Genomic DNA, 63,987 nt, shown 5'->3' on the forward strand with positions numbered 1-63,987 from the left:
GGTACCTTCTGTGCCTTCCTGGGGCCACTGGAACTCAAGGGACCTCACCCTGCATCCATCCCCGCCTCTAAGACCAGAGGACCTCACCCCACTTCAGTTGCTAAGTTTATGCAAAGAAGCCCTCTGAAATTTAGAGGAAATTTTTTGGTTTCTTTGTTAGATCCGTCCCCATCCCCTCACCTACTACCGGCTCCAATTCCAGCTCTACCACGTCTCCATTCTCATTCCCTGATCCAACACCCAGACACCCTAAGTCCAGCTCCATCCCCACCCCCATCCCAAATTGGCTTTGAAATTTTGTCCTGAAAATTGGGAGGAGGGCTTCTTGTCCTGTCCCTGAAACTGTCCCTGTGTAAATAGTCCCATGCTGGGGGCTATTATACACAAAATCCAGGCAAAGCTAACAGAAGTTTCAGTGTCTCCACTTAGCCCAGACTTTGGAGTGGTAACGTAAGCAGAACACATGCACAGTAGAAATTTTCCATCCAGCACAGGTTGTTTTGTCCACTTGCACACCCCTCCCCTTTTTTTTTTTTTGGGCGAGGCTTGTGGGATTTTAGTTCCCCGACCAGGGATCAAACCCGGGCCCTTGGCAGTGAGAGCACGGAGTCCTAACTACTTCCCTGTTTCCCCTTTCAAACACCAATTTATTTATTTATTTATTTTAAAATACAGTATTTCAGTTTCATTTTATTTATTTTATTTTTAAATATTGAAATATTTCTTTCTTTATTTATGGCTGCGTTGGGTCTTCATTGCTGTGTGTGGGCTTTTTTCAGTTGCTGTGAGCAGGGGGTACTCTTCGTTGCGCAGCCTTCCCATTCCAGTGGCTTCTCTTGTTGCAGAGCACGGGCTCTAGGCGCGCGGGCTTTAGTAGTTGTGGCTCGTGGGCTCAGTAGTTGTGGCACGTAGGCTTTAGAGTGCAGGCTCAGTAGTTGTGGCGCACGGGCGTAGTTGCTCTGTGGCATGTGGGATCTTCCCAGACCAAGGCTCAGACCCATGTCCCCTGCACTGGCAGGTGGATTCTTAACCATTGGGCCACCAGGGAAGCCCACACCAATTTATTGAGCACCTGTTGTATGGCAGGCTCCGTGCTGGGCGCTGGGAACACAGTGGTGACCACAAGGTCCCTGCCCCACAGAGCCCACAGGAGATCGGGGCACAGGGTTTGAGCAGAGACTACACAGCTCTCTTCCGCTGACTGTCCCCCCACTCCTATTAGCACACCCAGGAAACATCAGTCAGGCTTATCAGCTGAGTTCATTACCCAGGAATCAGAAGCGAAGTAGGTAGGAACTCAAAAACTCGATTCATTTTTAAAGGTAATTCACCCATTCCTTTAGTCACATCATAAATGTTTACTGAGCCATGTCCTATGCCAGGTCTTAGAGATGAATCAGAGTGAGCCCTACCTTCAGGAAGCTGCTAGTCAGGTCAGGAAGCCTTACATTCTTGTCATTTGGGTCTCCATTTAAAGGTCACTTCTTCAAGGAGGCCTTCCAGGATTGCCCTGGCTAAAGGGGTCTCCCCCTGTACTCCTCCTCCCTGGCCACTAATCCATTGCTCTGTTTATTTCTCTTGCAGCACTTGTTATAGCAAAAATGATCTCATTTATCTGTTTACTCCATAATGGTCTGTCCCCTACTTCCCCTCACCCAGTCAATGTGGGCAGGGACTCTGATTTAGTCACTGTGGTTTTCTAAGCACCTGGTCTGATGCTTGACACACAGAAGGCATTTAACACATTGTTGAATTAACAAATAACACAAATTGATCAGTGCTGTAACAGAAGGAGGCATAGGGTGCCCCAAGAGGGCCTAAGGACTCCTCCTGAAGGAATCGGGGAAGGCTTCTCAGGTGAGGGGATATATGCATGGGGTTTTAAAGGATCAGTAGGAGTTCACCAGGAAGCAAATATATTTCTGTAACTCACTGTGTGACTTGAGCAAAAAACTTGAATGCTCTCTCTACCACAGTTATCCCCACTATGAAATAGAGATTGGTTAGGCTCTTGTGAGAATTAAATGAGAAAGCATACATGAAATGTTTAGCCAACTGCCTGGCACAGAGTAAACAGTCAATAAAGTTAGCAATCAAAATGTTCTATAGGGCTTCCCTGGTGGCGCAGTGGTTGAGAGTCCGCCTGCCGATGCAGGGGACGCGGGTTCGTGCCCTGTTCCGGGAGGGTCCCACATGCTGTGGAGCGGCTGGGCCCGTGAGCCATAGCCGCTGAGCCTGCGCGTCCGGAGCCTGTTGCTCCGCAACGGGAGAGGCCACAACAGTGAGAGGCCTGCGTACCACAAAAAAAAAAAAAAAAAAAAAAGTTCTATAAAGCGGTTAGTATGACACTTAGCACAGAGTGGGTATTCAGTCCCTGGTCTCGAGGACTTCTCAGTCTGCAGAGGGTATAAGGCAACTGCAGCCATGGATAAAATGTATTATGATGGTGGCAGTGCAGGGCTCTATAGGTGAGGGACAAACATATTTATTGAATGCCTACCACAGTTGTAAGTGCTTCATATGTGTTAACTCACATAATCCTCCCACAACCCCAGTTATTATTGCTACTTAATAGATGGAGCAACTGAGAGAGGTCCAGTGACTTGCCCAAGGTCACACACTTAGTAATTACCAGCATTGAGGTTTGGACCCACATGGTCCAGTTCCACAGTCCATGCTCCAAACCACTAAATCATGGTGAGTTGTACACATTCAAGGGGAGCCCAGACCCAGCCTGATAACAAGGCTTACAGCAACAGAAAGTGGAAGAAGCCTGGAAGTGCCCAGGCTGGAAAAGATGGACTCTGCCTGGAGAAATCAGAGAAGGCTTCCTGGAGGAAGGGGCATTTAGGTTGGATCTTGAAGAATGAGTTGGAGTTCACTGGAAAAAGAAAGATGTGGAGAAAGACATTCACTCATTCAATTAACATCTCCTGAGACCCCCCCCCCCACCATGATCCCAGCCCTGAACAGGGTGATGTGAGGGACACAGAGATGAGTCAGATCTGGGCTTGGCCCTCCAAGGGCTGCCCATCTGGTGAGAAGGAGGGATGGGGGGAGAGGCAGGAAAGATGAGGTGATGGGAAGGACAGTGGAGGGGAGGAGATGGGTGGAAAAAAACAAGACCATGTTCTCAGGACTTAGCCAAGATATGGTGGCATTAAGAGAATGGGAAAAGTGCTTAGTTCCACCTAGGCTGGGCACCTGGATCCTTGGAGTGGTGAGGATGTGAAAAAGGAAGTAGGTTATGACAAGAATGAGTTAACCCAGCTGGAACCATGCTAGGAGAGGCCTCTGTCCTCACGGAAAGGGGCCCAAACCCCCAGTGCAGGGAGGGTTCTGTGGGTGTGTACACGTGTGCAGCTCTCTTTGTAGCCTCTGCCACTCCAGACAGTGTTTCTGTCTCTCTTTCCTTACCTCCTCCTGCATCCTTCAATGTCTTTATCCCTCTGTTTTGTTTTGTTTTTCCTTCTCCCTCTTTCCCTGCCTCCCCGCATCCTGCCTTCTTGCTTGTCTTTTTGCTCTGAGTCCTGACTCTTTCTCCCACTCCTTGCCTGATTTCTGGGAGGTCCTTCTATGTAAACCTGCAGCCTGCCCCGTGCCCTGGTCCCAGCCCACTGCAGCTACGTTCAAGATAAGCTTGCTTCCACCCCAGGACTCCACTTGAGGGATCTTCCTCCTTTCCCTCTTCCTCCTCCAGGCCACAGAATATCCTGTATGTAGATGCTGTAACCAGAAGTCAGGGTTACTTCGGGCTCCTCCCTCTGGTGAACCCCAGAAGGACTATACAACCCAGAGCCCCTCCCCCATTTAGCAGGATCCCTGAGCCCCTCCCCCACTTAGCGGGATTCCCTGATGCTGCAGGCCACCAGCTCATCCTGACCAGTGGTCTCTCTGTGCTGTCTTCCTTCCCAAGGCCCCCGGGGAGGAGGCTTCCCCCTCCCCCTGGAGTATTTCCCAGCCCAGATTAATCACCGGGGCGGCCCCAGGGAGGAGGAATATAGTATGATTTACCGTAGAGAAGCACGGACTTGGAGAGCAGCCTCGAGGACCAAAGCACCCTGGAGGTCATGAGGCTGGGATTCATCTGTGCTCTGCTTTCTCTCCTGGAAGGTGAGGTTCCTGCCGTCCTGCCGTCCTGCTGCCCCTCCGTGGCCCCCCGGCGCCCCTCTACCATGCTCTTTGTCGCCCAGGCGCCCACTCCTGCCCTCTAGGCATCCCAGCATCTGTCCCCAGCCCGCCCAACCTGGCTCTTCACCAACCTTCTGCCTCTCACCCCCACCCCAGGGCAAAGCTGGGCAGACACCCGAGCCATCGGGGGCAAGGAATGCCGCCCCAACTCGCAGCCCTGGCAGGTCGGGCTCTTCTTCCTCACCCGACTCTTCTGCGGGGCGACCCTCATCAGTGACCGCTGGCTGCTGACAGCTGCCCACTGCCGCAAGCCGTGAGTGACCTGGGCGGGCCACTCTGGTGGGGGGCTGGAGGTCAGGAAAGGGAGAGAGGGCAAGGAGCCTCGTAGAGGAGGGAGGGAGCTGTGGGCAGGAAGAGCCGAGCCTCCATTTCTGTTCCCCAAAGTTCAACTCTTCAGAATGACAAAATGCCCACTCTCCAAATTCTAGCGTCCAGAAGAATCTGTTACTAAGAGTGTAAGATTTGCAACGTAGACTCTTAGAAGCCTAGACTCTGACCCAGAAAAACCCAGAGTTGTAGAATCCTAAAATCTTGGATGCAGGAGATGTTACATTAGCTTCACTAAATTGTAGAATCCTAGATTCAGAGACTGGTAGACTCTGAGAAGCCTGGAGCAGCGCTGTCCAATGGAAATATAGCCCCAATCACAGAGGAAAGTTTTAGGTTTTCTAGTAGACACATTAAAAAAGGTAAAAAAGAAATGAGTGAAATTAATTTTAATAATAGATTTAACTTGCCATCTCAAAATATTATTTCAACATGTAATTATCAATTTTAAAATATTTATGAATGACATAGTTTAGTCTTTTTTTTTTTATACTAAGCCTTCGAAATCAGACATGTATTTTACAAGTACGGCATAGCTCAATTTGGACTAGCCACACTTCAAATGCTCAATAGTCGTGCTGGATAGCGCAACCCTAGAATCTTAGATTCAAACTGTTCTAGCTAGGTTCACTGAGCGCAGAAGCTCATAGTCTTAGCATCTCTGAATTACAGTACCCTAGAATACTGTGATCCGTAGAATTCTAGAATCTTGAACCAAGAGAATTCTAGAAGCTTATATTCATACATGTCTAGAATCTGGTGGATTTAGTATCCCAGCATGCTCTCATTCAAGATTTCTAAAATCCCCAAAGTTTTAACCAAGAGAATTCAAGAGTTTCAAACTATTTGAATCCTAATCCTTACATTTCTAAAATCAAAGATTTCTAGAATGATGAAATTCTTGCCTTTTTATCCCAGAATATTAGAATTCTAGGTTCTTTGTTTCCTAGATTTCATTCAGATAATTTAAAAATCCTAGACATTTACTTATTTCATTGTGGCTGAGCCAGGTCTCGGTTGAGGTATGCGGGAATCTTCGTTGCACCATGAGGAATCTTTTCTTTTTTTTTTTTTTAGTTGCAGCATGCAAACTCTTAGCTGTGGCATGCACGTGGGATCTAGTTCCCTGACCAGGGATCAAACCTGGGACCCCTGCACTGTGAGCGTGAAGTCTTAGCCACTGGACCATCAGGGAAGTCCCCCGCATCCTAGACTTTTTGATCCAGAGAAATCGAAAACATTAGAATCTCGAATTCATAAGATTCTAGAACTTGAGCCTCCTAGAATTCTAAAATCGTGGATTTCTAAGGTGTTAGAATCTTAGAATTCTAGAATCTTAGATTCTGGGCATCCTAACAGAATTCTAGGATCTACCTGATGCAGAAATCCTTTTTATATTTTCTGGGGAAAGGAGCCATCCCTCCTGTTTGAAGTTCTTCCCTCTAGGAACGAAGCACAGAGGCTATACAGGATGCTGTGTGAGAATGTCCCATCATGCATCTATGCTGGAATTTCCCATCATCCATCTATGCTGGAGCCTCTTTTAGCTCAGGCCTGGACATCAGGCTAGGAAAACAATGTTCAGATTTCAGCCCCAAAGACAAAGAAAGGGAGAAGCAGAAATATGGAGGTACAAGAGATTCAGGAACAGGGACAAGTTGGGGCTGGGAGGTGGGGTTGGGACGGGTTTCCCAGACACAGAACCAAGGCAACAAGGTGACAGAGAGGGAAAAGGTAGAAATAACACCTCATACTCCTCAAACCCTGAGTTCTCAGTCATTAGTCTCGTCCCTAATGTCAGAGTCAGAGTCTGGGGGATGGACATGTAGACCCCTTGAGGGTCCCCAGCTATCCAGGGCATGAACCCAGAGCAGAACAAGTGGAGTTGGACTGGGACTGCAGTGAGAGGGCTTGAGGCCAGACCTCAGGAAGCATTGAGAGATGAGGGATTTGGCAGACAGGAAAAGCCTGAGCCTACAGATGACCCCAACTTGGGGATTTTCCATATCCCACCCCTTCCATACACACACACCGAAACACAGAGAGCCACTCCCTACGGAAACCACCAGATCTGTGAGGGCGGGGGGGGGGGTCTGTGTTTGGGTGGTAGGTGGAGCCTTCACCTGTCTCCATGGTTCCAGGGGACTCAGGTCACCACTAAGGCTCCAGGTGGGGCAGAGAGGAAGGTGGTTTACTTGACATGGGGCTAGGAAGAGGTGTGAGCTTTTGGGGAGAGGTACAAAGTTAGAGGCAGACAAAGAGATGGAGTAGGAAGCAGGGGCCCAGAGAGGGTGTGTGGCTTGTGGAGAGTCACATAGCATCCTGGTGGACAGAAGAAAGAGGACAGGGGCTGAGAAGACACCTCACCTTATCCCACCTTGACCTCTGGGACCTGTCCAACAGGTTTCTGTGGGTCCGACTCGGGGAGCACCACCTCTGGAAATGGGAGGGTACAGAGCAGCTGTTCTGGGCCACAGACTTCTTCCCTCATCCTGGGTTCAACAAGGACCTCAGTGCCCACGACCACAATGATGACATCATGCTGATTCGTCTGCCCAGGAAGGCATTACTGGGACCTGCCGTGCAGCCCCTCAAACTCAGCCGGACCTGCGTCTCCCCAGGCACCCAGTGCCTAATCTCAGGCTGGGGGGCCACATCCAGTCCTAAGGGTACAGCCTTGTCCACCACACACACCCTATGTTTCATGCCAGGGCTCTGAATCCCCTCTTTTTTTCTGTCTCTGCTTTTTCATCTCTATGTTCTATCTATCTATCCATATACTTCATCAGATCTAAATGCTATAAATTATAAGATGCATCGTTTTTACCCGCTAAAAACGAGAAAAGGAAAAAAGGAAAAAAGGAAAAAAGGTCCCATCTATCCTTGTATGACATCGTTTACTGGAAGGCACATCCTGATTTCAGAGATGTTTAAATGTGAAAATATATGCATCTTAGAATTGAAATAAGGTCTACGCCACTCAGGATCACAAATCAGCAAATCCATCAGTCAAATTTGGCCTCCCACAGCAGTACCGGTTTTCAAAATGTCTTCAAAAAAAAAAAAAAACCCTCAGTTTGCTGCTGCCAACATTTAAAACCTGAGACATTTTACATCAAAGCCAAGTTTCTGGATTCCCTTGAAAAATTCAAGACTGGCAATGCTGGGTTCATATTTCTAAAATAATGACCATGGTTGGGCAGAATCAGTGGAGGCTGCCCCCTTCAAACAAGATACAGGTTCTGTGGTCCACTGCAGCTCCCCCCAAGGGCTGCTGTTTCCCTACAAGGCCCCCTCCCCCCACTTTCCCTCTATTTCTATCTAGTCTCTCTACATCTGTATCTCTGTCTCTGTCAGTGACCATCTCCCTATAAATGTCTCCTCCCCTTTCTCTCGCTGCTTTCTCCCTGGATGTCTCTGGGTCTGTTTCTCCCTATTTCTTCACTTCCTCCTCTGAGAATCTCTTTCCCCTTAAGAGGTCTCTATCTCCTGCCAAGGTCCCTCTTTTTCTCTGGGCGAGTTATATCCGTATCTCTCCTTGTCTCTTGACTCTCTGCGTCTCTCTCTCTCTGGCCCTCTCCCCATCGTGTCCATCTGTCTCTCTTCCATGCTATGATTCTGTTGTTTTGTCACTTTCTCTTGTTTTTGTCTTGGGAGTCTTACGCTGTGGCCCCGTGGGTCCCTCTTAGGGAAGTGGGGGGGGGTGCTGAGTGTGATGGAAACAGCTGTTGATCTTTTATGGACCTCCTTCCCCAACAGTGCAGTACCCACTCACGCTGCAGTGTGCCACCATTAGCATCCTGGAGCCCAAACTCTGCCAACGGGCATATCCAGGCCACATCCTCTACCGCATGCTCTGTGCCGGCCTTTGGGAGGGCGGCCGGGGCCCCTGCCAGGTGAGACCTCCTCTGGGAAGGAGAGGGATGGGTATCCTGCGGGGATTCCAGGGTCCTGGGGGAGAAGGGAGTTGGGGCCCCAGACTTCCTGGATCAGAGCAAGGAAGGAGCTGGGAAACCTGGGTCGTGGGAGGGGGTGGGACCAGGGCCAGGATTCCTGGATCTAAAGGAGGAGGGGACGGGGGGTTGGACTCTATGTCCTGGGGAAAGAGCTGTCCACATTGCTAGGTCCTAGGGGGAGGTGGGGGCTATGAGCCTTTACTCCTGGGTCTGAGGGAGGAGGGACTGGAGACCTGGACTCCTGGGTATTGTAGGAGGAGGGAAGTGGGAGCTTCCTGAGAGGGAGAAAGCCGCCTTGTGTCATGTCCTGAGTAGACTGGCCTAACAGTTTCTCTGCTCTTCTTCTGCGCACAGGGTGACTCTGGGGGCCCCCTGGTTTGCAATGGGGCCCTGGCGGGTGTGGTGTCTGGGGGCTCGGAGCCCTGCTCCAGACCCCAGCGCCCTGCTGTCTATACTAGTGTGTGCCGCTACCTGGACTGGATTCGAAAAACCATGGAGGACAACTGAGACCGCGCATCTTAGAGGAAAGGAGGGTGGACGCAGGGTAGGAGGGTTTGCAAGACTCCAGCCTCAACGGTCTCCGCCTTTGGCTTCGGCTGGTCTGGAGACGCCTTCTGGGTATTCAAGTTGCCAGCTTCCGGATATTCAGACCCCGGCCCCCGCGAACTATAGAGCCGCGCCCCCTTGAGAGGAGAGACACCTTCGCCCCTCTTGGCCCCATATCTATGACGTCACCAGAACTGCCACAGCCCCCATGGAATGGCATCACCTTCGGCTCTACCGCAGTAAAGACATCCACTGAATAGCTCCTCCCTTCCGAGCTTTGGCCAATGAGATTTCCCCTCTGGACGCTACCCCCTGTGGCCACGCCTCCTTCGTCATAGATCCAGCCTCGTGACTTCACGGGAGGGTAGCTTCCCCCACGTGGAACTCAGGCAGTGTGTCTCTGCCCAGCTCTGGCCCGTTCTAGGCGTGTCCAGGGTTTGAATCCTGGCGGGGGCCTGACCGGGCGAAGTTGGGAGAGATTCTCTGTCCCCTCCGATCCAAGGGACAGAGAATTTTACGTTAAACGTGAGAAGCCGTGCCTTCCTACTGCCTGTTTCGTGAGCTAAAGGATGGGGAACGGTGGGCGGCGGAGGGCAGAGAGGGAACCACCACCGCGTTGCAATTCCCCATAAGCCCCGAGTAGGTCCTGCCTAAGTCTGTCTCCATCAGCCCTATTGCAGCAAGGCTCCTGGGTTCTGCTTGGGCTGGTCCCATCGCCCCCAGGGGAAACCAGGTCACAGCGCCTCCCAAACCTGCCTTTCCGGAATCTGCCAATCCGCCCTCAGAAGTCAGGACCAAGAAGACTGGCTTGTCTTCCATTCCAGGTTACTGACAGCCCCCTCCTCCCACAAAAACCCAGGCTCCAAATTACTCCTTCCAAAAAGACTTAAGAATACAGCTGCCAGCCCCTCCTCCCTCAGACCTCAAATCCGGGCCTCCATCCCCCTCCTCCCTCAGACCCAGCAGTCCCGGGCCCCAGCCCCCTCCCCGCTCAGAGCCAGGAGTCCAGGACCCCAGTCCCATCCTCCCTCAGCTCCAGGAGTCAGGGGCCCTCACCCCCTCTTTGCTCTGACCAGGATATCTGGGCCCCCCAGCCATTTCTGTTTCGCTCCCAGCCCTCAAGAGTTAGCGATTCCATAGTGGCTGTATGAATTTACAAGCATGGGCGCCAAGGGGGGAAGAGGGGAGGGTGGTGGGATGAACTGGAAGATTGGGATTGACATATATATGCTAATCTGTATAAAACAGATAACCAATGAGAACCTGCTGTAGAAATGAACACAATATTGTAAAACAACTATACCCCAATTAAAAAAGAAAAAGTTAGAGATTCCAGCCCCTCCTCCCTGAAGATTCTCCGCTCAGCCCCTGAGCCTCTCCTCACTCATGACCAGGGTTCCAGTTCCCTGCTGCTCCGCCGGCCCCCGAGTGGGAGGAGCTGGGTTAGGGGGCTGGTGGTCCCAGTTAAGAGGCTCCAGAGTCTGTACAGGCAGGCAGAGCTGAAGAACGGGGTGCCCTTCCTCCCGATCCAAATCAGCAGGTAACCCCGCCCCCCCGAGCTCTGTAAGGTGAGAGGCCAGAGTTCTCAGACACAGGCATCAGGCCCCTGAGCTCCCTCCTCCAGGGCCCAGGACCTCAGCCTCAGATCCCTTCCTCCCTTGAGGCCCAGGAATCCGCACCCCAGCCCCTGCTCTCCAAGACTGAGGAGTCCCGGCTCCCAGTTCCCTTTCCCTTCAGACCCGGGCGTCTGGGATCCTAACTCCCTCCTTCCTTGGAATGTAGGAATCCAGCCCCTGAGCTCCCAGCCCCTCAGATTCAGGAATCTGGGGCCCCATCCCGTTCTTCAGAGCCAGGGATCTGGGTCCCCAGCCCCTTCCTCCAGCGGGACCCAGAAGCACTACTCCAGAAGCTCTGCTTCCTCTGCAATCCCAAGACCCCTAGGATCTCAGCCCTGTCCTGTCTGTCTCCCGGACCCCACCATGGGACATCCCACAGCTGCTGCAGAGTCGATCTAGATGTTCCCGCTCTTGCTGTTGGAATCCCGGGCAGGTGGGGGGCGGAGGGGGGGCCCGGAAGTCATCCGTGGAGCACCTGAGCCTGTGGGAATTCCATGGTGGTGGCTAAGAGGGTGCATGTGGTGGCATGCGGGGAGATGGGAAGCGCGCAATTACGTGTGGGAGCTTCTGCGGCATGGCTGGAGGCACGGGGCACGCGGCAGCAGGTAGGAATGTGTTGAGTTCTGCTGGTATCGCATGAGTGCGCTAAGCCAGCAGGACTGCCTGCTTAGGGGCACAGATGCACACAGGAGTATACGGGGCATGTGGACACATGCTCAGGTGTGTGACTCTGTGTGTGATGACTCATGGGCTTCCATGAGTGTACCTGTGTATCTGTGGAGCAGCGAGTGCAAGCTGGGAGGCAAACACCGGAGCGGGTGTGTGTGTGTATCTGTTTGAAACCACAGTGGTTTTCCTGGCCCCTGCACTGACCCAGTGGGTGGTGATCCAACCCTCTCTCTCCTGCTGCAGGACACTTGAGAGCACAGGAGACCGAGGTGCTGGAGGGCCAGGAGTGCAGGCCCCGTTACCAGCCCTGGCAGACGGCCTTTCTCCAGGGTGTCCAGCTAATATGTGGGGATGTTCTCATAGATGACAACTGTGTCCTCACAGCAGCCCACTGTAAAAAGCTGTGAGTGGATTCCGGGGGCAGAGGTGGGCTGGAGCCTGGGGCAAGAGGGGGCTGGGGCTTTGCCTCAGGAGGCGAGAGCTGGGGACTCGGTCTCCAAGAGAGAAGAGGGGACCTGGACTCCTGGGTCTTAGAGAGGAGGGGGCTGGGAGCCCTTATCCCTGCCTGGCTCCCGAACTACCCCCATCATTACACGAAATACACAGTCCGCCTGGGAGATCACGGTCTGCAGAATAAGGATGGGTCAGAACAAGAAACGGCTGTGGCTCAGTCCATCCCACACCCCTGCTACAACAGCAGCAACAAGGACCACAACCATGATCTGATGCTCATTTGACCATGTGAACGGGCATCCCTGGGGCCCAAAGTGAAGCCCATCAACCTGGCAGATCACTGCCCTCAAGTTGGCCAGAAGTGCACCATCTCAAGCTGGAGCTCTGTCACCAGCCCCCAAGGTAGTGGGAGGGAGAGGAGAAGCTGGTTGGCCCAGTGGACCCCAAGCCATCGGCAAAGCTTTGCCTGTAGAGTAGATAAAGAAAGGGAAGTGATTGTGATGTTGAAGTTCACGAGTGGTCCATGTTAGAAACCTCAAAGACCAGAATATTAACAGGAGTGGTGGGAGAAAGGAAACAAATGAACAGGTTGCTAACAGGGCTCAAAAAAGTGGATGGATGAATGAATGAGTGGATGGATGAATGCATCCCTCCTCTAAGGTGGAGAGTTATGAGACCTTTTATGGGTACAGGATTTTACGTAGTCTTCACAACAGACATAGGATACGTGGGCTCCTCGGTGGCCCAGGAAAACAGGCTCCCTCTTCTCCCTCCTGAACCCAAGATTCCTCGCCCCAGATCCCCTCACACCCAGGAGTCCAGGCCTTTCCTCCTCCAGGACTCACAGTCTAGGTCCCCAGCTCCCTCCTCGCTCTGGACCCACAAGTCTGGACCTCCATGGAGGTCCTCCCTCTGGGGCTTCAGGGCTCAGGTAGCCCCTTGCTCTGCTTCACAGTGAAAAAACCGGGGCTCAGCTCCGAGAGGTGATGTGGTTCGTCAGGAAAGCAAAGTCAAGATTCAGGTCCCTGCCTGTCTGACTCCTAAGAAGACAATGGGATGCTGTGGAAACCTAGCTGCTCACAAATCAGGCAGGTCATTTCAAACCATGGCTCTGCCCCTTTTCTCTGGGCAAGTCCCTTCCCACCTCTTGTCCTCACTTTCCTCCTCTACAAAACTGGGATAATTATCCAATAGACTTTTAAGCTCCATGAGGGCTCAGGTTATATCTATTTGCTTCACTGTGTGTTCCTAGTGCCCAGGGTGGTGACTGGTATACGGTATGTGTTCAATAAACATTTGTTGAAAGCATGCATGGATGAAAGAATGAAAGCATTCCTCCTTCAAAGAGCTGTTGTGAGGGTTAAATGAGATTGTGGGCCTATACCTTCTGGCACATAGAGGCACCAGATAGAATTTTTTCCCTCTCAAGTCTATTCTTCAAAGGTTAATAAGAAAGATTAACAATTCAACACTTATTTTGTGAGCATCTGATATGCCCCCAGGTACTGTAGTGTACAAAGCCATATGGAGTTGCATGCTAGGTGGGGAAATAGACAATAAACAAATACATGTAAAATGAAATATTAGGTCCAGTCAAGTGCTATAATGGAATATCATGGGGGGAAGAGAATAGGGAGTGATGGAGATGTGGTGTTTTGGGGGTTTTTTAAGATTTTTTTTTGATATGGACCATTTTTTGGAAAGTCCTTATTGAAGTTGTTACTTTATGTTTTGGGTTTTTTTGGCCCTGAGGCATGTGGGATCTTAGCTCCCCGACCAGGAATCAAACCCACACCCTCTGCATTGGAAGAAGTCTTAACTACCGGACTGCCAGGGAAGTCCCGAGATGTGTTGTGTTCATTAGAATAGTCAGGGAAGGCTTCTAGGAAGAGGTGATATTTGGAGGAAGTAGGATTTAGCTGAGATTGAAGACCTGGTGGTCTGGGAATGCAAAGATTAGAAAGGGTCAGAGGTGTCCCAAGGGGACACCTTAATTTGAAAATAACTCAGGGCAAGAAACGAAAGGTAGGGTCCAAAGGTCCTGCTTTAGGTGGAGAAAAAGAAACCGCAGGGGCCATGGCTTTGTTTCATGTGGTGAGAAGTGATGTGCCCTGTGAAATGTGTCAGAAAACCCTGTGCAGCTGTGGATACACAGAAGGGAGGTTAGCTACAGACAGGGATGGAGGGGAAAGGGTTGCTGTCTCTGGGAACTTGCAACCTCTGCCCCCTCAGAGAATTTTCCTGACACCCTCAACTGCACAGAAGTAGAAATTATTCCTGAGAAGCAGTGTGAAGATGCCTACCCTGGGCAAGTCACAGATAGTATGGTCTGTGCAAATGAAAGCAGTGGGGCTGATACATGCCAGGTGAGTGACTTCTGAAACCCTCTTCTTCCCTCATTCGCCCTGTAGAGACTGGAGGCTTGGCAGTGGGGTGATCCCCAAGAGTCAGCACCCCTACCTCTACAGAGGGGGAAGCAGGTTCAGAGAAGGCACACTCTCCCTGCAGGTGACACAGCACAGGAATCAGAATAATTGAATTGTCCTTGTTTTCTTGGGAACGCTTGTCTGCAGGGTGGGGTGCAGGGACAAGGTGGGGATTAAAGGGAGTGAGAGGATAAGTCCGTGAAGGAAAGAGTCTGCGTCTAGAGGGTGCGCAAGCTCCCTGCCCTATTTCTCAGTGTCAGTGTCTGGAATTTGTGCTGACTTTACCGATGATCAGGTAGTCAGCTGTTTTTCTTCGAGTCCTGACTGGGTTCCCTAGCATGATTGCTTTCTCCTATGATTGGTTCCTTGGGGAGCAGTGCTGTCTTCCCAGCTGGCCACGGAACGGCGCCACTGACTTCAATGCTCCCTCAGTGAGCTCCCCAACCCCAAGGTGACACATCTTGAGATTTGCCGTAGATATAACACTCTCTTTCCTATTGGCTGCAACTTCAGTCCTCACGGCTCCCCTTGGATTTGTCCCCTTCATGGAAGCCCCGCCCCCTTTGCTTATGATTGGTCCCTTAGAGTCAGGGACAGCTGCTGCAGCACAGCAAGATACCAGTTCTCAGGTGTGATCATGAGCTGGAAGATGAGTCATCTGGCAAAGGATCAGGACATAAGTCTGTGTGCAAAGGAAGTATGAAGCTGGGTGTCTGGGTGGGACTTAGGAACGGGACCAAACCCAAAGGGCACGAGAGGACTGGGGATTTGGGGCTGTCGTCAACGTGGGGCATGCATCATTAGTAACAAGGCTATGGGGTTCCGAGTTCATTTTTAACCAAAAGAGATTCTGAGCATATGTGACAGTGTCCCAGGGAAACGTCCTTCTCAGATTGTGGGTTTGTACAATGGTTAGACTATGGGCAATCCTCAGCATTCGAATTCTGACCCTTCTGCCTCCTGAGCCGTTGATTTTGCACGAGGGTTCTACCTTCTTTTAAACTTCCCTTTTTTCATCTGTAAAATGGGGAAGACAGTCCTCGCTTGGTCCCATGAGACGCATAGACACGTGGTTTGCAGAGCATCCGACACATCACATGGTAGATGCGTAAGGAATGGAAGCTGCCTCGTTCCTGGTAGGATGAGGTAAGGCAGCCCATAGTATTTCATTCGTTCACTTGCCTTGAGAAGTAGATTTTGCTTTCCTCCACTTTAGAGAGGGGCAAAGTGAGGCTGGGAAAAGTTAAATCACTTACCTGAGATCACGAGGAGGGCACCTAGGGTTGGTGAAACCTGGGTTTGTCTGACTTGTGAAGTCAAATTCTTCCTATCACGCCCTGTGGCTGAATGGCTCAGGGAACAAGGAATGACGGGGCTGTTGACTGATCTGTGGATGACAGCGCTTTGCCAACCAGTATTCATTTAAGTACCTCCTACACTCCCTGGTTTGGGCTGGGTGCTTATAAAAACACCTTTGAACACCAGACACATTCCCTCTGCTTGTGAAGACCAGTGTTTAGCAATAAAGTCAGATTAAATAGTGAAGAACACGGAAGGACAGGGACTTCCCTGGTGGTGCAATGGTTAAGACTCCACACTCCCAATGCAGGGGGCCCAGGCTTGATCCCTGGCCCGGGAACTAGATCCCACATGCATGGCACAACTAAGGAGACTGCCTGCTGCAACTAAGACCCAAGACGACCAAAAAACCCCCACAACAACAGAAAGACAGATATGCCAGACTTCCCTGGTGGCACAGTGGATAAGAATCCGCCTGCCAACGCAGGGGACATGGGTTCTATCCCTGGTCTGGGAAGATCCCACATGCTGCGGAGTAACTAAGCCTGTACGCCAAAACTACTGAGCCCACATGCCACAACTACTGAAGCCCACGCTCCTAGAGTCCGTGCTCCACAACAAAGAGAAGCCACTGCAACGAGAAGCCTGAGCACCGCAATAAAGAGTAGCCCCTTCTCGCCACAACTAGAGAAAGTCTGTGCGCAGCAACAAAAACCCAACGCAGCCAAAATAAATAAAAAATTAAATCTTAGGGCTTCCCTGGTGGCGCAGTGGTTGAGAATCTGCCTGCTAATGCAGTGGACACGGGTTCAAGCCCTGGTCTGGGAGGATCCCACATGCCGCGGAGCAACTAGGCCCGTGAGCCACACCTACTGAGCCTGCACGTCTGGAGCTTGTGCTCCGCGACAAGAGAGGCCGTGACAGTGAGAGGCCTGTGCACCGCGATGAAGAGTGGCCCCCCACTTGCCTCAACTAGAGAAGGCCCTCGCACAGAAAGGAAGACCCAACACAGCCATAAGTAAATTAATTAATTAATTTAAAAAAATTAAATCTTAAAAAATAAAAGACACATATGCCAAGCACACCAGAAGAGACATTCTGGTGATTGAGGAGTGGACAGCAGGGCTCCAGAGCAGTGTCTGCTTTCCTCTTCTTAACCGTATGCCGAGGAGGCAGAGGGCTGAAGAGAGAATCCAGGAACGAAGATTTGGACAACAGATAACAGATTGGAAGTCTCGCCAGAATTCCTCTCTTTGGGAAGCCAGGAGGGAAAGATACAGCTTGCTGGCTCACGGCGCTGTGAGGTCGAGTGGCCTAGCATCTGCCCCTCCTTGATTTGGGAGCCCAAGTCGAGAGGGTTGACACACCTCATGCCCGGGGTCCCAGAGTGGAATTAGTGGGGTCGGGGGTCCGAATTCTGGGGTCTGATTTGGGATTTGATGAGAGTAAGTGTCTCAGAAGTTTGGGGGACTTCACTTGAGTTTAGTCAGTGTGGGATCAACTGTATGGTGTTCAGTGGTGAACTTTATTTTAGTGTGTGAAAGGAAGTATGGAGTCGGGTGGGGTATGGAGTTGGAAAAGTGAAGGTGGGGTGAGGGAAAGAGTTTGGCATGGAAATGGGATGGGATTTCATGCAGAAATTGGGCTGTAGATGAGAGTAGGGCCGGGACTGGAGTCAGAGTGTTGGGATTGGTGTGACTGGTGCATGTGGTCAGGTTTGGGACAGAGGCTATGGTGACATTCAGTGTTTGGGTCAAGGTTGAGTTTGGGTTATGGTTAGGGATCCAGGGTTTGAGTCACGAGTCAGGGTTAAGGTTGATTGAGGGGTGGAATCTAGCCTGAGTTGATATTTGGAGGCAGGAACTTGGTAGGAACTAGATTCCAAGTTGACATAAAAGTTTAGAATTGGTCAAGGATATAGCAGAATTGAGGGTTAGGATTGGGTACGACTTAAGGTTTCGGGTTAAAACTCATGCTTGCATCAATATCGGTGTTGAGCCTTAGTATATGCGTCTTCTACCGTCAGATACCAAGCTTGGTCAGAATTCAGAGTGAAACCTATGTGTTACCTTTTTAAATTTCTATAATTTGACTGTATCCTTTACCAGCATTAGTGGTGGATGAGAAGATAGACTACCATCTTTCAATATGCTTATTTATTCTGTTTCCCATACAACATTGTTTCGTTTTGGAATATGTGTCATGTGATATTCAGGCTTATAATAAAAATAATTGTATTATTAAAAAAAAAGATTGGTGTTGAGAATTGTGTCCAAGTAAGGATTGGAGTTAGAATTATGCATGAAGTGCCTGGATTCTCTCTTCAGCCCCTGCCTCCTCAGCATTCTGTTAAAAAAGAGTGAGGTCTTGTTCACTCTCTCATAGGCGCTTGGTCATATCCAGCCTTGTCTTCTCAATGAATGGTACCACCGTCCACCAAGCAAGAGACCTTGAAGCCTTACATCTGTCTCCCTCACCACACCTTCCATTCAACCCATCACCAAACCCTGTTGATTATCCTAAATGCAGCTTGAATCCATCCACTATTACCATCTCCACCTCCCCAATGGCTTTATCCAAGTCATCATCTCTCATCTGAACAATAACAATAGTTTCCTCATGTCTCCACATCCCCTTAAAATCCCCTTCGTATAGCAGCTAGAAAACACAAATCTCGTTATGTCACTCCATCTCTCTGCTTGACCATCTGCGGTGTTTTGGCTTGGTCCACCGGCCACTTCTCTCCCCAGTCCCAGGAAGGCTTCCACCACTCCAGAGTTAACATCCAGAAGGGGCACCATCTTGAAGGAGAAGAAAAGAGAATTCTTCCGGCGTCTCTTTTTGGAAATAAGACCGTCTTTCCGAGAGTGCCCCAGTGGTCTTCCCCTCATTCCTCATTGGACAGAACTGCATCACACGTTCATTTCTAAACCAATCGCTGGCAGGCAGAAATGGCTTTTCTGCTTGGTGCAGTAAAGGTTACAATCATGATGAGGATAAAAGATTATCCAAACAAAATTGGGGCTCTGATAGAAAGACAGAAGGAATGAATGTTTGAGTAGGCAGCAATAATGTCTATTATGGGCCAAACTATGGGACAAAAATAGAGTTGGGGTAGGGGTCAGGATTGAGGTAAGATTTGGGCTCAGGGCTGAGGAACAAATCACATTTTGGGGGTCTGATTTAGAAGTTGGGGTCAATTCCACTTTTAGGAACTTGCCTTCAAGTGTAATGGTTCCTGTCTCACTCAAGGTAAACACCAAAGTCCTACACTGATCTTTGAGGTCCTATGCCATCCTGGTCCTATTATCTCCCCGACCTCATTACCTGTCCTTGTCCCCCTGCTCATTCAGCTCCAGTCAAAAGGGCTCCCCTGCTAGAACATTCTACGCATGCCCCTTGCCTAACTTACCTGCCCATTTGCTCTGCCTAGGACTCACTACCTCCAAGGAGCTACATGGATCAATCCACCATCTCCTTTAAGATTTTGTTCAAATGTCACGTTCATGTGGAATCTTCCTAATATTATAACCGCAGGGGTCCCTGAGAGTGGAGGAAACCAAGAACTCCCTATCCCTCTTCCCTGCTCTTTTTTAAAATTCTATTTAAATCTTTTTATAAATTTTATTTATTTTTTATTTAAATTTTATTTATTTTTTAAATTTTATTTTATTTATTTTATTTGAAGGTACACTATGACTCAGACAATCCCCACGATCTTCTTTCTTGTTCCCAGGTTCTCCACATGACGTTTCCGCTTTTTTCCTTTTCAATGTACATTTCTCTCGGTCTTGTATTTTTTTTTTTTTTTTTTTTTTTGCGGTACGCAGGCCTCTCACTGTTGTGGCCTCTCCCATTGCGGAGCACAGGCTCCGGATGCGCAGGCTCAGCAGCCATGGCTCACGGGCCCAGCCGCTCCGCGGCATGTGGGATCTTCCCGGACCGGGGCACGAACCCGCGTCCCCTGCATCGGCAGGCGGACTCTGAACCACTGCGCCACCAGGGAAGCCCCTCGGTGTTGTATTTTTAATGCAGAGCTTTTGCTTTGAAAAAGCACAAACTGCAACAAAGCAAGGCGATACTGCCTCAAATATTAGACGTGAAAAATAATCACGGGTGACCGCTTGGTTTACCTTGAAAATATACGGAGAATAGAGCTCTACTTCCTGTTCATTATTAGTTGCAAGGTGACTCTGAAATAAATACAGGTCTGTTGCTTTCTCATACAGTCTGGTGGCGTAACAAAGATGTTTTTTGACCTTCTGATGCATAATAGTAAGTTGCAGGCACATAGGAATTATAAAATATATTTATTAAATGATTGTTAAATGGCTGAATGGTGGCATTGATTTAAATACCCTCTTCCCTGCTTTTATTTTTCTCTGTAGTACTTACCAACATCTAACAAACTATTTATTTTATATATTTACTTTTGTATTCACAGTCTCCACCCACTAGAACAAGAGGCTGTATGAAGAAATTTTTTTTTTTTTTGTATGAAGAAATTTTTGTTTACTTTGCTGACCGCAGTGTCCCCAGGAACCAGAATAACTGCCGGCACAGAGTATAAGCTTAGTAAATATTGCTTGAGTGAACACAATCAGCGAGGATGAATGTACAAGGAAGCTCAACCCAGCATTATCATAATTAAAACTATCCCAAAATACTCCAATTTGAAACAGACTACATAAGTCAGGGTACAACTATAGTATGGGATGTTATGCAACCATTAAGAAGGAAGGAGACCCATTTAAACACACTAAGAGGAGGGACTTCCCTGGTGGCTACTCTGAGCTTCCAATGTAGGGGGCCCGGGTTTGATCCCTGGTCAGGGAACTAGATCCCACACGCATGCCACAACTAAAAGTTCACATGCCACAACTAAGGAGCCTGCCTGCCGCAACTAAGACCCAGCACAACCAAATAAATACATATTTCCAAAATTTTTTTAAATAGATAAATATACTAGGAGGAAAAATTTTTCAAGGTAATTTACAAAGAAAAAGGTTATATTAGATAATGTTTAGTACAGACCTTTTTGTTATAAATACGTAATATGTATAGAAATCTCTCTATCACAGGAGAACAGAGACTATATTGATAAACGTAAGCATTTATCAGGGTGGAGTTAGGGAAAGCGTTTTCTTTTTCATTCATACCCTATATTACGTTCAAAAGACATGACTGGGTTCCAGCCTGAACAAATTATCACAAGCTCGTCAGAATTACGGTATGGGCTCTAGGTCATCCCTGAGAGGGGACTGGGGCAAGAAAGTGGCCCCAAAGGAGGACCCAAGTCATCAGCGCATTTCCTGAGCTCAGCCACTCCTTGAATCTGCCCCTCGAAGCCAGAGCACCTGCGGCTCCCGCCTCCGTAGCGGCCACCGGGGATGCTGGGCCCAGAGGGTGCTGCGGGAGGGTGGAAGAAGTAGAGTGCTGCCAAGTGAATTAGCTGCCTCGGGGCTTCGAGATAACCAGATGCACAGGAAGAGTGTCTCAGAGCCTTTCCCACCTGCATCCCGGGGCGCTGAGGGCGGGGGCGGGGGCGGGGGCTGGACGTGGTATAAGACTGCCGCCCTCGGCAGGTCCGGAGACACTTGACTCCCAACCGAGTCTGCGCCCCACGTCAGATCAGGCCCTCCGGAGGTGAGAAGGGGCCTCATTTGGGGGGGGGGGCGATGAGGCTGGCTGGACAGCTGACTCCTGTTCCTGAGGGGAGGGGGCAGTGGGAAGCCTGGACGCCCGCGCCCGGCTCTGACAGATGAGGGGCTGGAGGTCTGCAATTTCTGGTCTCTTAGGGGAAAAGGAACTAGGGATACAGACTTATGGATGGCGAGAGATGGGAGACCAGATTCCTGGGTCCCAAGGGGAAAGACTCCTGGGTCTGAAGGAGGAGGGGGCTGGGGGCCAGGACTCCTGCTTCCTGAACTCTGTCCTTCTCCCCAGCAAAAGAGACCCCTCCTCTACCTGGCAGCCCCTGAGAGACTCAGAGAAGCCACCATGGCAGGATTCCTTCTTCCAGCCCTGCTGACCCTACTGCTGTCCTTAGCCCTTGGATCTGCTGCACAGGAAGGTGAGGGCCGGTCTGGGAGGGCTGCCCTAACCCTTGGACCTCCCATCATCCCCAGTGACCCTCTTCAAGGGCCCCTCTCTCCAAGGGGTCCCTGAGTCAGGACCTCCCTCTGCTCCAGCAGCTTTCTCCCTCAGAAGACAAGACTCTTCTGCCACTTTTCTTCCTGCTTCCTTCTGACTCCTGGGGTCTCTGTGTCCCCCGGGCCCTGTCTTCTGCACTCAGGGTCTCTCCTATGAGCTTCTGTCGTCAGCCCCAGACAGACAAGATGCTCCTCCTGGGTTTCTGAGTGGGCTGCCTCTGTCTCTCTCCATCTCCATCTCCTGCTTTCTCTGCATTGTTCTCCATTTCTGCCTCTGCATTTCTCCCTGTCTCTCTGTCTGTCTCCATCTCTGTCTCCAAATCCCTCCGCTGCTGACTCAGCCTTCCTCTGAGGCTTACTACCCATGTTTTTCTCCATGTCTCTCTCCAGCCCAGGATAAGAACGGCGAGAAGATTATTGATGGGATTCCGTGTCTAACAGGCGCCCAGCCCTGGCAGGTGGCCCTGCTCAGAGGCAATCAGCTCTACTGTGGAGGCGTGCTGGTCAACGAGCACTGGGTGCTCACTGCTGCCCACTGCCTGATGAAGTACGTGGGCACGGGTGCTCTGAGCACTTCCAGCTCTCCCTCTGGGTCCCTGCCCACCCCCCAGTCTCTGTTCCACCGACCCCCGTCTCTGCCCTCCCCCCTCTCTGGGTCTCTGTCTTTCCCCCCCACCCCCGCCCAGGATCTCTGTTTTTCTCTCTCTGGGTCTCTGTCCCACTCTCTCACTCCCAGTGACGCTATGAATGTTGCTCCGTTCTCCCAGTTCGTACAACGTGCATATGGGCAGTGAAGACCTGAGCAGAGGCCAGAAGATCAGGGCCACAATGTCATTCCGCCACCCTGACTACTCCACGCAGAGCCAGGCTAATGACCTCATGCTGGTGAAGCTAAGGACGCCGGCCAAGCTGTCATCCACCGTGAAGAAGGTCAACCTGCCTTCCCGCTGTGAACCCCCTGGGACCACGTGTACCGTTTCTGGCTGGGGCACCACCACCAGCCCTATTGGTGAGGCTCCCTCAGTGACCCAGGAGCCCCAGATCCTGAACCCCTCCTCCCTCAGACCCCGGAGACCAGGAATCAGGTCCTTTTTCAACATCCTAATGTTGAGCACCCCAGCCCCCTCCTCCTTCAAGGTCTAGGATCCTGGACCCCCATCCTCTCCCCATCAGGACCCACGGGTCCACAGTCCCAGGCCTCTGACTAACAAGCCCCCCCACCCTCATCTTGCAGCGACCTTTCCAGAGAAACTCATGTGCACAGACGTCGACATCATCTCCTCTGAAGACTGCAGGAAGGTTTACAGGAACTTGCTGGGAGATTCCATGCTGTGTGCTGGCATCCCCAACTCCAGCACCAATGCCTGCAACGTGAGCCCTCCTTCCTCCCCCGCCCTGGGTCCCTGGCTGCTTCATCTCAGCACAGAGCCCCATCTCCCCCCTCTATCCAGAATCTTTGCACCTGACCTTGGCGCTGAGCATTCCATCATCACCCCCCGCCCCACCCTAGCCCAGCTTTCCTAGCTTTCTCTATCCCATTCTCTGCTCAGGTCAGTAGTGGCAGCCCAGTGGGGGCTGGTATGGCCCTGAGGATGAGGCAGAAAGATGAATGGGAGGGGCTGGGGATGGGCAACATGAGGCCAGGATTAGGGGAAGGCGAGTGAAGCCTTGGCTTCAAACCCAAACCTGAAAGGGGAGGGTGTGCCCAGAAAACTCAGTAATCAAGATAAATCACATTCTTATGCAATATTTTTTTTAAAAATCTATGCAAAAGTCCACGATGAACAAAATGTCAGAATTTTCAATAAAGAGGCATCAGTCTTACTGAATTTCCCACTTACCTCAGGCTTCAGTAAGTCTCAGCACAGCCCTGTACCGACCCTTTATCTAAAACTGGGATACTGTGTTTATCATGGACTTTTTCATATTAAATTCAATTTTAAGGTATTGCAGGAAAATACTGTTTATTGCAATTACCGAGACTGTGTGCCCGCAGTTAATGTCTCACTCACCTCACCTGGGTCCTGGTCCCGGGCAAAGAACTGTCTCTCCCCTCCTCTTTGTAACCCCCTCCCTGTCTCTGAACAGTATCTTCCCACATCTCCCTTTACACCTAATTTCATTTCATTCTTTCCATCAGTGTTGCCACCCACCCCCGCCCCCATTGGCTGTCTGCTTCTGTCACTCTTTTTTTTTTTTTTTTTTTTTTTTGCGGTACGCGGGCCTCTCACCGTTGTGGCCTCTCCCGTTGCGGAGCACAGGCTCCGGACGCGCAGGCTCAGCGGCCATGGCTCACGGGCCCAGCCGCTCTGCGGCTTGTGGGATCTTCCCAGACCGGGTCATGAACCCGTGTCCCCTGCATCGGCAGGCGGACTCCCAACCGCTGCGCCACCAGGGAAGCCTGTCTCTCTTTTTATCTGCCTACCTCTCTGCCGCTCTCTCCAGCCCCTACACAAGTGTTTCTCTGTCCTCCCTCTACTGCTCCACCGTTCTTTTCTCCATCCTTTGCTTAACTCTCTTCCTCTTCTCTGTGATTCCCTTTCTTTGTCTCTCTCCCCGTACCTCCACTCCTTTTGCTCTCACCTGCACCCTCAGCTGTCAGGGGTGGTGGGAGGGTAAGTGTTAGGGATGGGGTGATGGGCCAGGAATGTGTGTCCTAGAGAATGGGACATCCTTCTCTTCCGCTAGTGAGGGCCGGCTTCACGAATGCGCAAGTTGTACAGTGACACGCGCTCCCACACTCAGGAGAGTCCCACCCTCGGTTTAAAGCACTCCTGTTGCTGTCTTGAAATTCTTAATACCTTCTGAGCGAGGGAGCCCACACTATCATTTTGCACGGGGCCTTATGAATTGTGTCATCGGTTAGGACCCCGATTTCCAAGACCACCCTGTCCCTCTTTCATGCCCACGTATCCATTCCCTGGAGATACTGCCCCTTCTCCCACGGGCTTGGCGCTGAGTCCTCGAAGATGGGGAAGAAATGGGGCTCTGACCCCCGGAAGCCCTGCCCCTTCCCTGGGATTGGTCCCATTGGCCGGGGCTCAAGCCAATGTCTTCAGAGAACGTGCTTTGTCTTCTCCATGACGGCCCTAATTCCTGCTCTACTATTGGTCCCCAGAGACTATGAGTCTCTCCCCATTGGCCGGCGTGGAAGTCCAGGGTCTGGCAAGACAAAGACTGACAACCGTGGGGGTGTATGAGACAGAAGTGGGGGCGGGACTTCACGCTGAAGCTGAAGCTAATTTGCTTTGTCCCCTCCAGGGTGACTCAGGGGGACCACTGATGTGCAAAGGTACTTTGCAAGGCCTGGTGTCCTGGGGAGCTTTCCCTTGCGGCCAACCCAACAACCCAGCTGTCTATACCCAAGTCTGCAAGTACATCGATTGGATAAACACCACCATCAGCACGTACTGCTAATCTCTCCGTACTCCCATCTCTCCATCCCTACACCCCGAACAGGAAATTCACAGAAATAAGGACGTCGATGATCTACAGTCATACTTGACTTTACTTTTCCTCAAAGACATATCAAAACCTCCACAATATGCCATGTGTGTAAGTCAATCAAATCAGCAAGGACTTAAAACCAAAACACGAGACGCAAAAACCTCAGAGCTGGTAAAGAAGTAGTGAGACCAGCACCTTCGGCCACTGAAACTGTAAATTCATACGATTTTTATGGAAGTTGATTGGGCAACGTGAATCAGGACCCTTGCCACCTTTGACCCAGCAATTCTAGTTCTAGGAAGATACTACTAAAAAAAAAAAAAAAAAAAAATCCAAAATGTGGAGCAAGGTTTGAATTTATCACAACATTATTTATCATAGCAAAACAGTGGAAACACTGAATATGTCCGGAATCGGTGGAGTGTTTAAGTAAACAATAGGCTAGCTTGAGACAAGGATATTATGCAGCTGCTAAGGATAATAATTACGCAGAATTGTTAGTGCTATGCAAGGATGTTTATGCTATGTGATGTTAAATGAGAAAAGGAAGATACGGAAATATATGTGTATGTGATCATTGCTATGTAAAATGAAAATATTCACAAAATAAAACCTGAGATCATGTGTACCAAACTGCATACGGTGGTAGTCATGGGAAGGTAGCCTGCTTCCTTGCATTTACTTTTCTGCGGGTATGCACTTTTATAACCTGAAAAACAACAGTGGAAAAGCTCTGGAGCTCTAAGGTGGAGGAGAGGAGACCCTTAGAGAGGAGAGAAAAATGTATCTGGTTCTTGGTCCCTTGCCTTGCCTCCCTGCTCAGCGGCATATTTTTTCCCCATTTTCTGGGTCTCCGTCTTCCTCATGGGTAAAATGGAGAAGCGAAAGAGGAAAAGGGAAGGTAAAGAGAGGAAAAGGGAGGGAGGAGAGAATATGTCTACTTCTTCAGGGTGGAAAGGGGCGTGAAAGTGTTTCTGGGCATTTCACGGGCGACAGACTAGGAGAGAGGGAGAAGGTGTGGGGGAAGCATAGGGCTGGCAGGAAGACAGGACACCTGGGTCCCACGGGGGCCCGCCAAAAGTGAGCCCCCAGCATCCTGGATGCCAGGGGAGGCTGGGGGCTGGGAACCCAGGTAGGTGGTCTCCTGTCCTCAAGAAGGCAGAGAAGGGGCCTCAGAAAGGGTGGAGGTAGGAGTCCCAGTGACTCAGCCTGGCCATGCCCCTACTCCTGCCATCCAAGTCTCGTGGGCAGCCATACCTCAGAAGGTGCTGACAGAGGGAGCCTCTCCGCTGCCCAGGACTCACCTCTCCTACCTGTCTTTCCAGGTTCTCCCCCAGAATCCTCGCCTGGTCAACATTCTCCTCTTGTTGACTCTCCGCCATCTTCCCCTCTCTCCTAGCCTCCTATTCTCCCACGCGTCTCCATACTGCAGGAATCCTGGAGCCACCGTGGAATCCCTTAACTTCCTCTGGTGTTCCTGTGCATAGGAGGCTGAGCCCCCGCCTCCCTCAGACCCAGCAGTCCAGGTCCCCAGCCCCTCCCGCCTCCGGATCTGTGTCAAGTTTAAGGAACGTCAAGAGTATTTGGCCACCACCCTCGTGAAACTCCATCAACTTCCCCTCTCTCCAGCAAGCCACCCCAAATCCACATTCAACCTAAAAGTTTAAAAAGTAACAAAACATGGGGCTTCCCTGGTGGCGCAGTGGTTGGGAGTCCGCCTGCCGATGCAGGGGACGCGGGTTCGTGCCCCGGTCCGGGAGGATCCCACATGCCGCGGAGCGGCTGGGCCCGTGAGCCATGGCCGCTGAGCCTGTGCTCCGCAGCGGGAGAGGCCACAGCAGTGAGAGGCCCGCATACTGAAAAAAAAAAAAAAAAAAAAACTTCATTTTTCTTTGGGTGGCTGATAAAGTGTAATAGTTAAAGACACTGACTCCAGAAGCTGCGCTCTTCGGGTGCCAATCCCAGCTCTGACAGCTGCACGCTATTCACCTTTGAGCACATCACCTCCCCACCCTTGTTCCTTCAACCTTGAAATGAGAGAAGTAGCACCTGTTTCCCAGGGCTCTTATGAAGATTGTATAAGTTTACTATTCAGAAAGTGCTAGAACATTGTCTGACACAGAATAAGCCTGCAATGAGTGTTGGGCTTTTTTTGTTTGTTTGTTTGTTTTTGGCTGTACCACACGGCACGTGGGATCTTAGTTGCCCAACCAGGGATCGAACCCGCGTCCCCTGCATTGGAAGCGTGGCGTCAACCACTGCACCGCCGGGGAAGCCCCTGAGTGTTGGTTTTTATTGTTCGTGGCTTCTGGCTCTCTTCCCTGCTTGCACTTTCGTAAAGTTTTCTTGTAAAACATTTTCTTTATTGAAGACTTTTGCAGAGCGTGTCACTTGGGAGAAAAACATCTCATAAATAAGCCTGCGCGGCGTGTGGGGATGGCAGAACCATGAAGGCCACTGGCAAATGCCTAGAGCTGGGGACCTCATTCTCTCCCTTAGAGGTTCTTCCACTCCCCACTGCCTACCACCTCCCTCCTTTCCCACAGGGCTCCCAGTAACTCCTCCCAAATCCACCCATCCCGTATTATAGTAAGGTGGGACCAGACGGGGCCCCAAGAGACGCTCCATGTCCACCGCCATGTTGGAAGCTGAGTTCCAATTCCGGCTCCACCGTTTCCTGGGTGTTTGAGGTTGAGCAATGAAATTCCTTTCTCTGAGCCTCAGTTTTCTTTTGTGTAAAACAGCCGTGGGAGGAATGAAGTCATTTAGTCATTTGGTCAACATTTGCTAAGGCTTCCTCTGGGCCGAGTCCTGTGCTGGTGCTTGGGACGTAGAGGTGAGCGAGAACCAGCGCCTACGCTCAAGGAGCTCATGGTCCAGTGGGGGAGGTGGGTGTGGATCCAGACGGTCACCCTCCAGCGTGACATGAAGGAGGCACCTGCTGTGGGATCTTAGTTGAGAGTGACTAACCCGTCTGCAGAGGGTTGGAAGTTGGGTGGTGTTCAGGGAAGTCTTCCTGAAGGAGGTAATGTTTAAGCAAAGACTTGAAGGACAAGTTGTTACCAGGAGAAGCTGGGAAGAGCATTCTGGGGGGCGGGAATAGCCTAGGCGAAGGCCTAGAGGTTAGAAGACATGGAATGGTTCAGGAAAGCTTCAAGTAATCTCCACGGCTGGAGCACAAGAACACAAATGGGTAGAGCTGCACTGAGAATGTGGCAGCCGCTCGCCTTGGTGGCTCCTGACTTGTGAACTGCGGCAGCTCCAACTGAGCTGTGCTGTAATTGTAAGACACATCGGATTCCAAGCATTTATCATGCAAAAAAATAAAAAAGCAAACCACCTCTTTAAAACTGTATTTTGGGGACTTCCCTGGTGGTCCAGTGGTAAAGAGTCCACCTTGCAATACAGGGGATGTGGGTTCGATCCCTGGTCAGGGAGCTAGTATCCCACATGCCTCGGGGCAACTGAGCCCATGGGCCACAACTCCTGAGCTCGCGCGCCTCAACAAGAGGCCCTGTGCTGCAAACTACAGACCCCACGCGCTCTGGAACCCGCGCACCACAACTACAGAGCCTACGCGACCTGGAGCCCGGACGCCACAACTAGAGAGAGAAAACCTGAATGCCACACCTAGAGAGAAGCCCGCGCACCACAACGAAGAGCCCGCGCGCCGCAACGAAAGATCCTGCATGCCTCAGTAAAGATCCCGTGTACTTCAACTAAGACCCGACGCAGCCAAAATACATTAAATAAATAAATAATAAATCTTTAAAAATAAAATTGTATTTTGATTTCACATTGGAATACTATTGTTTTGGATGTATTGGGCTGAATGAGATGTTAAAATGAACTCTTGTTTTTTGGGTTTTTTTTTTTTACTTTAAAAAAAAATTGTGGCTACTAGAAAATTTAAAAGTGCATGTGGGGACTCCCCTGGTGGTGGGGTGGTTAAGAATCCGCCTGCCAATGCAGGGGACATGGGTTCCAGCCCTGGTCTGGGAAGATCCCACATGCTGCGGGGCAACAAAACCCGTGCGCCACAACTACTGAGCCCGCGTGCCACAACTACTGAAGCCCGAGAGCCTAGAGCCCGTGCTCCACAAGAGAAGCCACCGCAATGAGAAGCCCGTGCACCGCAACGAAGAGTAGCCCCCCCTCACCGCAACTAGAGAAAGCCCGCACGCAGCAGTGAAGACGCAATGCAGCCAAAAATAAATAAATTTATTTTTTAAAAAATGCATGTGTACCTGGCATTATATTTCTTTTGGCCAGTACTGCTGTGGGTGCTGGGGGACCCAGGCCAGGGCTGTGAGCCAGACAGAGGCAACGTCAGCTCTGACACAGGAAGATGCCTCAGAGGTCAAGTGAAGGATACAGAGAAGGGGAAGAGTTTGAGGTAATGGTCCAGGTGGGAGAGAAGCAGGTCTGAGCTGGGACCGGGGACATAGGGATGGAGAGAAGGGACCACACGGAGAGAGGGGGCAGTGGGATAGGACTTGGGGATCAATGGGCCATGAGCGGTCCAAACTGGTACCTGGGAGGATGGTGGGTCCTGAGAACAAGATGCTGGGTTCAGTGGGGAGATGAGTGAGAAGGGCCTGGGGGAAACTGGGGGGCGAGGGGAGCAGCCCCAGAGAATATATCAAATGCCAAATTGGTTTTCATCCCAGGAGTGACAGGGGAGAAGCAAAGGTGTTAGCAATTAGATTTAATGCAAGAATTAAATGCTACCCACAGTGCCAGGCCCAAGCTGGTGCTGAGGTCGACGTTACTCATATCAGTTGCACTCATTGCTCAATGACTTTCCCCAAAGCTTCCCTTTTCCATCTTGCCCGTCCCTGTGATTATCACACCCATTGCCCTACAGGCGGCCGCACGTACACCCATTCCTCCAGCTCATGCCAGTCTGCCATTTCCCTACATGCACCAGACACTTTAACTACCTCTCTCCTCCTGACTAAAACGCCCAAGTTTAAAGACACCTCTTCAAATCTTCCTGGATCCCCCCATAGCTTCCTGGACCCCCGTTTCTCATCACACTCTTCCTGCATTCCCATTTATTTCTGTGTCTCTCTGTACACGTTAAATCTCATCAACAAGTCCTGAAATCCTCCTGGGTCCCGCTAGCTCCCCCGCTGCCCTCTCCCACGCCACCCCTTCTGCAGGAGCTAACTCCCCTCTGTGCGTACACATGCTTCTCTTGGAAATGCAGGTGGAACCTAGGAGAGGTAAGGAGAGATTTAGAGAGTGTTAACGGAGACTTGGAAAATCAAGGGGAAAGACAGAGATACAGAGAAAAATATGGAGAAAGAGGCAGAGGGGTGGAGAGACACAAACAGAGACAGACACGGAGGCACCCTCCGCCATGGCCAGGGAGAGAGCTGGACACCGAGAGACTTGGAGAAGGGGGACCAGGCGGGTCAAGAGTCCTGATATCCGGGCAGAGGTGGGTGGACACTCAAAGGACAGCAACAGGACTGTCAGATAGAGATAAAGGGAAGCTATTGATGCAGCTGGCCGTCCACCTGCCCGGAAGAGAGCTTGAGAAATGGAGCTGACAGGAGCATGGCACTGGGTGCTGGGGACAGACAAAGCCCGATTGTTCGAAGGCCCTTTCCCCACAGCGCCTGGGTCTGCACCACAGCCTGGGGCAGGGGCGGGTACCAGCTTGGTGACACACGCTTTCTTGCTGGCTGGTTTTGCTGTGTCTCGCGAGGACACTGAGGTTCTCCAGCATCCACAGAGGGACTTACAGGCAGGTGCGTGAGTCACCCCAACCCCACTGAACCCGTGGGGCCTGGTTCCCGGTGCCCAAGGGTGCTGAACCCAGGAGTGACAGCCTGCAGGCCCCAGAGCACGTGAGAGGTGGGAGTCCAGGAGGACAGGGGGTTCTGTGTGTTTGCCTGGGACGCAGGCATTTGGGTCCTCAGATCCTTTCTTTCTTTTTAAATTAATTAATTTATTTTTATTTATTTATGTTTTGGCTGCACTGGGTCTCTGTTACTGCCTGCGGGGTTTCTCTAGTTGCGGCGAGCGGGGGTTACTCTTCGTTGCGGTGCGCGGGCTTTTTACTGCGGTGGCTTCTCCTGTTGAGGAGCACGGGCTCTAGGCACGCGGGCTTCAGTAGTTGTGGCGCACGGGCTTAGCTGCTCCGCGGCATGTGGGATCTTCCCGGGCCAGGGATCGAACCCGTGTCCCCTGCATTGGCAGGCGGATTCTTAACCACTGCGCCACCAGGGAAGCCCCTCAGATCCTTTCTTGCTCAAGGACCTAGAAGTCTAGGAACTGAGGAGAACAAGCTTCTGCCCTTCCTTCCTTTAGATCCAGGTGTGCAGACTCCCAGCTCCTTTCTCCTTGAAGGTCCGGAATACTCAGCCCCCAGCCCCCTCCTCCCTCAGACCTGGGAACCCGGGCCCCCAGTGCACTCAGGGACCTGCACTGCCCTCCCTGGAAGCCGGGGTCAGGGGGGCCATCAGGCGGGGAGCTGTGGGAGGGTGGGAGGAATATGCGTGGGAGGCCTGGGTGAGGAGGAAAAGGGCGGGTCCCCCTCCTGCCTCGGGAACCCGGGGAGGCAGAGATTAAAAGGACACACCAGGAGCATCTGAGGACAGGACCAGTGTCTTCCGGGGGGGCCAGGGAGCTCAGGGTGTCTGTCTGCCAGGCCCTGGGCGCCACAGCCCCTACATCCTCTGCTTTCTGCCCTCCGTCTCTGACTCTCGAGGCGTCCTCTGTGTTTTCAGCATCACTTCTCTCTCCGCGGTTCCCTGCATTTCTGACTCTCTGTCTGTCTCCCTTTCTGTCTGCCTGTGACACGTACTGTCCCTGCCCCCAACCCAAGAGTCGACCCCCAGGCAGCCGGCCCCCAGCAGGTAAGATCACACCTCCCACCAGAACCTACAGGTGTGGGGTTGAGCAACAGGTAAGCACTGAGCCAAAGGGAGGAGGAGAAATCCCATAGAGGGAAGAACGTCAGGGGCCCTCCCTCCTCCTGTTACTAAGCAGGCAGACTGAAGCCGAGGATAGAAAAATAATGTGAGGTGCGCCGTGAGCAGCAGGTTCTGGGTCCTCTCTGGCGCCCGCCTCCGGGGGACCCTCAGATGGAAGACATGGGTCAGGGAGACAAGAAATCAAGAGGCTAAACAGGGAAGACAGAAGTCAAGGCTCAGGAGAGCAGGGCAGGCTGGGGAGGAAGGGGAAGAGGAGGCGGGTGGAGAGGGAGGAGACTGGGCGAAGTCTGAGGCCGGGACTCATGGAGCACTTGGCTTCCCTTCTCAGGAATGGCCATGAAGACGCTGATTGTAACACTGATTCTGGTCGCTGCAGGTAGGCCAAAAAGGGAGGGGCAGGGGGCTCTTTGGGCATGGGGTGGGGGTAGTTGATGGGGAAGAGATTGGAACTGGGATGGGGATACACATCAGGATGGAGGGGGGTGGGTTTCAAATGAGGAAGACACAGGGGTTAAATTAGGGACGAGGGATGCAGATGGGGAAGGGGTGGGAGGTGGCCGTGAAGATGGGGAAGGGTTTGAGGATGAGCTTGGCTTGGGAGATGGGGTTAGAGACGGGGAAATTGCCTGGAGGTGGGGTTAAAGGTAAGAACGCTTAGGGATGGCTTTGGGGATGGGGATGGGGATTGAGATGAAGAAGGGGTGGGTTTGAGGAAGAGTTTGAGGATGGGGTTGGTTTGGGGCAGGGGATGGAGAAGATCTTGATGATCAAGACAGCAATGGGGTTCACCTTGGGGGGAGGTACCTGATGTCTCCAGACCTTCTCTCTGACTCAGACCCTCCCTCCCTCAGCCCAGACAGAGGAACAGAATAAGGTGCTGCATGGTGGACCCTGTGAGCAGACGTCTCACCCCTACCAAGCTGCCCTTTACGCCTCAGGCCACTTGCTCTGTGGGGGGGTCCTCATTCACCCACTGTGGGTCCTCACCGCTGCCCACTGCAAAAAACCGTGAGTCTCCACGCTGTGAATGAGGAGTGGTTGCAATTAGACCCTGCGGGCGTCTTGCAGACTTCACACATCCCCCTGTCCCATCATGAGGCCATCTGATAACCAGGTTCAACTGGCCTGTATTTAATTGATTATTAAATACACTGCGGGGATATCGCAGTGAAGAAAACAAGAAAACTGCTGCTTTGATGAACTGACCTTCTACAGGGCCCTGTAGGGAGCGATGGAGTTAATTCTAAGCGCTGGGGGGAGCCACGTAGAATTTTAATCAGGGAAGCAGCATGATCTGATTTCCATTTTTAAAAAAACTCTGGAAAGTGAACTGGGCGGGGGATGAAGGGATGCACGTGGAGGCTGTCGCCATTGTCCTGAGATGGACCAGGATGGTGGCCCTGGGGATGGAGCAGAGTTGAAAACCCGGGGAGGGGTCCTGAGGCTGAGTCGGCAGGACTTGGTGGTGTGGAATGGGAGAGAAAGAGAACGAGCAGGGCTTGTCCGGGGAGGGGACTAGAACAACTGGCTGTTTGGATGTGTCTTTCTCTGAGTCGGGGGAGAAGGAAAGAGGAGCAGTTTGGATATGGGTGGGGGAGCATCAGACATTTTGTTTTAGCCAAGGTGAGTCTCAGGTACCTGGCTGGTGTTCAGGAAGGATGCCAGGCTGACTGCTGGCGCTCAGGGGAGAGGTCAGAGATGGAGGTAAACATTAAGGCTTGAAATACCACAAACAGGTGGTTATCTAAAGCTACGGGATGGGATGAGATCATCCAAAAAGTGGGCATAGATAGAGGACTGTAAAGGACCCAGGACTAATCCTCAGGGCACTAATAACCACTAGTTTGATGAACAAGAACCACCATTTTTTTCCACGCTAACTATGGGCCACGTACCCAGGTAGGCAGTTTCTATACCTTTCCTGGAATCCCCCACAATAAGGGACTCTTGGCTTCTGAGGAAACTGAAGCTCAGAGAAGGAGCAAGTGTCACATCCCAGTGGGAGCCGGGAGAGACCCCAACAGGGGTCTCACCTTGCAGGGTCATGGACACAAGGACCCCCCCCCGGGTGGTCTCCCCCAAGCGCTGGTAAACCTGGCATCACTCCCACCGTCCTCATTCATTCATTCAGCGCACATTGGCCAACAGCACCCACTAAGGGCCAGATTTGAGCTGGGAATTCAGCAAAGACTCAGATGGGGAGATACCCAGAGTCTCTGCCCTCGGGGACGCAGGAGCAGAAAGGTGCAGGAAGACAGTTCTAGAATCCTCGACAAACCATACAATTACAAATGACTCTAAGTCCAATGAAGGCGAATAAACAGGGATGGTTCCATGAGAGAAAAGAACAGAGGTACCTGCTTTCGATGGAAGAAGGCGTCCGGAAGGACTTTCTGATGAGATGAAATTCAAACTGAGGCATGGAAAATGAGAAAGGGGGCAGAGCAGCCAGGGCAGAGGAAACGCAAGGACCAAAGAAGTGGGAACAATGTGAAGAGTTCTAAGAAAAGAAAGTTACTGGTTCACTGAGGGTCAGAGGAGAGTGGGATAAGGCACTTGGGCTTTATTCTGAGGGTAATGGGGAGCTATGGAAAGTTTCTGAGCGAGGGAGTAGTGCTTTGATCCATTTCACAAATATTTATTGAACACCTATCCTACGCCAGACACTGGTCTAGGCACCGAGGAGGATGTATCTGCCTAAAACAAAAATCCCACCTTGATATTCTAGAGCTGTGTCATCTAATGCAGTAGCCATTAGCGACCTATGGCCAATTAAATTCACATTCATAAAAATGAAACGAATTTCCAAATCCACTAGCCACACTTCAAGGGCTCAGTAGCCGCCTGTGGTCAGTGGTCACTGTTTCAAACAGTGCAGATAGAGAATATTTCCATCCTTACAGAAACTTCGAACGAATAGCACGGCTGTGGCAGAGGGAGACAGTAAAACAAGTACATATTTAACAATACATATATAGTGTGTCAGATGGTGATGTTACGTTCTCTGGTGGAAAGGAAACCAGGAGAGGGAGCTAGGACTTGCCTGTTGGGGTGGATACTTGCATTTTAATTGGGTCTTCAGGGAAGGCCTCACTGAGAAGGTGACATTTGAAGGAGGTGAGGGAGTGAGGCATGCAGATATCTGGGGGAAAGAGTTGCTGGCAGAGAGAACAGCCAGTGCAAAGGCCCTGGGGTGAGAGGATGACTATTGTGTTCAAGGAAAGGCAGGGAAGCCGGTGTGGCTGGAACAGGAGAAGGGGGAGACTGGGAGATAACTGACAAGTGATGGGGACGGATTGTGCAGAACCTTGTAGGCCACAGTGAGAACTTTGGCCTTTATTCTGAGCAAGATGGGAGTCACAGGAGGTTCTGAGCACAGGAGGGACAAAGCTGGCTTATATTGTTAAAATAGCTCTGGCTGCTTTGTGGAGGACAGACTATAGAGGAGCAAAGGTAGAAGCCAGGAGTCCAGTGAGACTGTAGTCCAGGTAAGAGATTATGGTGACTCAGACCAAGATGGCAGCAGTGGGAGAGGTGAGAAGTGGTCAGATTCTGGATATGCTTTGGAGAGACAAAAGGATTTCTGGACAGCTGGGAGGTGAATCAAGAAATACAGAGTCAAGGATAGTCTCCGGGTTATTCTGGAAGGATGGAGCTGTCATTTACTGAGCTGGAAAGACTGTGAGGGGAGAAGACCGGATGGTTCATGGTGTACCAGGCTACCCCACCTCCCACCGTAACCCCCTCTGGAGTCTCAGCTGCAGCCCAAGGGCCCCAGGTGAGACCCGGCCCTTCTCTTTCTCAGGAATCTTCAGGTCTACCTGGGGAAGCACAACCTTCAGCAAAGGGAGAGTTTCCAGGAGGAGAGCTCTGTTGTCCGGACTGTGGTCCACCCTGGCTACAACGCCGCCATCCATGACCAGGACATCATGCTGTTGCGCCTGTCACGTCCAGCCAAATTCTCTGCACACATACAGCCCCTGTCCCTGGAAAGTGACTGCGCAGCCAACCACACCAGCTGCCACATCCTAGGCTGGGGCAAGACGGCAGATGGTCAGTAGGGGGAGAATGATGCAGTTGACCCATCATCAATGGGTGATGGGTCATGGGGAGGTGGGTTAACGGTGAGAATCAATGGGGTAGTGTATGAGTGGGTGAAAGTTCAATGGGGAGGGAGGGCAAATATGGGAGTTGGGCCAATGAGTGAACAGCCAATGGAGAAAGTAGACCAACAGGTGAATGGTACGGGGATGTGGGCCATAAGATGAAGGGTCAATGAGGAGGGAGGGTCACTGTGGAGACACTAATCAGGAAGGGGGCCAGTTGTCAAAAGGGACCAACCAGGATGCACTGATGATGAAAAAAGGATAAATGGAGGAGGAACTAATGGAAGAAGCAGGGGAGCCAGCTGAAAGATGTGAACTGAGAAAGCCAACAGTGTAGAGAAAGCTAATGGCGGAAGGGTCAATTGAGAAGAGTCAGTGGTCAAGAGGGGTCACTAGAAGAAGGACTAGAGGAGAAACAATAGATCAGCAGGAACCAGTGAGGGTAGGCCAGTGAGGGAAGGGCCATAAAGGAAAGGAGAACCAATGGGGGAGGATGAGGCCATTTAGGAAAGAAGCAGTGAGGGAGTAGACCTTTGGATGAAGGGCCAATAGAAGGGAGAACCAACGGGGAAAGAAGGGACCAGTTAGGAAAGACCAAAAGTCAAGTGATGACCAATCAGGATGAGCCAATGGGCAAGAAGGGTCCAATGAAGGAGGATGGGCTATAACAGAGGAGGGACTAATAGAGGAAGAGGGTCTAGAGGTCAGCTGAACTACTGAAGAAGGTGGGACCAATGGAAACGAGACAAGTGAAGGCAGGAACTAAGAGAAGGAAAAACCAATAGGAAATGAGAACTGGTAGAGGAGGGGTAATTAGTGAGGAAGACAGGCCAATGTGAGGGAAGACTGATGGAAAGAGGGACCAATCAGGAGTCAGGCAATGGAAGTGGGTTTTGAGAGTGAGCGACAAATAGGAAAAAGGGAACCATTGGGAAATAGGGTCCAATAGGGGAGGGAGGATTTATAGGTGTTGGAGGATCAATGGGAAGGGTGGGTTGTGAAGTGATCCTGGCCCATCTCTCTTTGCAGGTGATTTCCCTAACATCATCCAGTGTGCATACCTCCACCTGGTGCCCCGTGAGGAGTGTGAGCGTGCCTACCCTGGCGAGATCACCCAAAACATGGTGTGTGCCGGGGATGAGAAGCTCGGGAAGGACTCCTGCCAGGTGAGGACGCCAGGACCCACCAGTTACATAGCCAAGGACAGAGATGGGCAGGAAGAGACAGATACACAGGCCAAACTAGAGCTTTACAGAGACAGGCTGGGTGAAAATCAGAGGCATGATAAGGGAGAGAGACTCAATTTGATACACAGAAACACAATCGGGGACAGGCAGAGATAAAAAGTCAGTCAGCAGAGACAGGAAATGCAGAGACAAAGATGGAGATGAAGAGATCAGGAACCACAGAGACACAGTAGGGAGACAGATGGTGCCAGGAGGCTGTCCCTGCTCCAACAGAATCCCCACAAGTTCTGCTTGGAAATAACCACACTGTGCAGAAGGGGGACCATAGCCGGGGAGAGACGGGGCTCCATCCCGACTCCCAAATACTTGGAACTTGGGTTTCTGCCACCATCGTCCATTGGATTTCTCCTTTTGGTGCCAAAACTGAGCCCTGTGCGTTGAAGGATCTGCAGAGACCAGCCAAGTGGGAGAAAGAGACAAAGAGAGAGAAAAGTGGTACACAGTGAGTTGGATGCAAAGAAAGGGCAGGCAGATGAGCCCCATTTCTGAGACCATCTGTCCTCTCTTTAGGGATCTCTGTGTTTCTGAGTCTCTCTCAGTCTCTTCTATTTCCCTATCTGTGACTTTGTGTCTGTCTGTCTCTCTCTCTCCGTATGTGTGTCTTTCTCTCCATCTCTGAGTGTCTTTCCCCCTCTCTACATGTCTCTGTGTCTCCTTCTGTCCGGCTTTCCTTCTCTGCGAGCCTGTATCTGACTCTGTCCCTCTTTAACCACAGGGTGATTCTGGGGGTCCGTTGGTGTGCGGCGACCGTCTCCGAGGCCTCGTGTCATGGGGTAACGTCCCCTGCGGATCCAAGGAGAAGCCAGGCGTCTACACCGACGTCTGCAGATATGGCCACTGGATCCGAAAAACCATTCAGGCCAACTGATCCTGATAGGTGACCTCCACTTCTTGACCTTCCCCCACCTGCCCAGACCCGACCCTTAATGCTTAATAAAAGTGATGACACCACAGCACAAGTCCTCCCTGATTTTGCTCCAGCCCCATCCTTGCATCACGAGGAGTGATGGGAACACCAGCTAAGGTCTCAAGCTTGCCACGAAGAGATACAGGAAAATCCCTTCCAAGCACCTCTCCCTCCCCAGTTATTCCACGGGCTCGACTTCTTCCTACAGAGAAGGGGTCCCCAGTCTGGCCGAACCTGAGCTGGGCTCCCAGCTCCCCCACTTGCTTAGCCGTGCAACCGCGGGAGTGCCTTCCTTCAGTGCATAGATTTTCTCATCTCTAAAATAAGGATAATAATCGTATATCCCTCGTAAGGCGGTGGCTACGTTGTTGGGGAGATTCAAGGCTGTAAACACGTGAAACACATACCGTGGTGCCTGGCACACCCGTGTGAACAATAAAGAGTGAATTTTATTATTAGTGGTACTTTTTGCTTTTATCCCACCTCTGCCTCTCTGAAGCCCAGATATCCTTAGTTCCCTTTTACAGCCCAACTTGATTTTTCTCCTCCCTGGCAAGACATCCTTGTCTCCTCCACCTAACTAGCCCTGAGGGGTGGCTTTCTCCACTAAACTCCCTCTGTAGCAGCAAAAGCAGGGCAATGAGAGGGCTGGGAGGCCACTGTGTGTGGGTAAGAGTGATGGGAGGTAAAGAGAGCAGGGTCCACATCCCAAAAGACCACAGATCCCGGGTTGAGAGGCTAGGGCTTCTCCTGAGAGCAGTGGGGAGCCATGGAAGGGATGAGAGCAGAAGCAGCTCTGGGGCCATGTGCGGGATGGACCAGAAAGAAGAGATCAGAGGCCAGGGGGGAGTAGAAGTGATGGTGCAGGGAGAGAAGATGAGGGCTGAGCAGGGCCTGGGGCTGGGACAGCTGGAAGGGAGGCTGAATATGAATTCGCCGTGGGGAGAAGTCTGGGTGGGTGGCACACTCGAGATGCTAATGACCTGTAGAAAAGTCTGGGAGTGTGAGAACATCTGCTGTGTTCCAGAGATGGCGAATCATCCAGGTTGGTGGGGGCTGGGGTTTGAGGCCAGAGAAACAGGTGACATGGCTGGGAAAGTAGGTCACTGGAACATGGCGTTGGGCCCTGAGTACAAGGCAGAAGTACTTGACCTTGATCCTGAGGGCCTTGAGAAAAGGAAGGACAGGGTCAGATGTGGGTATTTGAAAGATCTCACTGCAGTCCCTTTGAGGAGAGGGGGATGGGCAGGGAGGTGTAGAGACTGGAGGCCCTCCCCAAAATGGGGGGGGCAGACAGGCAGAACTGGGTGAGGACCCAGGCTTCTACATGCTTTCTGGGGTTCTTCCACCCACGTGCACCGCGTGTGATCCCACAATGATGCACGCACACCTATCCCCAAGCCCCAGGTCTGTCCCTGTCCTCAGAGAGGCCTTCCTCTCTTGACCCACTGCACCCTCTCCAAGAAAGACAAAGCGCCATCTAAGCCAGGCATCCTCCCAGGAAGACGAATGGGACAGTAAGTGGCTCCCCAGAGAAAGGGAAAAGAGGGCCCAACATGGGAGCTGAAGTTTCGAGCAGAGAAATATTTAGGAACAGAGGGAGAACCAGACACAACGGTCCATTTGCTTCACAAACATTTATCAACCTTATTTTTGCCCAGCATAGAGTAGAATGAAGCTGGAAATCGTTACACAGAGCGGCCACACCATAGGAGATATTCAAAGTCAGTCATGTGTCATTTTATGATAGAAGAGCTATGCGGTCCAAAGACAGAGGCAGTATATGAAAAGAACAGTGTCTCTCGAGTCTAAAGGTCTTTAGATTTGAGGAAAAGCACACTTAGATGTCTCAAGAACCAAAGAAAGGTGAAATTTTATGACGGTGAAATTTACCAAAGGTGAAATTTTTGTGATGGGAGGGAGTAATTGACTTTTTATGAGTACATGAAAATATTAAGTCACGTGATGGCCCGGGCCCACCTTGACCGACCCCTTTTAGAAGTTTTGAAGAATAAATACGGGCATGAAATTCACTGGGATCACCAGGAAGAAGCCAATCAATGAACGTCCAGACCCAAATCAACTTCCGTTAACTGAGAGGAAATCATCTTCCTTAATGGATACTAACAATAATAACAGACAGAGAGGTAACATGGTTTGCCCAAAGTCTCGAAGACAGTAGGTGGTCAAGTCAGAATTGAATGCCAGGGGGGCTGGTGCCAGAGTTTGGGGTCCTAACTGCTCTGCTAACATCTTCTTCCAATTCTGATAATGTTTTCAAAATGAGCATGGAAATGTTTGAAGGCCCGACTCTTAACATGAATATTGTTGGAAGCAGAATCTCTGCACGTTTGGTGTTGAAGGTGTTTGTATGTCTACTAGAATTTTATCTACTGTGGGGAGAGTCTTCTGACTTCAACTTGGAATGGGTCATTGCCCTGTGATTTTTAAGTTAGGGTCATCCCAACTTCATATTCAGTGTTGAGATACTTGAAAGAATGCAATGTTGATCATATTTTTTAAAATATTTATATATTTTAAAATATTTATATATATTTTAAAAATATTTATATACACTTATTTATTTGGCTGTGCCAGGTCTTAGTTGCAGCACGCAGGATCTTAGTTACGGCATGCAGGATCTTAGTTGCGGCACGCAGGATCTTAGTTGCGGCACGCAGGATCTTCGTTACCGCATGCAGGCTTTTGATTGCAGCATGTGGGATCTAGTTCACTGGCCAGGGATCGAACCTGGGCCCCCTGCATTGGGAGTGCAGAGTCTTAACCACTGGACCACCAGCGAAGTCCCAGTTGATCATACTTATAAGTAAAATATACATAGATGTATAAATTTATTTACATGCTCTGGAAGGTTTGCCTAAAAACTGAAGGACTTCCAGAAGAGATGGAGTGTGTTGGTTTTTTTAGAAATGTAGTTTTTAAGTGCTTGAAGATATTTAATTAACTTAGTTTGTAAATGGGACCCAACATTATTATAAAGACTTACCTCATTTGCTGTGTAAAAGTTTTTAAGTTTGATTAGGTCCCATTTGTTTATTTTTGTTTTTATTTCTCTTGCCTTGGGAGACTGACCTAAGAAAACATTGGGGGCGTCCTCGGTGGCTCAGTGGCTAAGAATCCGCCTGCCAGTGCAGGGGACACGGGTTCGAGCCCTGGTCTGGGAAGATCCCACACGCCGCGGAGCAACTAAGCCCATGTGCCACAACTACTGAGCCTGTGCTCTAGAGCCCGCAAGCCACAACTACTGAGCCCGCGTGCCACAACTACTGAAACCCGCGTGCCTAGAGCCCATGCTCCGCAGCAAGAGAAGCCACCGCAATGAGAAGCCCGCGCACTGCAATGAAGAGTAGCCTCCGCTCGCCGAAACCAGAGAATGCCTGCGCGCAGCAACGAAGACTCAGTGCAGCCAAAAATAAATAATAAAGAAAATAAATAAATTACAAAAGACTCAGCCATATCCTTATAAAAAGAAAAAAGAAAACATTGGTACGATTTGCTGTACTGCAGAAATTAACACAACTTTGTAAATCAACTATACTTCAATTAAAAAAATTAAAACGCAAAACGCAAACAAAAACCAACAACAAAACCCTTCCTGTAATCAAAACACATATTTGGAATAAAAAGGTTTGTAAGCTAAACTTAAAAGACTGTAGGCTTAAAAGAAGTAGGCTGCTGGATTTGTCACCTTCATGCATGAAATATTCATTGCAATCGCCAAAACAAACCTCAGAATTTTATGTTTTTAAGTTTTTTTCCCCATACACTGAAACGAGTCTCAGGGCTCTAAAACCTCCCATTCAACAGGCACCCGCTTACAGAAGTGAACAAGACAGCTTTGCTTTTGCCCTCAAGGAATGGAGCTCTGCAAAGGCAGCATCTCCAGGCATGTTTGTCTATTTGTCTTCACAGACAGATCTGAGTCTGCAACACTGTAGATGCTCAGTAAATAGGTGTCAAAGGAGCCTTTGGCTCTTACATCGTAGCGGAGACAGAGCCTTGGAGACACAGAGATGGATGCGTAGAGCTGGGGGCAGACAGAAAGAAGAGCTGGAATGCATAAGAGGTCAGAAGAGGCAGCCCTGGGTGGCCCAGGAACCGGGGAGGGAGGAGACACCTTTTGGGTTCCCTACCCAGTGCCCCATTTCCCAAGAGGCCGGGAGCCACCCACCCCCTAGCCTGGCCTCTTGGTCTCTTTCCCCATTGACAGGTGGCCCCTGCCCAAATCTCACCCACGCCGGGCTGTGTCAGACAGGCTGTGTAAGGCACCTGCCGGGGGGCCCAGACTGGATCCCCGCCCCTTTCTGCCCGGTGGCCCTGGTCACAGGGTGAGGGGCAGAGAAGGGGTTGAGGGGGTGTCCATCAGCAAAGTGGCCAGAGTCTTCCTGGCCCAAACGGAGGGTGACGGAGATAGAGGAACAGAAAGACGCAAAGATACACCTACTCAGAGCCAGTGACAAAGGGCTGGGGGGGGGGGAGAAGGAGAAGAAAGAAGAAGGAGAAGAGGAGAGAGAAGAAGATGATGCAGGGATAGAAACAGAGAATAGGGAGACAGAGAAGGGTAGTGTCACAGAGAAAAGAGAGATAACAGAGAAGAAAAGATACAGGGGCTTCCCTGGTGGCGCAGTGGTTGAGAGTCCGCCTGCCGATGCAGGGGACGCGGGTTCGTGCCCCGGTCTGGGAAGATCCCACATGCCGCGGAGCGGCTGGGCCCGTGAGCCATGGCCGCTGAGCCTGCGCGTCCGGAGCCTGTGCTCCGCAACGGGAGAGGCCACAGCAGTGAGAGGCCCGCGTACCGCAAAAAAAAAAAAAAAAAAAAAAAGAAAGAAAGAAAAAAGAAAAGATACAGAGAGAGACCCAGGGGTGTGGAGAAAGAGATGAATAGAGAATCACAGCAACACATAAAGGGGCCTGAGGAAATTTTTGGGGTGATCGCTCAGTATCTTGACTGGGGTGATGGTTGGAAGTGTGTGGGTCAAAACTCATCACACTGTACACATTAAATATGGTATATTTCTTGTGCCTCAGTTTTTCCGCAATAAAGCTGTAAAAAAAAAAAATACAGCAGAAAGAGACACTGGGTGGGCGCCTTATACGGAGAGAGACTCAGAAAGATTGCGAGGGAAGCGGAACACAGAGAGAAGGAAAGATGAGAAGGGGGGCGGAGGGAGGTAGAATGAGTGAAGGCACGGGGAAGACAGGAAAACACTTGCGCCAAGGGCGCCCCAGAGCTGGTGAGACGCCAGACCTCCGGAGACCCCTCCCCATCCCGGGGCCAGGGAGGTAGGGAGTGGCCTTCGGGACTGGGTAGGGGGTGCTCTGGGGGTGGAGATGGGGGGAGGCCGGAGGAGTGGTTGCTAAGGCCCGGCAGGGCGCCTCACTACCCGGGAATGCGCCCCAGGGATCAGTGGGTCGTTATAACCCAGGCCGGGTGCCGGGAGCGGAGGCGTAGGCGGCTGCAGGACAGCGGCGGCGGCGCTGGGAGCGGGTTCCCCTACCCCCTACCTGGGGGACGTGGCAGGTGAGGGCTGGGGAGGCGGGGCATAGGAAGGGAGAGATGTCTTTGCGTTGGCTCTGGTCTGGGATGCATCCCTCATCCTCTTTCCATCCTCTCTCGGAGACTGGAGGATGCTGGATGTTGATTCTTTTGAAGTCTATAAGCCCTGAGTCTCAACTCATCTCAGCGCTCTGGGTGGTCCGTCTCTGCTCTGAGAAACAGGGAAGGGAAGAAGATGGGGGTGGGTAAGGGTTCCCAGAATCACCTGGGCCTCCCCACTCTCTTTTCCTCCCCACCCCACCCCCGCCAGGTGCAATGACCTTGGCTACAGCTGGACCCCTGGGCGCGGATGGTCGGTGCACTGATCACAGCACTGATTCCGGGGGTGACAGGTACCCAGAATCCCAGTGCGTGCACGCAGGGTAACTGTGCGTCGTGGGGCTGTCGGTGACTCTCTGTGTGGCACTGGGGGAACACATGTGACTAGTGATGGCTCCAAGGCTGGGTGAATGTGAGTCTGTCTTTACTTGTGATTGTGTGTGGCTGTATGACTGCTACCGTGTGTGTGTGTGTGTGTGTGTGTGGTGCCTTTTCCCATACTGAGTGACCGTCGGTGACAGGTGTGACTACCCTTTGAGGCTGTAGATGCGATTGTGTGACCGGGTGTTTGTGCATTTAGGATGGTGTGTGTGTGTCACTGACTGTGAGTGTTACCGTGTGTGGCTTTGTGTATGTATGGCTGCTGGTTTCTGTCCCTGTGTGACAGGATTGTGTGTGACAAAAGTGCTGGGCACCATGAAGATGTGTGGCTAGGTGCCTTCGGGTAGCCGTTTGTGATTGTGTGATTGTGGCTGGGTGCAGGATTTTGTGTGGCTCTCTTTGCAAACACGTGGCTGCTTGAGGGTCTATGTATGGGTGACTGTGTGTGACTGTGTGGCTGTAGGGGCTGTACGTGCGATGGTGCAGCGCTGTGTGTGTGTGTGTGGAGCGCCCATCCCTCCTGTGACAGACTGAGCGTGCAGAAGAGGCTGTCACCACGAGACAGTGGCTGTGTGAAGGTGGATGACGCTAGGTCACTTGCCCTGTGTCATGCTTGGTCCACTGCGTCTAACCTTGTCACATGCCACCACGCTGTGTGCGGAAGTGAGTGGCAGTCTCTACCCGTCTGCACACGAGGCATATATACACAGGTCACTAAAACACTGTGTGGGAGTGAGTGAGATCACGTAAGGCTGACCCCGAATGTGTGTACCTGGGAAGCGTGTGTACCGCGAGGCAGAGCTGTGTGTGTAACTGTCCCTATGGAGACGACGCACGCCTCCCTGTGTAACTGTGCGTGTGCACGTCTGTGACAGCCGTTGTGTGCCTGTTTCTTGGGCTGTGTGCATAAATGAAGACAGCAGCAAGGGTTTCACTTGTCTGGGTCCTCAGCAAGAATGTAAACAAGTGACCGCGTGAACAGACGATGGGGGAACCGGTGATGGGGTAGGATATCTACGCCCCTATCTGCAGGTTTGTGTGAGGGAGAAGGGCAGGATAATTCAGGAGGCACATTTGTGTTCGAGAATTCGTAAAATAGCTCTGCTCTCCACCCCCCACCCCACGGGAGCCCCACCCCCGTCTCAGCACTTTTCCTGGTTCTGCTCCTCCAACTCTGGCCCAGCCCACAAGCTCTGACTCTGCCGCTTTTCCCCATCCATACCCCAAGTCCAGACTCTATCTACAGTCAGGGATCCTTGAGCTGTGCCCCTCCCCCAAGAAAGGCCCAGCCTCTTTGGCTCTCCTCCTTTGGGCCAGGATCCACCTCCTGCCCTGAGCACAGCTCCGAGAACCCAGCCCCTGCCTCTTCTCACAAAGCCAGGGCTCTTTATAGGATCGGCTCCTCCGCAGGACGCTGGCCTCGGCCCTGCCCAAGTCGATTTCAAGCCCCTCCCACATCTCAGGCTCTGCCGACTCCAGCCCAGACCCCATTCGCTAAGGCTTGACCCCCCCCACCCACCCTCACTTCTTAAAACCAGGCCCCGCCCCTAGAGCCCTGCCCGCCCGCCCCCGCCCCCGCCCCCGCCCCGCCCCGCAACAAAAGCGCCCCTCGGGGGTCAGAATTCCTCGGGCTGGTCTCGCCTCTCGATTATAAGCCCCGCCCCCGAGTCCAAGCCCCGCTCCCGAGCTCTACTTCCGGCAACCCCCCCACCCCTATTTTCTGCCCCCAGAGCCTGTTCTCGCAAATGATGTTGCTTCCTGCGACAACTCCTCTGCCGTCGGGCCCTCCGGGAGCACCCAGGACCTCGGACCTGGGGCCGGGGAGAACACCCGGGCGTCTGACGGCACCAGCAGCCGCCTCGTGAATGGGACCGACTGCGAGAGGCCCAGCCAGCCGTGGCAGGGTGCGCTGTTGCTGGGACCCAACAAGCTGTGCTGCGGGGCCGTGTTGGTGGACTCGCAGTGTCTGCTCACGGCTGCCCACTTCCGAAAGCAGTGAGTGGGGGCTCCGAGAGGAGGGCTGAGGGGGGAAGGTTGGAAGGGGGATGGGGCATGGCGGTGGGGGGATGGGGCATGGCGGTGGGGGGGATGGGGCATGGCGGTGGGGGGGGATGGGGCATGGCGGTGGGGGGATGGGGCATGGCGGTGTGGGCGTATGGGGCATGGCGGTGGGGGGATGGGGCATGGCGGTGGGGGCGTATGGGGCATGGCGGTGGGGGGGATGGGGCATGGCGGTGGGGGGATGGGGCATGGCGGTGGGGGCGTATGGGGCATGGCGGTGGGGGGGATGGGGCATGGCGGTGGGGGGGGATGGGGCATGGCGGTGGGGGGGATGGGGCATGGCGGTGGGGGGATGGGGCATGGCGGTGGGGGGATGGGGCATGGCGGTGGGGGGGATGGGACGGGGATGAGGAAGCAGGGGGAGGTAGAGCTGGGGAGGAGAGCTGGGGTGGGGATGGGGTTAGATTGGGGAGGAGGTTGTGGTACTGGCTGGGAGTTAGGGGTGAACTGGATTCGGGGCTAGGACTGCAAATGCTGGATGGTTAGGAATAGAGATGTGATTTGGTTTGGCTTTGGGATTGGAGGTGGGATGGGGCAGGATGAGGATGGAGCTGGGTTAGAGACAGGAATGGGATTGGAGAGGGCTGAATTTGAAGTTGGGGATGCATATGTTGATGCTTTGGAGGTGGGTAAAAGATTGGGGCTGGGGTTAGGGTGGGGTTTGGGGGTCGAGCATGAGTTGGATTTGGGTTTGGTCGTATGCTGATGGTTTGGGATGAAGATAGAATTAGGTTTGGCTCTAGAATTAGTGGTTGGTGGAGATTGGGATGGAGCGGAGATAAAAATGGAATGGGGATAGGGTGCGGCTTCGGAATAGATGTAGGATGGAAGATGGGGTTTGGATTAGGGTTATGGGTGGGGTTGGAGATGGTTGGCTTTGAGGCTGGGCATGGTTAGTTAGAGCTGGGGTTGAGACTGCATATGTGGGTGGTTTCTGTGTGGGGAGAGGATTAGGGTTAGCGCTGGGGAGGGGATGGAGATGGGTTTGGAGTTGTGACTGGGATGGGGATAGGCATGGGGTTGAAGATAAAGATGGTGCTGGGGATGGATTTGTGGATGGGGTGAGATTGGGGTTGTGAGCAGGTTTGGCATTGGGGTTGACATTGGATATGGGGGTAAGGACCAGAGTCGGTCGAGATTGGCACCATCTTCCTCAGAGTTTTCAGAATCCGTCTTGGCCACCATTCCCTGTCACCCATCTATGAATCCAGGCAGCAGCTGTTTCAGGGGATCAAATCCATCCCCCACCCTGGCTCTTCCCACCCTGGCCACTCCAATGACCTGACGCTCATCAAACTGAACAAAAGAATCTGTGGGGCTCAACACGTCAGGCCATCAACGCCTCCCATTGTCCATCCGCTGGGACCAGCTGCTTGGCGTCTGGCTGGGAAACGACCAGCAGTCCCCAGGGGGAGTGTCCAGGTCTCTTCCGCTGCCCACCTGTGTCTGCCTTCTCCTCCTCTCTGTCTCTGAGCACTCTGCCCCTTCCCATCGTCCTCCACCACTCCCTGTGGCCCTTCCCCAAAGTCCTCCAGTGCTTGGACATCACCGTGCTAAGTGAGGACAGGTGCAAGACGGCCTATCCAAATCAGATAGATGACACCATGTTCTGTGCTGGTGACCAGGCCGGCAGAGACTCCTGCAAGGTAAGGCTAGAAACTTCTCCATTCATTCAGCAGACACACACTGAAACCAGCCATGTCACCTGGAGCCTTGCTATGTGCTGGGGACCCTGCGATGATCAGATCGGTGCTCACAGAGCTCATTCTGGAGCAGTGCTGTCCAGTAAAAATATAATGTGAGCCTTACGAGTAATTTTATTTGTTTTTTGTGTGGTTCCCCCCCCCCCCACTGTGGGGCATGTGGGATCTTAGTTCCATGACCAGGGATCGAACCTGTGCCCCCTGCTGTGGAAGCGCAGAGTCCTAACCACTGGACCGCCAGGGAAGTCCTTACATGTAATTTTAAACATTCCAGTAGCTACATGTAAAAAAAGTAAAAAACAGCTGAAATTGACTATTGTAATAATACACCCTATTTAATCCCATGTATCCCAAGTACCATCATTTCAAAAGGTAATTAGTATAAAAGAATTATGAATGGAGTGTTTTACGTTCTTTTATTCTCATAGTAAGTCTTTGAAAGCCAGTGTGTATTTTTTTGGTTGTGTTTGTTTTATTTGTTTTTTCTTTTTTTTCTATTTTTTCCTTGTGTGTTTGTTTTTGGTTTGTTCGTGCCAGTGAGTATTTTTACACTGACAGCATATCTCAGTCTGGACTAGCCATGTTTCAGTGCTCAAGGGCCCCACGTAGCTAATGGCCACTGCATTAGACAGCACAGGTCTCAAGGGAGAGATCAAGGCTGTGTTGTATGGAAGGGCAGGATGTGCCCTGAATAGAGATATCACATCTAAGGGCCGCCCTTCATACAATATACATCGCAGTTTTGTCTTAGTTATTTTGGTACATTTCAGGCAGATGCAGTCTGAAGTGTCTCATTCCCATAAAATCTGTGGTGTGAAAGCTTTCTGACAAATGCTAGTAAAATGTCTTAAGGAAGGAAAACAGAAACCCATGGTCGGTATTTTTAAACGAAAATATTTAATAGAGAGGATGGATCACAAAGGTGTTGGAATAGCAAAAAGGTTAAAAAAAATCCTATGGTCAGGAAACTGCGTAAACAGGGTAATTTCAGAGAGTGGTAAGGGCTGTGCAGGAAATAAAACATAGTTTTATGAAAGCAAGTGATGGGGGGGCAGTATTTGGAAGGGTGATTGGGAAGGCCTCAAAGAGGTGGCATCGGAGCAGAGATTGAATGACACAAAGGAGCAGCCTTGCAAAGGTTAAGGGCAAGAAAAGCATGTGCAAAGGCCCTGAGGCAGGGAGGAGTTCGGCTGATTCAAAGAATAAAAAAAGAGCCAGGGGTCGAGGCTGGAGAGATGAGTGGGACCCAATGTCCAGCAAATATTTCTTCATCCCCAGTACAGACCTTCTTTGTATTCTCACGGGAGCTTTATTTGTTGAGGATGACAGAAATTAAACTGTTACAGCTCAGGACGCTTCCCTGTATTCAGGTCCCGGAAGGGTCTAGAGGAATGTAAATTAACAAGCTCTCTGCTGGCAGGATGTATGTTTCAGTAATCTTGGTGTTTAGTAAGCTGTGGGCTCAGACAGCACTCCAGTCCCATTCTGATGGCTGGGAAAATCTCCCCACCCACCCCACTCACCCCCGCAAATCTCACAAATGTGACAGTTGCAGCAACTCCCCAGATCTCCCAATTTAATCTGTGTCCCCACTTAACATTGGAAGCACCCACATCCGGAGAGAGGGATGGGTGGAGGGGTTTTTATCGGAAGAAGGCAAATCTGATTTGGATGTCAGCATTTTAAACCACTAGTCTTTCTGTAGCCAAGGGTAGCACCTTGCTTTTCTTTCCCTAGACCTCCAGTGGCTTTTTCATACCAGAGTGTGGTCTGGGTGTGGCCGCTAAAAGCAAGAAATAATAACAATAATACTAATACTGTAACACTAATAGGAGTTAGCTAATTGCCACTCTTTTTTTTTAAATTTTATTTATTTTAAAAATTTTTTTTTAATTTTTGGTTGTGTCGGGTCTTCGTTTCTGTGCGAGGGCTTTTTCTAGTTGCGGCAAGCGGGGGCCACTCTTCACCGCGGTGCGCGGGCCTCTCACTATCGCGGGCTCTCTTGTTGCGGAGCACAGGCTCCAGATGCGCAGGCTCGGTAGCTGTGGCTCACGGGCCCCGTTGCTCCGCAGCATGTGGGATCTTCCCAGACCGGGGCTCGAACCCGTGCCCCCTGCCTTGGCAGGCGGATTCTCAACCACTGCACCACCAGGGAAGCCCCCAGACACTCTTTTAAGTGTTTCCAATGCATCAGCTCGATTTACTCATTTAACCTTTATTATTAACGCTATTTTACAGACGAGTAGCCAAGGCTCAGAGCAGTTAACTACCTGCCGAGCAAAAGAAACTGCAGGGATGTGGAACGAGGGCGAACAAACATGATGAGAGAAAGGTTGAAATTTAGCGATCGGGGCAGCTAAGCTTTTTTTGCCTGGGGAAGAGTGTCTGCATTATAATGGGGAAGGAAGCCAGGTTGTAGGTATTTTGGGTCAACATAAATAAGAAATGACAGTAAAGAGTGCTGAATATTATTACAGAAGGGTAATTACAGGGAGCTATGGGGAATTAAGCACAGGCAACCTGAATTAGTCCAAGGGAGTGATTCTCAACCCCAGGGTAATTCTGACCCCCCCAGGGCATGCATGGCAATGCCTGGAGATGTTTTTCGTCATCGTGACCGCTGTCTGGTGGGGAGGGAGGGGTTTCCCAGCATGGAGTGGGTAGGGGGATGCTGCTGAATGCCTTACAAAGCACAGGACACCCTCCCACAGCAAAGAATCACCTGGTCCCAACGCCGCAGCACCCAGGTTGAGAACCCCTCACCCAGGGGCTGAGAACTGCCTGTCTGCAAAAGTGAGGTATACGTACAAGGCGGATGGGTGTCAAGGACGGGTGAAGAGTGAGGAAGGGAAAGGAAGGGGTGTCCAGTAGGAGAAACACAATATTCAAAGGTTGGAGGGGAGAGCGAGAGAGAGAAGGAAGCACAGAGACACACAATGAGGAAGACAGACGGAAAAGAGGTTGGGGGCTGGGTAGACAGGGACAGAGGGGGTTTCCAAAGGGTCAACGTGGGGTGAGATATTAATATTCTCTCTCTGTGTCTCTTTTTACATGTGTCTCCCTCGCTGTCATTGTCTGTGTCTCTATTCTTGCTGCCCTGGTCCTTCTTCATCTCTGTGACTCCCTCCCTCACCTCCCCACATCGCCGCCTCTCTGTGCCCCTCTCTCTCCTCCACAGGGTGATTCCGGAGGCCCCGTGGCCTGCAGTGGTTCCCTCCAGGGCCTTGTGTCCTGGGGAGACTTTCCCTGCGCCCAGCCCAGCAGACCCGGCGTCTGCACCAACCTCTGCCGGTTCTCCAAGTGGATCCAGGACACTTATCCAGTCTAATGCATGAGTCGTCCTAGGACCCGGCTTTCTGGCCTCCCTCGCCCCCTGCAGGGACCCCAACGCTCCTTCCAGACACCACCTCCTTCCCCAAAATGTTGAGGTGGTTCATCTCTCCAGTGCCCCGCCCCCAGTCTCCTGGAATCGAGGTCCCCCTTCCCGGACAGTGGATGGACAGGTCCTTCTGGTCGGATCCTGAAGAGAGTTCCCATGATGACCGGGGCGAGAGTTGCACTGCACCTCTGTCTCCCCAGTGCTTCCTTCCTCAGGTCCAGAGTCCACCTTCTCTGCAGCTGTGACCCAAATCTGGTCCCAGAAATAAAACGTCTGAGGAGTGGGCTCCGTGTGTGGTCTCTTCCTTGAACGGCCGGGCAGCCAGGGACAAGTCCCTCACCCCTCGGCACCGCTGTGTTCACTCTATTAGGTTATTTCACTTTCAGCAAACAGATTCACTCGATCTGCTTTTCATTTTATTCATAAATATTGGTTGACTGCCAGGAATGTGTCCAGATGCCGGGGATATTGAAACGGGCAAAACAGAGGAAAATTCCTGCTGCGTGAAGCTCCCCCTGTAGTAGGGGAAGACAGACAATAAAAAAATAGACAGGGCCTCCCTGGTGGCGCAGTGGTTGAGAGTCCGCCTGCTGATGCAGGGGACGCGGGTTCGTGCCCTGGTCCGGGAAGATCCCACATGCCGCGGAGCGGCTGGGCCCGTGAGCCATGGCCACTGAGCCTGCGCGTCCGGAGCCTGTGCTCCGCAACGGCAGAGGCCACAGCAGTGAGAGGCCCGCATACCGAAAAAAAAAAAAAAAAAAGACAAATACATTATATACTATAATAAGTATGTGATACGAATAAAAGGAGAACAGGGCATGAGGAAAGAGGAGGAACGTTGAGGGGATGTATGTTTACACTGGAAGGTCCGAAGGGTGCAGGAGAGCAGTAGCTACTCTGATCCCCACACTCACCCCATCCCTGGTGGCGCAGTGGTTGAGAGTCCGCCTGCCGATGCAGGGGACACGGGTTCGTGCCCCGGTCCGGGAAGATCCCACGTGCCGCGGAGCAGCTAGGCCCGTGAGCCATGGCCGCTGAGCCTGCGCGTCCGGAGCCTGTGCTCCGCAGCGGGAGAGGCCACAGCAGTGAGAGGCCCGCGTACCGCAAAAAAAAAAAAAAAAAAAAGACAAATACATTATATACTATAATAAGTATGTGATATGAATAAAAGGAGAACAGGGCATGAGGAAAGAGGAGGAACGTTGGGGGGTTGTATATTTACCCTGCAAGGCCTGAAGGGTGCGGGCGAGCAGTAGCTACTCCGACCCCCACCCTCACCCCAAGATGACCACATCCTAATCCCTGGAACCTGTGAATATGTGACTTTATATGGCAAAGGGACTTTGCAGCTGTGATTAAATTAAGGATCTTGAGAGGGAGAGACCAGTAGAATCCAAAGGGTCCTTATAAGAAGGAGGCAGGATAGGGGGTCAAAATGAGAGAGAGATTGGATGATGCTATACTGATGACTTTGAAGATGAAGGAAGGGGCCACGAGCCCAGGCATGTGGGTGGCCTCTAGGTAATGAAAAGGGCACAGAAATGGATTCTCCCCTAGAGCCCCCAGAAGGAATTCAGCCCTGCCCGTCAATGCCTTGATTTTAGCCCAGTGAGACAACATTTTGGACGTCTGACCTCCAGAACAATACGACAGTAAATTTGTGTTGTAAGCCACTACATTTGTGATAATCTGTTACAGCAGCAACAGGAGACTAACATGAAGGGCCTCTCAGAGGAGGTGTCATTTGAGCTGAGACGTCTGGGATGAAAAGGGACTAGCCCCGTGAATGGTGTCCCAGATAGGAGGACAAAAGTGCAAAGGCTCTGAGATGGGGACAGGCTGGGCATTTCTCCGGACTCAAAAGAAGACCAACATACCTGGAAGCTGGTTGGTTTGTTTTCCTAAAAGGTCGGGAAGCCACCAGAGGTTTTAAAGCCAGCTGGTGACGTGAGCTAAGAAGATCATTCTGGCTGTTGGTGGAGAACAAAATAGAGCTGCTCATTGGCCAGAGTTGAAAAGGGAGGTGCGTTAACAACAGACTATCCATGACTTGCAGTTGGAAAATGTCAGGACAGAAGCAGCTGCCTCTGGGATCCTTCACTCTTCCTCCACATGACCTTGCTTTCGCGGTCTCTCCTCATTTCCTGCAAGGGGCATCCTCTATTTTCCATCATCCCCCTGATAACTGGCTCCAGTGATTGGCTTGTCTTAGTTCCCAGTCGAGAGAGAGGAAGAACCTGATTGGATGCTCACGGGAGGTGCTGGCTCTGGGTCCAGTCAGCTATGGCCGAGGAGATGGGGCCGCCTACTGCAGGTGGAGCTTCCAGTCACCCTTCCAGCAGCAGCGCGCAGTCAAGGAAAAGGACGCATCCGGAGGCACGAGTTTCAGTCTTCAGGATCCAGATGTCAATATTTTATTTGTCTGGTTCACCCAGATTTTCATCTATAGTTGTAAACATTTCCTTCTCACTGTTGCCAAGTCTATTATTTTGTAAATGTACTTCCGTTGGTTTACCCATTTTAACAGTGAATAAGCATTTGAAGAGTTTCTAGTTTCTTCAACAGTTTTAAACCATTTGACTTTTTCCTAACGTAACGTTTGCTAAAACTATGGTGAAAACAGTTTAGGAGAAGTAGCGTACTTAGATGCTCCGACCACCCCATTCCCATGCTTCTCACTCCTGATGACAGAACCCAGAAGCCTCCTGGATCGGGTTTAGGCTCAAGGGTGAGCAGGACATCAGAAGGGAAGTGCGTGGGCCAGGAGGCAGACATTGTGGATTGTGACCTTGTCTGACTCAGCACAGAGCAAGCCGGGCAAAATTGACACATCGTCATCATTCTCTGCACTGCATGCCACCTGAGACCATCGGTTGCTCGGGGTGGCACGTGACCTGAATAAAAATGTTCACCAGGTGGCCATGTGATCCAGTTCTAAGCAGTAAGACAGAAGCTGAAGTATGATAGATAACTTGGGTTGGAGCTACAGACAGGAGGACAGACTGGGAAGGAATATCAAGATACATGTAAACAATAGTCAGTGTTCTAGTTCTGGGCCTGGATGTTGGGTTCACAGATATTTATTATTTGTGGAAATGAATGCATGAATAACTAAGTAAACTAAAAGAGGGTCATGCATGGATCAATGTTTTTAAAAAAAGAAGACGTAAGCTGAAACCTAGCAGCTGGGTTTTCCTGGGAGGCTTTTGTTTTGCCGATAAAAGGGAGAGCATTATGTTTGGCTCTTCCCTCTCCTCTCACTTGGCACGTAGGTGCCCGAGGTAGACCAGCCACTTTGAGGATAAAAGCCACAAATAAAGATTCGATTGTGGGATTTCCCTGGCGGCGCAGTGGTTAAGAATCCGCCTGCCAATGCAGGGGACACGGGTTCGAGCCCTGGTCTGGGAAGATGCCACATGCCACGTAGCAACTAAGCCCGTGCGCCACAACTACTGAGCCTGCGCTCTAGAGCCAGTGAGCCAAAACTACTGAGCCCACGTGCCACAACTGCTGAAGCCCGTGCACCTAGAGCCCGTGCTCCACAACAAGAGAAGCCACCGCAATGAGAAGCCCGCACACTGCAAGAAAGAGTAGCCCCTGCTCGCTGCAACTAGAGAAACCCACTCACAGCACCAAAGACCCAATGCAGCCAAAAATAAATAAATAAAATAAACAAACTTATTTTTAAAAAAAGATTCGATCGCAAGAAGCAAGAGGAAGCCTGCATTGTTGACGACTCACTTAAGTACCCGCTCCAGGCACGGACTTCCAATATCCGGGCTCAAAACAGAGAGAATAAAACCTAAAGGGTCTGGGTTACTGGAGCTGGTTTTCAGTATGCTGATACCGAGGAAATGGTGGGGGAAATAAAGTTTCTAGGAACGAAATGCTGAGCTAAGACACTGTGCACATTTTCCTCGGCAGGTCTGACGTTCTCTTCCTGGCTGAGGGTGTGTCATTTCCAATGAGGAGACTGGCTCCAGAACCAGGATGAGACAGATGTCAGTAACTAGTTTCCATTAAGGGTGGAGAGGATCAGTGTGTTTCCTGCATGGTGATGTAAGCGGTGAGAATAGGACTGTGGTGGTGCAAGAAATAAGCTTCTTGCCCTACTAGACATTAAGACATACTACAAAACAAAATTATTTTTTAAAGTGAGGTATTAGTGCAAGAACAGACAAATGAATCAGTGACGCACAGCAAGAGCTCAGAAAGAGGCCCATGGGAACTCCGTGTAATTTTATATACTCTCTATATAAAATATGTTAAAGTAGCAACTCAGATTAATGGGGGAAGAAGGTGCACTTAATAAACGGTGTTGAGAAAACTGGCTCACGGGACTTCCCTGGTGGTGCAGTGTTAAGACTCTGAGCTCCCAAGGCAGGGGTCAGGGTTCGATCCCTGGCCGGGGAACTAGCTCCCACATGCATGCCGCAAGTAAGAGTTCATATGCCACAACTAAGGAGCCCTTGAGCCACAATGAAGGAGCCCACGTGCCGCAACTAAGGAGCTGGTGAGCTGCAAAAGGAAGAAAGAAGGAAAGAGAGAAAGAAAACTGGCTCACTGTGAGGGGAAAACTAAATGCAGGTTCCTATCTGACACCACACGTGAAAGTGGACTCTAGAAGTATTAAAGACCAATATGGGAAAGATACACTTATAAGGTCAATAGAAAAAAGAATCAAGGAGAATATCTTTGAATCTCTGTGACAGGGGACGACTTCTTAAGACTTCAAAAGCACAGGTCATAGGACAAAACATTGATTAGGATCATTATGTCAAAACTAAGAATTTAGGTTTAAAGGAAGGTAAGACAGACCATTAATAGGCATTTGTCAGAATGGGAGAAATTATTTGTAATATCAAACATGGACAAGGGGCCAATACCTGTAGTAGGCAAGAAGCACCTGTGAAATGATAAGAAAAAAGATGGACACCCTCTGGGGAAAATGGGTAAAGGGTATGAATAGGCAATTTGTAGAAAAGCTATGCATATGAGGGGGATGTTCAAAACTCATTAGCTATCCGAGAAATGTACATTGAAACAAGGAGAACTACTCTACGCCCATTAGGGTGGAGAAAATTAGAAGAATGGATAGAGTCAAGTGTTGTTAGGGATGTACACATATAAGAGTGTTCAGGTGCCACTTGGGTAAGGACGGGGCTTTCAATTCTGAGGAAGGGTCTGGCACTATCATCAAATTAAGTATACACACACCCGATGCGTCAGCCACCTCTCTCCTGGTTATACATCCCAAAGAGGTTCTTATACCCACAAGTGGACGCATACAAGGATATGACTTGCAGTGTTCTTTGCGGTGTCTGGGAGTTGGTAGCCACAGAGCGTCCATCCCGAGGGAGGTTGTTGGGTGAATGTGTGGCCACCCTCCATGGAGTTCCTGCAGCGGGGCAGATGTATGAACGCAAACAGCGTGGATGGGTCTTAAAAACACGGTGCTTGTTTGAAAAGCAACTTGGAAGAGAATGAGACGTGTAATCCAGGGCCGATGACATACATTAAAATTACACACACATAAAAACCACACTCTATATTTTGTAAGACTGAGGGGGGGCTGGGAAGAAGGAAGGGGGGATGAGAAGGAAGGAAGGAAGGGAAGAAGGAAGGATAAAAGAGGGACTCTGTACAAACCGGTGATGATAATGTTGGTAATGACGCATAGATGATATTCAACCTCTGACCTAAGGTCTCAAGGGAGCAAACAATAACCTTGTCAAATCGTCAAGCCACATCTTGCATGAACACTGTCCAGGGGCAGAGCCCCTTCTGCAAGGCTAGGGAAGCTGTGTGTGTGTTGTGTGTTTCTACTCCCCATGGCCGCCTTCTGATATTATTGTATATCCCTAACTTGTTAAATCCGATTCCTTATCTAAGGCATGGCTGATTCTTGCTTGATCGACCCCCCCACCCACCCAACACCCACACCAAATGCACAGAATTGGCTCAGGGTATCGGAGAGGCCGAGACTAAGGGCGACAAGTGTCATTGGGTGTGTCTCAGAAAGCTGGTGTGTCCTCCACCCGGTGTCCTGACTCTTGAGGTGTTTGATCTTGGCTAGAAACCGAGGTCAGAGAGTGGCCCCAATTTTGGTGGTGGGAGGATTCCACACACCAGATAAGCATCTAACTGTTGGCGACAGAGAGGCTGGCAGTGGGTTACCTTTTATTAGTAATAATAGTGATAATGATGAGGATGACAGCTACCATTTACTGAGCACTAGATACCTCACTGCATTCGCTGCATGCCTTGTCCATCCGGTTCTGACAGCAGCCTCTCAGGAGGGAGGCTCTCAGCAAGTCAGGAGACTGAGGGGCAGTGAGGTTGGATGAATTTGGCTCAATTTCTGCAGCTGGTACCTGGCAGAGCCAGGATGTGAATCAAGGGAGTAAGAGTCCTAAGATGATGCCTGAAACCTCAATGCGTTTGAGCCAACAAAAGCAGAGGGACATAGGGCCAAAGCAAGGGAGAAGTGTGATGATGGCGGGGGGAGGGAGGAAACTGGAGGGGGGGAGAGAAAGAGAGGAGGTGGGAGAGACTGAGAGCTTTAAAGAAAGAGGCTAGAAGAGATTTAAAGACAGATATACACAGAGTAAAGAGGAGAGAGAGAGAGAAGCCAGCCCTTTGGGGAACCTTAAATAGAGACTAAAACAGAACTACAGAGAAAAGTCCTGAAGAAGGACTTAGGGAGATGGAGAGACGGTCTCAGTAAGATAGAGATAGATAGATAGATGATAGATAGATAGATAGATAGTGGATAGATAGACAGTAGATTGACAGACAGATGATGGTTAGTTAGAGGAAAGAGACAGAGACAGACACAAAGAGACAGAGACAGAGAAATGTAGGAAGTATTCCTACAGTGAGAGTTTTAAGGATGGGGGCAATCCTGGACCCCGGATTTCCTTTGCCGACGCTGATCTAGCTCTCCCTGCACTTCCAGATGCCTAAGTGCCCCCCGAACCCTGTGGCCTTGCCGCCAGACCTCCAGAGCCCCCACCTCTTTTCCCCCAGGCCCTGGGCTGAGTACCCCATGGGTAGTGTCCGTCCCGTCTGAAAGAGGTGACGGACGCTGCAGATCTGCATCTGCTTCCTGTTCTGTACCCGTGGGAAAATCTCATAGGGCTACCATGAGCATTAAAGGAGAGAATGCACGTAAAGACAAGTGCAAAGAGCCTGGCACAGAAGGAGCTTGTAAAAACAGTCGTTTCTGTAATGACTACAAACATTATTACTGTTGTCCTGGAGTTCCCTAAGCTGCCCGCACAATTGCGAAGACAGTCATTGATACTTAAGCCATGCCTATCAGCATACCCTGGGTGCTGTTCTAAGAGTAAATTTTTTTTATAACATCTTTATTGGAGTATAATTGCTTTACAATGGTGTGTTCGTTTCTGCTTTATAACAGAGTGAATCAGCTATACATATACATAAATTCCTATATTTCCTCTTTCTTGTGTCTCCCTCCCACCCCTCTAGGCGGTCACAAAGCACCGAGCTGATCTCCCTGTGCTATGCGGCTGCTTCCCACTAGCTATCGGTTTTACATTTGGTAGTGTGTATATGTCCATGCCACTCTCTCACTTTGTCCCAGCTTACCCTTCCCCTTCCCCGTGTCCTCAAGTCCATCCGGGCCCCTCCTCAGACCAACCGAATCAGGAGTTGCAAGTTAGCAACATCGCCTGGTGATTCATGTGGTGATCAAGTCTGAGAGGCGCCACCAAGCTTCCAGGAAGAAAGAATTTTAAACCCGAGGTATTAGAATCCATCATTTGCTCCACGGCGCCACCTTCAGGCCCATTGAAGAACTGACTTGGGAAAGCCGTGAACGTGGGAGGACAGTTGGCGTCCCACCACCCTGGGTGCCAGTTCCTGGGCTAACTTTGAGCAAGTTACCCGACCTGTCTGAGCCGTGGATGGATCAAACTTCTTACGTGTAACACCGACATGACAGTTCCACCTCTTGCACAGCGCCTGCCCCAGAGTTGGTGCAGATAAAAGCGTTCTACCACTTGGAGGATGCATCCCTGTTTCCAAGACAAAGCCTAGACATAATTTAGGAGGCAGGCCACCGAATCCATAGTATTAGGGTTAAACTGTGTCCTCCCCCAAAAGATAGGTCGAGGTCCTAATCCCCGGTACCTCAGAATGTGACCGTATTTGGAAATAGGGTCATTGCAGATGTAATTAGTTAAGATGAGTTCAAAGTGATGTAGGGTGGACCCTAACCCGATATAACTGGGAAGATGATGTGAAGACAGACACACAGAGGAGAAGGCCATGTGAAGACGGAGGCAGATGTTGGAGTGATGCAGCTGCAAACCGGGGAGTGCCAAAGATCGCCGGCCACCGGCAGAAGCTGGAAGAAGCAAGGGAAGATTCTGCCCAGAGTCTCAGAGGGAGAACAGCCTTGCAGACACCTCGACTTCGGACTTCTGGCCTTCAGAACTGATTTCTCTTATTTTAAGCCACGCAGTTTGTGGTGTTTATTACAGCAGCCCTAGAAAATGAATACACATGGGAAGGTTGATGGTCTAGGGAAGTTACATAAGGGCATTAGAAAATATATCAAGATCCCTTTTCTTGAGAGGAAGAAATCAAAGGTAGGTCTACTTTACCACAGAAGATACACAAATGGCCAATAAGAACATGAAAAGATCTCAACATCTTTAATCACGAGAGAAGTGCCACTTAAAACCACCATCAGACAGACGCTCGTAGCAGCTTTATCTGTAGCAGTCCCAGACTGGAAGCAGCCCAGGTGTCCAGCAACAGGAGAAAGGATAAACAAACTGTAGATATGCCTCAATAATTAAAAAGAACAAATTACTGCTACCTAAGTGAATCTCAAGGTGAAAAACCCTTACACATACCGTACATACCTACATCTCCATTTATATGATGAACAAGCAAAACTAACCTATGGCAGAAAGAAATCAGAATGCTGCTTGCCTCTTGGGTGGAGGCGGGGATTGTCTGGGAACTGGCATGAGGTGATGATAAATGTTCTACATACTGATAGGGGTTTGAGTCACACAGGTGTGTGCATTTGTCAAAGCTCCCTGAAAAGTACAGCTTAAGTTTTGTACATTTCATTGTATATGAATTTTCCCTTAGAAAAGAAACATAAACAGAGTTTAACTTATAGTAAATGACATACATATATATTTGAGAGTTTAGGATGAAGTGTACAGATGTCTGTGACTTACCATGAAACGCCTCAATAACAAGACAGGTGGAAGGATGGATGGGTGGAAGGTCAACACGTGATAAAGCAGGTTTGGTGAATTGTGAATGGTGGAATCTAGGTAGCAGGTACATGGGTGTTTGCTATGAATTTCTTTTAACTCTGCTGTATGTTTGAGAATGTTCATAATAAAAGCATTAGGGGGGAAGTAGGACATGTGTCAGTTGCCATGGCTGAGTTCTTCACCATCTTTAGTGCCCCCACCTTAGCCAAAGTCGCTAACCACTCTTTCCTAAGCATTCATTCATTCATTCATTCATTCAACAAATGAGCACCTATGATGTGCCAAGCACTGTTCTAGGTTCCCAGACCATAGCATTGAACAAGTCAGAGAAAGTCTGTTTGGTGTAGCTTTTTTTTTTTTCCCCCCTAGAGGAGGAGAAAGACGACAAACATGTAGAAATGTGTCCTGCTTCAGTGAGGACATTAAATGCTATGAAGGTGAGTAGGGCGGCGTGAGAGGACAGAGAGTAATTGAGAGGGGGGTTTACTTTCCATCAGCTGTACAAGAGAGGTAACCCAGATCACAGACCAGAAACGGTGAGGGAGGGAGTCACAGAGAGGACAGAGAAGGCTCCGGAATGCGTGGCTGACGCAGACACAGACGCACTGGACTGTTGTAAACACCTCTCTGCTTCCCTGCACCGGTCTCTGCGTTTGCTTGTGCCCTGTTCTGCCCTTCGTCACAGCAAACAGAGGTGCTTTGCAGGGAAGGAGGTGCTTTTTTTTCCTGCAGATCAGCAGCATGGATGTTAGGCTGAGTTGAGCTTGCCGTGGAGTTTGGTGATGGGGATGGACCTGCCGGGTGATAATGCGGGTTATGGTTAATTTGACCAAGTAGAGGCAGGTCACTCTCCGGAGCGGCTGCACCCCCCTCAGCCCAGCAGCAAAACCTGAGGATTCCTGCCGTTCACGTTGTCGCTGCTCAGCATTACTCAGCTTTCCGTGGCGATCGAATGGGTGTCAAATAGTACCCTGCCACGTTAAACTCGCGCTTCTCAAATCGCCCATGATTTTGAGGCTTTCTCCACCTGCTTGCTAGCTAAAAATGTAGCTTTTAACTTTCGCGAGACATGAAATATTCTAAAGTGATCACTCTGAGAGCTGTAGTCATCCAGAACAAACATGTGAACAGAGTCTGCGTAATCATCATCTTCGCTAAAGCTTCACATTCTATAGGTGATAATAGGGAACCTGCAGAGGTTCAAGCAGATAGCTATCCAGGAGTTAAGTCACTGGAGATGAATGCACTTGGCTCAACCGGGGACTGTGTCCCACTGGGCAAAATTAGTGTTGTGTGGCCGTTATGGTTTTCCTTCGAACCTTTATAACCGATTGGAATATATTTTTTTAACTGTCTACCGTATCTGTCCCACAAAGGAGGGCGCCCACATCAGAGCTCTGTATCCTCGGAGGCACCTGTGTCATCTTTTTCTTCCTAAATGTTCTCGTTAGGTCCCAGGATACCATGTGGCCTGAGGTTCTCTTTCATCGCAATTTAGGCTGAAGCTTCAAGTGCAATTTGAAGCTTATAGTGTTCTATTTCCTTGGGGGCAAAAGGAAATAGAACATTCAGCCCAGGCGAAATCCTGGAGACCTCTGGAAATAGGACAGAAGGAAGAGGTGGGTTGATTCTACTCTTGAATTCAAAGCTGATCTTGGTTCTGAAAGCTGTGGGTCTTCGTGTGTGTGTGTGTGTGTGTGTGAAAGAGGGCATGGGTGTGTATGGATGTGTGGGAGTGATTTTGTGCGCATGAGAGTGTGTTAACATTAATGTGTGAGCATGAGAGGATATGTGTGAATGTGTGCATGTGTATAAGTGTGCTTGTCAGGAACTTCTCTGGCAGTTCAGTGGTTAAGACTTCGCCTTCCAATGCAGGGAATGCGGGTTCGATCCCTGGTCGGGGAGCTAAGATCCCACATGCCTTGCGGCCAAAACACCAAAACATAAAACAGAAGCGATATTGTCACAAATTCAATAAAGACTTTTAAAAAATGGTCCACATCAAAAATCTTTTTAAAAAGTGTGCATGTCAGTGTGAATACGAGTGAGCGTGGGAGTGAGTATGAATGCAGAAGATAGTGTGTGTTAGTGTGAATGTATGTATGAGTTTGAGAGTGTGAGAGTGTGCATGTGTAAATGAGTGTGTGTCGGTGTGTGAATCCAGGTGAGTGTGGGTAAGTGAATGCACATGGACGTGTGGGACTGGGGGAGTGAGTGTATGCAGGAGTGTGTGTGAGTATGAAAGTGTGTGTGTGAGACACTGTGTGAGAGTATGAGTGTGTGTGAGTGTGTGTTTTATGCAGGTCTGTGACTTTGTGTGTGGGTCTGTGTATGAATGTGAGATTTGCAGGAGCGAGTGTGAGAATGCGTGTGAGTCTGCGTGTGTCTGGGTGAGCTGTTGTGAGAGTGCATGCTGTGTGAGTGGTGTGTACCCGTGCATGACTGTGCATCTGTGTGTGAATGTGTGAGCGTGTGTTCCGGAAGATCCAGCTTCAACACCATGGTAGAGACTAAATTCCAGCCTGGACAGTGGCTTCCTGTTTATCATGTAGCTGACCTCACCCCACCCTCTACATTTACTAGTGGAGGGCTTCCCTGGTGGTGCAGTGGTTAAGAATCCGCCTGCCAATGCAGGGGACACAGGTTCGAGCCCTGATCCGGGAAGATGCCACATGCCACAGAGCAACTAAGCCCGTGCGCCACAACTACTGAGCCTGCCCTCTAGAGCCCGTGAGCCACAACTGCTGAAGCCTGCGTGCCTAGATCCCATGCTCTTCAACAAGGGAAACCACCACAATGAGAAGCCCCTGGACCACAACGAAGAGTAATCCCCACTCGCCACAACTAGAGAAAGCCCGCGCGCAGCAACGAAGACCCAACACAGCAAAAAATAAATAGTCCATAAATATAAAAGAGAATAACTTATGCAACTAACTAAATGACATGTCACAAACTTTGTAACCAACTCAAGCAACAGGAGGTCTTTCTTAACATTTTATTTTTGTGGTAAAAACACATAACGTAAAATTTACCGTCTTATCCACTTTTAAGTGTACAGTTCAGTAGTGCTAAGTACATTCACACTGTTGTCCAACAGATCTCCAGAACTTTGACTTCTTGCAAAACCGAAACTCTGTACTCATTATACATTAACTCTCCATTCCTTCCCCCAAGTCCCTGGCAACCACCCTTCTATTTTGTCTCTATGAATTTGACTCTTTTAGATACCGCATTTAAATAGTATCAAACAGTATTCATCTCTTTGTGACTGGTTTATTTCACTTCACATAA

General features: G+C 50.7%; 4 protein-coding genes and 1 non-coding gene across 16 annotated transcripts; 4 read left to right on the top strand and 1 right to left on the bottom strand.

The window, feature by feature from the left end:
* Positions 1-4,070: 4,070 nt before the first annotated feature.
* LOC115849086 (kallikrein-9-like) lies at positions 4,071-8,981 on the top strand. Its single transcript, XM_030849997.2, has 5 exons — positions 4,071-4,113; positions 4,288-4,444; positions 6,922-7,187; positions 8,278-8,414; positions 8,829-8,981. The coding sequence occupies exons 1-5, from the start codon at positions 4,071-4,073 to the stop codon at positions 8,979-8,981; spliced, it is 756 nt and encodes a 251-aa protein (XP_030705857.1).
* Positions 8,982-21,092: 12,111 nt separating this feature from the next.
* LOC115849087 (kallikrein-7-like) lies at positions 21,093-25,325 on the top strand. The gene is made up of 6 exons (XM_030849998.2): positions 21,093-21,129; positions 21,430-21,556; positions 22,026-22,182; positions 22,403-22,644; positions 22,870-23,006; positions 24,897-25,325. The coding sequence occupies exons 2-6, from the start codon at positions 21,484-21,486 to the stop codon at positions 25,050-25,052; spliced, it is 765 nt and encodes a 254-aa protein (XP_030705858.2). The 5' UTR covers positions 21,093-21,129; positions 21,430-21,483; the 3' UTR covers positions 25,053-25,325.
* Positions 25,326-30,615: 5,290 nt separating this feature from the next.
* On the top strand, positions 30,616-38,744 carry LOC115849019 (kallikrein-6-like). 12 transcript variants are annotated; one of them, XM_060289233.1, is made up of 8 exons: positions 30,722-30,841; positions 31,293-31,409; positions 31,921-31,951; positions 32,358-32,405; positions 32,881-33,037; positions 35,835-36,082; positions 37,165-37,301; positions 38,098-38,744. In XM_060289233.1, exons 4-8 carry the CDS (start codon positions 32,360-32,362, stop codon positions 38,248-38,250), a joined length of 741 nt encoding a protein of 246 aa, XP_060145216.1. In that variant the 5' UTR covers positions 30,722-30,841; positions 31,293-31,409; positions 31,921-31,951; positions 32,358-32,359; the 3' UTR covers positions 38,251-38,744. The 12 variants fall into 12 exon arrangements, with proteins under 12 accessions (XP_060145209.1, XP_060145211.1, XP_060145217.1 ...); XM_060289231.1 differs by having other exon boundaries at positions 30,724-30,947; XM_060289234.1 differs by lacking the exon at positions 31,293-31,409 and having other exon boundaries at positions 30,718-30,841.
* Positions 38,745-41,019: 2,275 nt separating this feature from the next.
* Positions 41,020-41,092, bottom strand: TRNAG-CCC (transfer RNA glycine (anticodon CCC)). The gene has a single exon. It is a non-coding gene; the product is annotated as a tRNA-Gly (tRNA).
* A 3,025-nt stretch (positions 41,093-44,117) lies between these two features.
* KLK5 (kallikrein related peptidase 5) lies at positions 44,118-51,715 on the top strand. The gene is given in 5 exon segments (XM_060289263.2): positions 44,118-44,199; positions 46,018-46,282; positions 47,506-47,684; positions 47,687-47,994; positions 51,230-51,715. Coding segments are annotated over 5 exon segments (945 nt in total). The 5' UTR covers positions 44,118-44,156; the 3' UTR covers positions 51,380-51,715.
* Positions 51,716-63,987: the final 12,272 nt, after the last annotated feature.

The sequence above is a fragment of the Globicephala melas genome, chromosome 19 (assembly GCF_963455315.2).
Source record: "Globicephala melas chromosome 19, mGloMel1.2, whole genome shotgun sequence".
NCBI classification, from domain to species: domain Eukaryota; kingdom Metazoa; phylum Chordata; class Mammalia; order Artiodactyla; family Delphinidae; genus Globicephala; species Globicephala melas.

Excerpts from the sequence above, each read along its gene's own strand:
- LOC115849086 (XM_030849997.2), top strand. The coding sequence starts at position 4,071 with ATGAGGCTGGGATTCATCTGTGCTCTGCTTTCTCTCCTGGAAG. Across the intron at positions 7,188-8,277 it reads GGCCACATCCAGTCCTAAGG|TGCAGTACCCACTCACGCTG; the intron begins GTACAGCCTTGT and ends CTTCCCCAACAG. Across the intron at positions 8,415-8,828 it reads GCGGCCGGGGCCCCTGCCAG|GGTGACTCTGGGGGCCCCCT; the intron begins GTGAGACCTCCT and ends TTCTGCGCACAG.
- LOC115849087 (XM_030849998.2), top strand. The coding sequence starts at position 21,484 with ATGGCAGGATTCCTTCTTCCAGCCCTGCTGACCCTACTGCTGTCCTTA. Across the intron at positions 21,557-22,025 it reads TGGATCTGCTGCACAGGAAG|CCCAGGATAAGAACGGCGAG; the intron begins GTGAGGGCCGGT and ends GTCTCTCTCCAG. Across the intron at positions 22,645-22,869 it reads CACCACCACCAGCCCTATTG|CGACCTTTCCAGAGAAACTC; the intron begins GTGAGGCTCCCT and ends CTCATCTTGCAG.
- LOC115849019 (XM_060289226.1), top strand. The coding sequence starts at position 30,631 with ATGGAGCTGACAGGAGCATGGCACTGGGTGCTGGGGACAGACAAAGCC. Across the intron at positions 33,038-35,834 it reads GCTGCCCACTGCAAAAAACC|GAATCTTCAGGTCTACCTGG; the intron begins GTGAGTCTCCAC and ends TCTCTTTCTCAG. Across the intron at positions 36,083-37,164 it reads CTGGGGCAAGACGGCAGATG|GTGATTTCCCTAACATCATC; the intron begins GTCAGTAGGGGG and ends CTCTCTTTGCAG.